This window comes from Scleropages formosus, chromosome 10 (assembly GCF_900964775.1).
Source record: "Scleropages formosus chromosome 10, fSclFor1.1, whole genome shotgun sequence".
Classification (NCBI taxonomy): domain Eukaryota; kingdom Metazoa; phylum Chordata; class Actinopteri; order Osteoglossiformes; family Osteoglossidae; genus Scleropages; species Scleropages formosus.
In genome coordinates, this window is record NC_041815.1 from 10,688,155 (window position 1) to 10,760,243 (window position 72,089).

General features: G+C 43.1%; 2 protein-coding genes across 9 annotated transcripts; both read right to left on the bottom strand.

Annotated features, from left to right (window-relative positions):
- Positions 1–8,149: 8,149 nt before the first annotated feature.
- Positions 8,150–34,994, bottom strand: LOC108938297 (NEDD4-like E3 ubiquitin-protein ligase WWP1). 8 transcript variants are annotated; one of them, XM_018758769.2, is made up of 26 exons: positions 34,847–34,994; positions 33,871–33,960; positions 26,808–26,865; positions 26,398–26,488; positions 25,992–26,130; positions 21,582–21,706; positions 20,963–21,115; positions 20,304–20,364; positions 19,269–19,474; positions 17,271–17,598; positions 17,070–17,165; positions 16,723–16,897; positions 16,065–16,119; positions 15,318–15,402; positions 15,071–15,199; positions 14,724–14,796; positions 14,568–14,639; positions 14,295–14,383; positions 14,011–14,170; positions 12,641–12,774; positions 12,328–12,468; positions 10,587–10,707; positions 10,345–10,449; positions 10,106–10,202; positions 9,886–9,958; positions 8,150–9,364 (listed from the first exon to the last, which is right to left on the bottom strand). In XM_018758769.2, the coding sequence occupies exons 4-26, from the start codon at positions 26,465–26,467 to the stop codon at positions 9,265–9,267; spliced, it is 2,787 nt and encodes a 928-aa protein (XP_018614285.1). In that variant the 5' UTR covers positions 26,468–26,488; positions 26,808–26,865; positions 33,871–33,960; positions 34,847–34,994; the 3' UTR covers positions 8,150–9,264. The 8 variants fall into 8 exon arrangements, with proteins under 8 accessions (XP_018614285.1, XP_018614282.1, XP_018614283.1 ...); XM_018758766.2 differs by having other exon boundaries at positions 33,871–34,044; XM_018758767.2 differs by having other exon boundaries at positions 34,678–34,994.
- Positions 34,995–35,738: 744 nt separating this feature from the next.
- On the bottom strand, positions 35,739–43,190 carry LOC108938299 (V-type proton ATPase subunit d 2-like). Its single transcript, XM_018758771.2, has 8 exons — positions 42,934–43,190; positions 41,110–41,281; positions 39,423–39,601; positions 38,656–38,735; positions 37,880–37,957; positions 36,941–37,117; positions 36,594–36,671; positions 35,739–36,196 (listed from the first exon to the last, which is right to left on the bottom strand). The coding sequence occupies exons 1-8, from the start codon at positions 43,061–43,063 to the stop codon at positions 36,035–36,037; spliced, it is 1,056 nt and encodes a 351-aa protein (XP_018614287.2). The 5' UTR covers positions 43,064–43,190; the 3' UTR covers positions 35,739–36,034.
- Positions 43,191–72,089: the final 28,899 nt, after the last annotated feature.

A 72,089-nucleotide genomic window follows, 5' to 3' on the forward strand; every position in this document is an offset into this window, starting at 1 on the left:
ATCATTTGCGCAGTGTCTGGCTGTTTTATGGGCTTTTATTCTGGCTGTTCGTAGAGCCTGTAGCCTGGCTTGGGTGGGACACTGTTTCTGATGGAGTAGTGCTGCGCGTTTCTCTTCCATAACATCAGTGAGTTTGCTTGAGTATGTTTCAAATCAATTTTGAGACTGACCCTGCTTTCTTCCAAACATCAGGAGTGCTGTGAAGAGTCTCCCTCAGATGATTCCACCTTTGCTGAGCATGTCTTTCTGCCTGCTTTGCAGTGAGAGCCTCGTCCAGAACTCCCCTGCTTTATCAGGGTGCTTTATTTTGTTGACATTGATGTGCACTTTCCTGGTGACCTGGTGTGGTGAATTTTCTTGGGCTGAAGCCGAATCCTACTGCACACCAAGGAGTGATCTATGTCACAATCAGTGCTCTGGAAAGAATGTGTCATAAGCATGTTTTTGAGGTAACAGCGCCTGGAGATTATGAAATGTAGTTGGTGCGTGGGTGTTTCCAAGAGACCTTGTGTTGAGGCTTCGTCTGGAAAAAAGTGTTGGTGATGCATATGTTGTTGAGAGTGCAGAGTTCAAGCAAGCATTGCCCATTTTCATTCATGCTTCCTACTCCAAACAGCCCAAGGCAAGTTGGCCACGATTAATAATCAGCACCCACTCTGGCGCTGAAATTGCCTAGAAGCAGCAACTGCTCCTGATGGGGGATGTTCTGAAAGACTCTCTGCAGCTGGCCATAGAACTCATCTTTGATTTCTTGAGGAGATTACAGGGTTGGAGTGTAAACACTGACAGTGAATTTGTACATGTTTTGAGTTCTGTTGTTTATTAAAAAAAAAAAAAAATCTTAACAACTGTACAGTGCTAGGTTTTTCACTTGTTGTGTTGACCTGGGTGACTCAGTACCCTCCATTGAACAGTAGCAGTTTTTCCATCGTGTTGGATCACAACATGGACTGGTGAGTGGAGTGGGACGGGTCAAAGGCAATAGTATTATACAGAGTAGAAGTCATAATATCCATATTTTAAATATCGCCAGAAATAATGTGTCATATAATCACTAATACCTGAAACCTGAAATACTGGAATTACGTATAATATATCCCATAAGAGATAGAACTGCATTTTGAACAGCACAAATGGGAACAAACGTAGCACTAATGAATAAACCCGAATTCGAGTGTCTCTGGCATTATAGGGGGGCTAAGTGTTGTCACCTCCTGGAAAAAATGAATGTTAATATGTCAAAAACAACAGCGGCACAAGTTCAGATTTTTACGGCACAAAAGGGCACGAATGTTGCACTAATAAATCACAAGTTTTTTTTCAATTGTGCTGTTTGTTGGGGGGCCAGCTTCACAGACCTTTCCCAGTGTACATCTGTTCTATTACAGGTTGATTTTAATCAGAGGTGTCCAAAGCGTGGTGCGCAAGAATGTGTTGAATAACATGATAGACATACACTACACCTAAACAAAATACAATAAAATAGCGATTTATCAATTCAAGATTGCCTATGTCAATATGATTTTTATACATGCAGTCCTCAAACCAGTTCAAAGTAATGATTGTAGTCCTTAGCCAAAAAAGGGTGAACGAACACGCACACACACACACACACACACACACTTTCTGAAGCGCTTGTCCCATACGGGGTCACAGGGAACCGGATCCTACCCGGCAACACAGGGCGTAAGGCCGGAGGGGGAGGGGACACACCCAGGACGGGACACCAGTCCGTCGCAAGGCACCCCAAGCGGGACTCAAACTGAAGACCCACTGGAGAGGAGGACCCGGTCCAACCCACTGCGCCACCGCACCCCCTAGGGTGAACACCACTGATTTAAATAATACTCTATGGACAAAAATACTCCTATTGCAATCAAGGGGAAATTAGTAAAAGATTAGTAAAAGGGAGGATTTACTCCACCAAAATCATTGTTACAAGTAAGTTATAATTGGTATAATCTTGGGGATTTAACTGGTCAGGATACAACAGTACTCAGAGGAGCCATAAAAGAATTTCTGACTTAAACGTGTGATGTGATCAACAATCATACTAAATAAAATTAATGTTCCTCATACAGTTAAAACACATTTCAGTTCTTTAGTAACGATAAATGAACAGTAGCTAAAGACATGAGTCCCATGAGTAAAAATAAGACTGTTCTGTACAGTGTTACGGTGCTGGAAGATGAGTAACACAATCATCCATGTGACGTGTACTGAAGGTCTGGAGGCTCACTAGGATCTAACTGCACACGGGTTTAACGTAGAGATAGGGGCCTTGGCTGCAATGTCCTCAGCCCAGTAGCTGTGTGCCGAGCACATGTAAGCAGAATGCCATATGAGCGGAGGTCTGGGCCCTGGGCCAGCATGCAGCACACACATTACCAGGGACACTGCAGATAGCGAGAGGACAGGACAGAATAGGACAGGACACAGCAAAGAAAAGGAACACAGCCTTCCTATAATTTCTGTGGAATGTTGTGTTGACTTCTATGAGGTTATTACAAGGAGAGTTTTGACACACACATATTGGCTGAAGCCGCTTGTCCCCAGCAGGGCTGCGGTGAGCCAGAGCATAATCCAGCAACAAAGGGCTTAAGGCTGGAGGGGAAGGGGACACATGTAGGACAGGACACCAGTCCATCACAAGGCACCCCAAGCAGGACTCAAACCCTAGATTCACCAAGCAGCAGGACCCAGCCAAGCCTGCTGTGCCACTGATGAAGAGTTTTCAAAAATGTGGAAATTGGAACTAAAAACAAAGGAACACAAACTGTTACTACTGACCAAAAAATAATTTCTTTCATAGGAGATATAAAACAGAATAGCAGGACGTGTGATTAGAGCTGCCACTAGGTTCATATCCTATCCCCTGCTTTTGTACCTTTCACCAAGGTACTTAGCTCAAATTAACACAAAAAAATTAAAGCTATATAAATGGGTAAATTAGTGTAAATGGACTAAAATAGTAAGTAATTTAGGAGAAAAATGTTAACTAAACAAATGTATGTAATGCACTGAGAACAAAAAAAGTAAAAAAAGTTAACGTATTGAGACTGGCTTGATCACAATTCTGATTTGTTATTGTACTCTTTGAACATTACAATTATGTTCCAATTTACTCCATCATTCAATTCTTTCCCGTGAAACATTTTCAGTGCTAACATTTGTGTGTTACAGCACACAGCAATGCAGTGGTGGTACAGATGAAAAGTACACTGAGCAGAACCACTCTACAGCTCTCTGAAGTCTGCAGGGTTGCACTGCTGGATCTTCTCCATAGATTGACAGCATCACATTTTATGTACCAAGCCATTTATTATGATTCATATTTACATTTATTTACATTTATTTACATTTATTCATTTAGCAGATGCTTTTCTCCAAAGGGACAATCATCTCAGAGAAATACATTCTGTGCATTACATTAGGAGAAAGATAGACATAGTTGCAGACATGTGACTCTTAAGTAGACTTAGTTTGATTCTTTCCACTTTATACACCGATGTTCATCGTGAAAGTAGTTGCATAAAACTCAGAATAGATGAATACTGATTCACCCATTTATACAGCCAGGTAATTTTACTACATCAACTCTGGGTAAATACCTTGCTCAAGGGTTCTACAGCAGGAGGTGGAATTTAAACATGTTTGGAAGAAAGGAAGAAAAGGTGAAGGCTTTACCCACTGCATCACCTGCTGCTCTTCAGTAAACATAGCCAGCTATAAAAATGTAATTATGTGGAAAATGCATGTGAGGTCATCTCATTCTGTACACCTGGTACACACACTGGTTCATCCTTGGCTGTAAAAACAATCATTTTGCTACTGTAGAATGGAGGACAGACAGCTCATGGGAAATGAAAACACATTCCTTACTTGGTCCAACAACAGTGACTGAACTTTGATTCAAGTCCACAGTTGTATACATGGTGATAACAGACATTCCATGGGATTTAACCTCCTCAAGGCCATGGAGCCACTAAGATCATCAGAGTTGCAGGTATGTCCAGAAAATTTCACATTCAGTATAAACTTATGAGGTGTTGCATGAATGTTTAGAATTTACTTTATTTCCATCATATATTGCAAATTAACTACATTTTTGTTTCAGTATATTCCATAATGTATAAACTGGTCCTTTAAAAGTAACAAATTACAAAATTTGGATGGCACAGTTGCACAACAGGTAGTATTGCTGTCTCTCAGCTCCTGGGCTATGGATATGGACATAAGTCTAGTGCTGAGTCAGTCTGTGGAATTTGCTAGTTCTCTGCATGTTCATGTGACTTAAATTCCATATGCTCTGGTTTTCAACCACAGTCCAAAGACGCATGATTCAGGTGAATTGCCCTCAGTGTGAGTGATTGCCATGTGATAGGTTGGCATCCCACTCGGGGTGTGCCCTGTCTGAAGCCCTATGACCACAGTCTCTGCATGACTGGTGTTGAACCCTGCAGCCCAACTAGCATTAGAGCTATTAACTGAGTTCCACAATTAAAAAAAAGACTTTGTTCAAGCAAATGTAAAAGGCTCTAGAATTTAGACTAGAACTGAGCCTCTGGTTTAATAAGCCTTTTCACTTTCTCAAAGAAAAGAATAATTCAGTATGTTACATAATATTACACCAACTTGGTCCTTAACACCTCTAAGACAAAGGAGATGGTTATTTACTTCAGGAGAACAAAGGAGATAGACCACCTCCCCCTTCACATACATGGAGAAGTAGTGTAAGGCATGGAAGGCCTAAAATTCCTTGGAGTCTGTGTGTCAAAACAACTGACATGGACCTACAACACCTCACAATTTGTTAAAAAGGCTCAACAAAGACTCTTATTCCTCAGAAAGCCGAAACAGGCCCAGCTTCCACAGAAACTGCTGCTAAATTTCTAGAGGAATACCATGAAGAGCATCCTGACTGACTTCACCACCGTGGGGTATGGCAGCTTTACAGCTGCCGAGCGAAAGGATCTGTATCGTGTGGTGAAGCCCAGGGTATTATCGGGATGGAGCTTCCCAATCTGGACACTATCTGTGCTAGTCAACTGAGGAAGGCGGCTACCAGCATCATCAAGGACACTTTACACCCTGGCCACTCCATTTGAACTGCTGCCGCCTGGTTCAGGACAATAAGATTCTGCACCAATAGACTGAGGAACAGCTTCTTTCCCATAGCTGTGGAATCTTTTACACCCCTCCCTGCTCACCCTCAGAACTGATTACAAAGGCCACCATTCCTCACATTTATTCCTCTAAGGCTGTTAAGGATTGAGGACTTTAAAGTGACTTTGCAGATTTTTTTTTCCCCCATCTCTAACTGATGTTAATGCACAAAGCACTTTGTCACAGTAGAGTGCCTCAGTGTAAAGAGGTGCAATACATATGTATGCATATTTTAATCAACCTTTATTCATTTTATTTTTTGTTCTTTCAGCTGATGGGTTCTGAAGGTTGCCACACAAAATTTCATTGAATTGTATGCAATGACAATAAAGTATCTTAATCTTAATAATTGGTTAAATAACTGTTTAACTGAAGACATCCCACAACCATTTAAGTAGTGTAAGTATAAATAGTAAAAGCCATTTAAGTACCATCTTTACCCATCTTTTTCACAATTACTGGTTTTCATCAACACCACACACTGTCTGGTTGAATAGTTTAAAGTGACACTGAGCAACAGCCAATCAAAATTTAACTTGACATCTTACAGAAGGACAGTTACTGACACCAGCAAGTGTGACAACACAAAAGTTGGTTTCATGCTGATTTTCAAACACCCTGATAGAAAGTGCTGAAGTTCCATCTGGGATGACCCATAACCACACTCCCAAAGATGCTTCCTCTGGTTCACTCCTACACAAGCAGCTCAGTCCTAGAGAGTGTGAGGTGTCTCTCACCTCAAGTACCTCCATTACAGCCATTCATCTTAATAATCTGCAAGAATTAAACCTTTTCAGGACTTTTAAATACAAGAGCAAGTAAAATAATCATTTTAATTTGCATCAGGTAGACCCTTGTGACAATCAGTAAAAAATCTTTTTCTCAATCCCATTGATGGGTGCAGATTAGTGGGGAAAAAAATGGTCGAAAAAACCCCATTCTCCTTGTAAACTTAAAGAAAGATTAGCAAAGAAAATATAAAAGCAAACTTTGAGACATAACTGATCAATGATGAGAAACTGAATCTGACCTTTCCAAAAAGAGCACTGTACCTTGACCAAGGCTTTCTGGAAACGGTCATGACAACCAAGATCCAAACTCACCTATTTTGTATGTTTCACTGTATAATAAATTCTAGATTCCCCACTCACTCACAACAACAATTTATTCCTCAAACAGTAGTCAAAGTATGCTACATGCTGACATGAAGCACACAACAGCAACCACTTGCAGAGCACTAGTGAAACATGGGAAGACGCACTGTACTTGTTTTCTCTCTCATGTTACTTCAAGCAGTAATAACGCACAGACACACGTACTAACCGTAAGTTGTGAGGGAGCGGATATAAATGTTCAAGCTATTTGTCTCCAGGCTAAAAACTTGCACAAGTACAGATGAGCAATTACTTAAGAGATCCTTTAATCCAACTGAACACAATGTCACACTGTACCACTGAACATTTGGAGTGCACAGCCTCCCATGGACTTAAACCTAAAACAAATAGGAAGATCCTCAAAAATGGTCTACAATAGGCAGAAGGCATGTCCTCCAGCTTGACGGAGAAGAATTTACAAAGCTTATCTATTTTACCAGCAGCTGGAAAACCTGGGGGAAATCTACAAGTAAAAGTCCTCCTCCATGTCACTGGTATTTTAAGTCTACCCAGTAAAACAAAGAGCAACACTGTAGCACAGAGAGAAAACATTCACTTTCAGCCACCTCAGCAGTACATTTTGTCTGTAGTAAAAGCTATATGACCGGAAGGGGTCACAGGGCCTGGAAAGAAACATGGCCATTATATTACTGGCTCTGTTCCAGAAACGCACAATTTTTACTCACCCCCTCACACATACTGACTTTTATAGACCTCTTTTGAAACACTCAAGTTGTCTCACTTCAAGGATAGCGAAAAAGCTAAAATCTGATAAAACCTGCTCAGAAAAACGTAAATGAACTAAAGAAATAAAGTCCTTATCAAAGGACCATTCCTTCCTAAACTCACCATTTAGTAACAAAGAGATCCAGGACACTATTCAATCAATGCCTTCTGGTAAAGCACCAGGCTCCAAGTTTTCGTGTTGAGTTCGTTAAACTAGGGACATCACAGTTGTATCTTAAATGCAAAGCCTCTCCAGGCACTTTTGATACATTTACCCTGGGAATGGAAGATAAGATACAAGCTTACTGGACCAGTACTCATGCAACCATCCAAAAAAACCTTTCACAAAAGAGGGGGGAGAGAAAAAAAAAAAATTTCTCACCTACTGTTCTTTTTTTTTTTTTTAATCACAACCTAAACTCCTTTGCTGATGTTACATATTTGGCAAAGAAAAGTATGTTAATGCTGTGCCTTACACCAGAAGTTCCCTCTAAATATGTGGATGACTGAAATGTTTAAATTTCTATTTTGATAGGAATGGCAACTGATTATATTGTAACCTTTTGACCTAAATAGCTTGTTCCATTTACATGGACATGGCTGCAATTTCTTGCTGTACTGTATCTATATGCCGTTATGATGCTGTACAGTTCATAAAACCATTTCTTTTTAAACTTAAATGACCATTTCATTTCTTAGAACCTGATGACCACCCACTTCATCATGGTGTAGTCCTGACAGGACACCTTGCTTCAGTGACCAGTATGCCAGAGCTCAGGGGGGTCTGAGGAAAGTATAGAACTGCACATGTTCAAGTTGTTTGGCTTTGTGTCAGGGACACTTTGAGAAACACCAGCAATATTTAGAGTGGCAGCCATCTAACACCAAACAACATGAAAATGAAGAATCAAGCAAATGTGAGGCTAAAAATAAGCTATTGCAAATGAGCTTTGCACTTCCCGTTTCTTGCATGCTCTGAGCCACATGCTTAAATGCAGCACCTGAAAACTGTGCAAAATGCCACAATTTCAGGAAATGAAAAAAAGCCCCAAATACAGCTTTACACATACACAAGCATGAAGAAAAGCACCGACACATGTGTCTTCCCAGTCATTTTAATTGCACTCTGATAAATTTCAACAAAAACCCACATCCATTCAATCTTGCCTATTAAGGTACACTTTAAGTCCAAAAATGTGCTATTGATTTTTTCCTTCATGTCACAGGACATGGCCTGTTGAGGATATACCACAATGCAAATAAGGGAACTCTATGAGCACAAGATATGGCTTTCACTTGGTTGTTTGAAAATTTGGATCCATGACTTAAAACCTCCTGAAATTCAAGGCACAGTCACATTTGCCGAGAGCAGAGATGTCCACCGCTCTTCATCTGTGCCTCCCACACACACAAAGCCCACTACATGAAGGATTACGTAGATCCCTTGAGCATCTTGCGTCACCAATGAGCACACCTGCAAATGCCTCTCCCCGCGTGCGCGATGCCCTGCTGACATCCCAGGAAGTAGTTTTGCCTAACGTGCAGTGGGAGAAAAGCCAAATCAACCATCTGCTCATCATACAGGGAGCGATTTTCATACAAAGCTGGTTGCAGGTTATGGATATTCTACAGGGTTACAAGGACATTTATATTTTGTCGGGGCTGACTACGGTCGATGCGGCAATAGAAGACTCATTACGTATTAGGGAGAGAGGGAAGAGAGTGCTGGGGCAGGAGGAGACTTGAGAGGCACGCCAGGGCCATTTCCATGTTGCCCCAGAACCCAGACACGTCGAATCTACAGGCAGCCATGCAGACGGAGAGAAGGCAGTGCTATGGAAAAGTGGCCTGGCCCAGAACGCAAGCCCCGCACCACAGCAAATGCTACAGTCATTCAATATACAGCTCTATAAAACTAGAGCTCTTGATATAGTTCATCTATAAAATCCTTTCTTCTTCATCTTCTTTTAAAAACCAGCCAAAATAAAAAATACATTTTTTCTGAGAAGAAAAAGCTGAAAGTTCTGTTGCATAATCATGAGGAAAAATGTCAGGGAAATTGCCTAAATGATGTTGTGAAATATTTTTTAATGACAAAATAGCTTATATACATTAGTAATTGTGTGCAATTTGTATTTTCCATTTTTCTTTTACTTGGCTGGGTATGACACGGAAGGGTGCTTGCTTCTGACATGAGAGGGGCGAAGCGGCGTAGATTCTATTCTTGGCCAAATCCTTCAGTCTCTTCAATGGCAAACAGCAGCTTCTCTTTCAGCTGCTCGTAGCTCTTATAGGGAGGCAAATCCAGTCTGTTGAAGCTGAAAGACAATGAGAAGCCAAGCTGTGTAACATCTCACCATAAGCTGCCTGTTACTCTATATATACTGCTTCAGTTTTGGTGAATGTAAAAGGAGGGTCCTGACTATGAAGTTTTGTTTCCTACCCTGCAAACACTCTTTAATATTAGACTAAGTAGTAGTAAGAGGATGCAAGCAACACTCAGCTCTTCATTTTATAAAATGCTGTTATAAATTTTCAAAGACAGGCATGAGACCTGTAGTTATGCTGCTAGCAGAACAACCATTAAAGAGATCAAATAGCATCTGTATTACTTTTACTGATTCAACTTATAAGTCAAAGTACCAGAGTTACAGACAGACTTCTTGTTCAAAAGCAGATGAGTCAGCAGAATCAGTGTCATTCTGTCTACAAGATGAATGAATGAAAGGTAGCTGTAGTTACATGGCAGGAATGGCTTGGAGGGAACTTTGCTGCTCTCCTATAGTGCAAAGTATGCAGGGACACAAACAGCTGCTGGATGGCGAGGTCACCAACTCACCAGGTGTGGCTACGGGGCAGCCAGGTCTCCTTGCCCACCTTCTCAATACAGAACTTCTGAGGGCCATTACTCCCTGCAAGAGGAGGGAATGAGGAGATGAAAAAGCCAACGTGCAAAGCAAATTCGGACTACGGGTCAACGTAAGCTAAGTTGGTATTCAGCTCCTGAAGACTGGTGATCAAAGCAGGGAGTGAAGCTTCCCTCAGCAGCAACAACTCACCCATGAGCTCAGCAAAACCCCCTAGGGGCAGTCGACAGGTCCCTGTGACGAACTGCATAAGCCGCAGCCGCACCTCGTTGTCCACCTCCTTCACAAACTGCAGGAAGAAGCAAAGAGCACAAGATCTCTGAAACACTGCTTACGTGCATACACATAACCACACATCGATGCAGTAAACTCAGTAAAGACATGGTTCAGCGCACAATGCAGATTAACATGAGAGTAGTCTGATGCCCTACCTGCCAGAACCAGATGATCTGCTTGCTGTTCCTAGTGTAGTGGCGGTACACTGTGTTCCTCTGCCAGTCCTGCAGGTCAACCTCCAGCATCCCACACAGCATCACCTGCACCACACACAGAGAGGTGAGAGCTGACCTCAAACTGTCTCCTCACTCTGCTTTACCGCAACAACCTGCATGAGAGAGCCACTTCTAAGTGAGGACACAGTAACAGTTCCGTTAGCTCGAAAACAGGCACTCGCCTCAAGCTCCTTCTCATCAAAATATTGCAGCCACTGTAGAGGCACAACCTCGTTGAAGCCATCGAGAAAAGCTTTGGTTTGTTCCTCCACTCCACGGGAGAATCGCCATTCCGCCATTAGCCTGCAGCACAAACAGTCCATTATTACACTACCATTGGTGGATATCACACTGAAATAATCGTGCTAAAGACACCAGGGCTCCCCCTTTCTCTCATTACTTTAGGCAAAGTCCTAACCCTAAGCATTGTACCACTTTATATTACTTCATATCTTTTTGGTTTTAATTTTCTCAGTCTGACTGGGACACAAACTGAATCAATACCAGTGTTACCAAATCATTATGCACTTGGTGAACAGGGTACACCTGAATTACATGGCAAGTTAGACCAAACTGGTTGAAATCCCATCTGATGCAAGTTCAGGCCTTCTTTATCCCATTAATTTTTGGCTATAGGAAAAATTATCCCATTAATTTTTGGCTACAGCAAAATATTCTGCAAATATCTGTCCAAAAAGACTTCCAACGTTAGATAATCAACTTTACAGTGATTTTAACAGCAGGATATTTCTACTACACTAAATCTAGGCAAGTACCTTTCTCAAGGGGATAGCAGCAATGTAAATTTAAACCAAGGACCCTTGGTCTGTAAGGCAGTAGCTCCATCCACTAAGCTACCTTCAGTCTACTTAAATGTTCAATATCCAAAATGACAGCAAATACTGAGCTTCACAACCACAGTATTGTAGCGCGCTGTTCTGGGTTTGGATGGGGCACCGTTTATTATGAATATTGAATGGAACACAAACACACAGCAAAAGGCATCAGGGAATACACAAAAAGATAATGCTCTCTGCCCAAGAAGTCCTTTTTCTTCAAGGACCTACATCTCAAGCCACCCTTACACAGTTCCAAACAGGCACACACACCTTTATGATCCTTGACAGACCTCACGGCAACCGAAACATTATTTTACATTTCTCAGAATTCCCGCCATTCATAACTATTTAAAATGAAAGTTTGCTCCCACACAAACAGGACGCTCTTCAGTAACGCGGGTCGTTACAGTATTTATTCCAGCAAAGGCCTTAATACACAGCCTTGATTATGTTTTTGATTGATACATCACTGTATGCACCAAACATACAGAGTTCAGAACTTCCTATCGTTTCACTTCTGTTAATGTATGCTAAGTTAAATGTGTTTAACTGAAGTTTTGGTATAATTATCTAAGGATCTGTATATGGGCATGTACAGAATACAACAGAAGTGAGTACACCCCTGTGCAATATCACTTAAATGTCAAATGATTCAAAATTATACCACCTCTCAGTAATTGCAATTATTTCTAAGTTGACAAGTAGGGTATTTGCACTTATGTTAAATTAAAAAATAACAGTTTATATTTACTATATTAAAAATACAGGAACCACAGTAGGAACTCAATGCAACAAAAGTCAGTATACCTTTCATTACTGAGATTCAAATCTTTTTTTTTTCCCCCTCTCTCAATAGTTTCTATGTCCACCCTTATTTTAGTGTTCAGCAGCTTTATCATTCTTCATATTTAAAATACTAAATTCAGTTCTCAGTTTTGGTTGTCTATAGTCTGTGGAGACGCACTCAAGCAAGAATTTCATAGTACTTTGTACACGGTACTTGTACTTATGACAATAAACCTTGAACTTGGTTACTTTTAAAGCTACAACAAGCAAGCAGCCACGAAGGTGATCCCAGTCTTACCCAATGTACTCCTCTTTGTTTTCCTCCGTTACCAACACATTGGTTCCATCAGGCTTCAGGTCATGTGAGGTAATTTTTCCCAGGATCTCCATGTCCACTGAGAAGTACATCTCTAGACCACACTCCTCAATGTTGTTGTCCCTTTGGTAGGAGAAAGGAAATATTGATTTTGGGGGGCATGCAGAAACAGTGCTAAGTACAGTCAATGATGAGCACATTTTACATTAATAAAAAAAAGTTAGACACTGCACTTCATTATTCCCTACTACAGTTAATTCAAACAGAATTAATTATTGACAACTGAGAAAAATACCTTATCCAAATGAGGGAGTTGTAGAACTCAGGGTCGATCGACTCCAAGTCTTTGATAGTGAGCTTCTTGTTCAGCATACGCTTGTAAAAGGGGAGGGAGAATCCAGTGTCGATAAACTTGCCGTGAAAAAGAGCCTGTCAGAGGAGGCAAAGGGAGCTCTGTGTAAATTGGTATTTGGATTTCAGCAGCTCAAAACAGCTCAACAAATACCTACACAAGATGTGGTCAAAATAAGATCTACAGTAACAGCTTTTACCCCACTGCTGTAAGACTACAACACTAACCAATGCACCACCTTTAGTAACTAGAGTTGGACTGCTCCACCCAAGCGCATTGGTAAATTACACTGTCACTTCAAGCATTCTTGTTCTCTCGTTCCGAGTTCTCTGACTGTTACCATTATTGTTACTACTGTTACAATTATTTGTTATTGCTGTCACTGCTGCTATTGTTATTTACTGTTATTGACACTTTTGTTTGTCATTGTTTTGTTTGTGCAGTATTCCTATTGTCCTTCCCATAGTCTGTGGAGAAGCATTCAGGAAGATTTTCATGATACATGTACATGGTACTTGTATCTATGACAACAAACTTGAAACTCAAACGCCAAGAAATAAGAAAAAATAAAACATTTAAAAAAAAAAAAAAATTATGCATAATGACCAAACATCTCCACTTTGGTTTCATCAATCCAAAGGACATTATTCCAGAATTTTTTTGATTTGTTTAGATGAAACCTTGCAAAGGTTTTTCCATGGCTACCCTTCTATGAATGCCACACTTTTCTGATTGTACTGTTATGAACTTTAACAGGTTAACAAAGGCCTATACATCCCTGAATGTAGATCTTGGGTTCTTTGAGCATTATACAGTCTGACATTGGTTTGAATTTCTGGGGCCATTCTCTTGAATGTCCTCTATTTGTAAATAATTCTTTCTGTCGAATGATGGATTTCAAATAGTTTACACCTATGCCAGATTGATGAGCAGCAACAACTCCTTCTTTCAGCTCCTTCCTGATGTCTTTTCATGGATGACCTGAATGCTCCAGACCAAACTATCAAAAGTTCTGCTTTTATAGGAGGTGTCACACTTCCCAACGATCAACTAATCAAGTGCATTACTTTCAAACATTATTTTAAAATAGCAAGGGTGTACTTAATTTTTCCCTAATAGTTTCTGTATTTCAGCTTACTTTTTGTTGAATATTGACACAGTGAATGTGAAATCTTATGTGTTGTCCTATCTGAGGCTAGATTTGTGTGATATGTAAAGCCACTGAACTGAAAGAGTTAACTTTCTTTTTGACATGAGTATGTGCACCAGCCATGTTGCCTAAATGTGTGTGCACCAGAACACAGCCAACTTGCCATGGCAATGAACCGTCCAATGAAGCAGAAGTAGGACAGGTGGTCAGGATTGATGGTGGAGGCCGGGTTGATTTGCAGACAGTAGTTGCTTTTCCCAGCATATTCAAAGAGACAGTACATGGGGTTCAGCACCTCGTGGGACAGGAGAAAGAACCATTCCCTGGTAGGGGGAAAAACATGAGGTCACAGAGAAAATATGTCTGATGACACGTCAAGTACAGTAGGCAACAGACCAGAACATCATAACAGCCATGAAGGGGTACAGATCCTCTGTGCTTACTTACCTTGCCAGGCCACCATAGTCAAGTCCCTCTTCCCCTCTAAAAATGACATACAATCTCCTTCTCAGGTCATATGGCTTGAGAGCCATGATCTGAATGAAAACATGGATAAAAGGGCAAAAATACGCAGAAGAACAGAAACACATGTTCAGTCAACTCACATATAGCGAAAAGGGTGAACAGTATGTATTTCACCCAAATAATACCAAGCGAACGATTACCATAAACAGAGTGCCAGAGAGGGCTGCATGTTGCATTGCACGAAAGCAAACCTACCTGTTGAAAAGAGTCTTCAAATAGTGTTTGTCGAGACACAGTGATCTTAACATGGCTGGGTAATGCGTTTGACTGAAAAACAGAAATATATTACTTACAGTGCAAGTAGAGAGAAAAAAAATTACCTGAATTAAACAAGAATAAATAAGAAATTACCTGGCACAAATAACGGAAATGGGCCAGCTTCCATCTAAAGCTTCGCTCGTATGCAATCTGTGGGCCTTTGGTCCTAAAAGGAACACAAAAGCAAAATGTAGCTGGTAAGTGATGGCAAACTGTGAAATACCAACAGGCCTGTCACATGCTCAAACACAAAAAACATAAGACAATAATGTGCCTTGCTTTGTCTGGAATGCCATGTGATGAAGACTCTATGACAGCCATTCAGACATGGCAGCACTGTACTAACAAATCTGTCACAACCAACTTTCTCCGGGCTGTAACCCAACTAAGAGCATCCCTCTGTCCTATCAACTCCACATCAACAATTCCTGTCTGCTCACACTGAAGATTTGCCAGTGCGCGGATCATTGAAGGTGGTCGTGCGGGTGTTGTGATCCACAAAGTAACGGACCCCCTCTCGTGTATACCGGATCTCCCACCCCTCAGGCAGTGGATCCTCATTTTGCAGCCTGGAAAGAGGAGGGGGAGGGAGAACATGGTCAGCCATGAAAAGGGCCTGTCAGAGGAGAAATTGAGACTGTGCTGACCCTGGTCCGAAAAGGAAAGCAAAGGTGGGGAGGTGCTCACCCTTGTGTTCGTGGGTCCTCCCACTGGGTAGTCTTGGTGTTGTGGTTGACAAAGTACACTCGGTCATTGGAGTCAACACGCCTCTCTAAGGGATGAAAACATACTCATTGAAATATGTGAAACAAAGAGCACACTGGCAGAAAAAAAAAAATCTGCCTTCTCTGGAGAGAGACAAGCCTTTGGGATGAAAAACATGGTCTCATAACTCAAGCATAACCGGAAATTTAGTAACCCACTAAGTATCAAGGGGTCTAGAGTGACCCCCATAGCAAAACTGTTTTACTGCAGCAACATTTACATTTATTCATTTAGCTGACACTTTTTTCCAAAGCGTCTTGCAATGTTAAGATACTTAATCTGCGGTAATTTTACTGGAGCAATTTATGGTAAGTACCTTGCTCAAGGGTGGTACAGATGGAGGTGGAATTCAAACCTACAGGTCGCAGGGTCCAAAGGCAGCAACTCTAACCACTACACTATAAACTGTCCCACAATTCTTCACATTTCTGCACATATTCATGTTCCTGACACCCAAGTGTAACCAGTCTCTCAGGCACCATCACTATCACTTGTTTTTGACAATATTTGTATATTTTGAGAACCCGGTGTAACAGGACCTGCCATAGGGTGATTTTTCACCCCATCCATACTTCATAGCTTACAAAATATCCAGCAAATAAAATGATCTTTAAAACAACAAAACAAAAAAAAAAAAAAAACCCAGTCAATCTCATCTACACAACGTACCCCACCCAGGAGGCAGAGGGCCAAGGGGGTCATTTTCTGCTGACATCATGGAGGCCTGTACGGAAAAAGAATCAAGATGATATTTTCCAATACCTTCAAAATCAGCTCAACTGACACACCCTAGAAATCAAGACTATTAAATATCTTTCACCTGCTTTTTGTTTCTACCTATAAAAAGGCAATGGTGAATTACTGAACCTGAGATTCTTAGAGAACATTTAAAAAGAAACTTTTAGAACACACTAATTTCTCAACCATGTTCTTCAACCAAAGGGTCCACGTTATCCTTCTCTATCATTTATATCGTGACTTGTGTTGCCATGTCAGCCACATTCAACAAAGGGAAAGAAAAAGTTCCTCAATCAGTAAATGAATATAAAATTGGTGTATATGCACACATGACAGCAGAATGAACAAACTTCTCTAAGATTTAAAAATAAAAAAAAAAAAAAAAAAAAAAAAAAAAGAATTTATGACCCAGAAGTCTTGTACACCAAACAACTATGACTAAATTGGAACAAAGACATCACTGGATGTTAAGACTTGCTGTGTGTTCAGCTGGTAGACAACAAAAAAAAAAAAAAAGTTTAATATGCTGAATAGCATATACCGATTGTCTAGGACAGTGTAGGATGATGGGTTGGAGGAACAAAGTTACCGAATAGAGGTATCTCTGGTTGAACTGGTGCATTGCCCCCTGCAACTGGCTGCGCTGCGACTGCCACTGCTCAAAATTGCGGACCGACTCCATAGTAGGCCGCTGCCAGGTGGTGGTCCTGGTATTGTGGTCCACATAGTAAATGCGGCCTCGGTCATCCACACGCCTTTCCCATCTGGTTGAGTGTGCAAAAAGATGGGTTGTCAAAAAATATTCAGCCGAGTTCACTGGGTACAGCAGTGAGCCACACAACACACAAAATGATGAAATGCCAATCAATCAACAGAACAATGCCCTGCAAAGAACATTGGGGATTTGAGTAACAGGACAAGATGGTCCTGACTCACCCTGCCGGCAGGGGTTGTGGTCTCTCCCATGTGGTGGTTCTTGTGTTATGATCAACATAGTAGGTTCTCCCATGCAGGTCTTTCCTCTGTTCCCAGCTACAACAATCAGTGAGGTCAAAATTATATGTATGTGCACACAAACTACAGTACTGCGTGGGACTTAGCTGAGCTATATGGATGGGGTGTTGAATAAGGACTCACCCAGGCGGAAGGGGGCCTGTTGTACCAGAGTTGCTCTGGTGTTGCCGGGGCTTCCCACTGTCACGCACACTACTGCCATTATCACGGGAGTCTGCCACCCCTATTGTGGTAGCAGCAGCCAGGCAAGAGGAAGATGATGGTGTGGAAAGAGTACTAACAGCAGAGGTTGCAGAGAATGTCTCAGCTGCAGGCTCAGGGACAGGGGTGGAGTTGGTTAGGGTATCTGAAGCTGGCCCTTCTCCTGTCTCCTCTGAAGTGCCAGCAGGGGGCAGCACCTCTCCGGTGTCAGAAGCAGTGGTAGGGGCTGGAGTGGGATTCTCTCCATTCACTGTGAAAACCACAAATTTACAGTTTAATGACAGGTTAAAATGTATGTAGCTTTCATGTCATCCTAAACACCAATCTGAACAAACACATCAATGCTCAAAATAATGACAAAGATTAAGAATGAAGAATTACAGACATGTATGTTAACTGTAGAGCATCATCAACAAATATAGGTTGCTAGATGTGTTTGTAAAGCATCGCTCAGGCAGAATACACTATCAAGTAATTCCAGCAGTTCATACAGGAGCCTGAAGTGGTCATGTGTGCACACACACAGAACTCCTGATGGATGCACACAGGCTCCAGAGCATGTTGCCATGTTTACAAAAGACCCTGTATATTCAGTTTCCGTACATACTAAAGACAAATGCTGGCCATAACACACACACACACACACACACACACACACACACACACACACACAGACCTTTGCTGCAGGGTAGAAACTGCAGTGCGATTTTTGAAAAAGCTTCAATCATTGGTCAAGATGATGTTTGCATTGACGTTTTGCACTCATCTAAACATGTTCACATTTACAAACACACCTCAAATGTTTTTGTATCCAAATACCAAAATACACCCATCTTGCTGTATTTTAGCCAATGACTAAATCACTTTGAGAAGGGGGGGGGGGGGGGGGGACTAGCATGGCTTTGGAAAGGACAGATGTCCTTTGCAAAGGAGGAGAAATATATTTGGCACAGCTGTACTCATTAAAATTAGTGAAAATTAATATATTACACTGCTTACTTTGCAGGTACATAAGACAAATAAGACATACAAGGCATCTTCAGGTGGCAAGATATTCCCCTACTTCCACTGATCCACAAATTCTCACTAAGGTGTCATTAATACTGTATCACAGACATAGCATACAAGTCCAGCATTATTTCACACAAAAAAGTAATACTTCATTGCAGACTACTCTGTTACACGACTAACACAATGTAGTAAATATACCATGGCACGGTGGCACAGCAGGTACTGCTGGTGTCTCACAGTTCCTGGGCTATGAGTTTGAATATTGTTTTGATTCCTGCTCAGTCTGTGTGGAGTTAGCATGTTCATCACGTGTTGTGTGGGTTTTCTCCCACAGTATAAGAAGTATTTTGGGAGAACTTTCCTAAGCTGCTGCTTCTCACTGCATCTCAGACCATCTGAAATGATTAAGCTCCATAAAGGTGTAGTCAGTCACAAAGAGGGGACACAGTCTGCTTCACTTGGCAGTCTAGAGGTGCTGACTGCTTTGGAGGCAGAGATTAATGGCCACCTCTTGGGGAGTGAGAGGGTTTGGGTGGGGTCAGTGATCAACAGCCTAAGCCCCCCCATTGAGCACTGCCCCTGCAGCAGTAATGCCTTGGCCACACCCACATCATATGAGTGTGCAAGTTAGCAGCTCAGCATCAGAACAGAACATGCTTTGAACAAGCATGTCCCTGCGTGTTACCGTGTGTGCTTACACTTGCCAAATACTTTTCTGTACTGGCTGGCAAAGACACAACCGGAAAAAATTAAAATGAGGGAATGCTGGTACACAGATGATAGGAAACAAGAACTGACACAGTACCCAGCACTTCCATCTTCCTGTATGCAAACAAATGTTGTTAAATTTTGATTTAACAACTATTAATTTAGCAAGGGTTCATACTGTTCGGAGTTCTGAAGCCTTACCAGTGCCATTAGCAATCAGGCTATCATCTAGCTGGGGCATTGGTGTGCTGTGAGGGCTAGGTGGCCGGTGGGCTGGAGATGGGGAGGCCGTCCTGCTTCCATTGACTGCAGTGGCACTGCAGGTGTCGCTGTGGCCTGATGAGGCCGAGGGTGCCTGGCTGTCCATCCCATCAGAGCCAGAGGCTGAAGTGGAGGCACTGGCAGAGCTGTGGGAGATGGGAGTCTTGTTATACATTTCAAAAAATGTTTTAAAACAGCATAATATGAAAACATTGGAATAATTTGTGTTACACTTACATGCTGACTATTTGTAATATTTCTGGAAAATGTATTTAGAAAACATCCCTTCCAATTTCGGGTCACACGCAGATGAACTGATAAACTCTGTTGCTTGCCAGTGAGGTCTTGCAGTGCTAGGGCTAACCGTACTCCTTGCATCATAACATGTCCTGATGTTTTCCAACTGCCCATAGTTGAGAAATTTGTCTCTCACACACACATACCCACACAACAGCACTGCCGATATAAGCCCAACAAGGCAAAACAGAAATATGGTAAGCTTTAATATTTTGCTGTGGAGTTAAAACAGTTTTATATCCAGCTATCATTTCTGATGGGGAAAAATGTGGACTTTAAAAAGACTGACAAAAGGTTGGCAAACAGTCATGCAGCACTTGTAGCACACAGCACGTGCTCCTAAGGTTCAGGTTGATATGAATAACTGCCCTTCCCTAACAGGCAATATTACACTGCAGCCTGGAAACTCATTTGACCATGTTTCTCAGTCGTGAATGATGGGTCCATGGGTTTGAATGAAAGGAGTGGAGATGCGCTGAGCTGCAGACAAAACAGTTTGGCAGCAAGAAGAGAAATGCAGCAACTGGAAAGTGATAGCCCAACATATGCATGTATCTCTGTTCCTGTCTCTAAGGGTGCAAAGAAAATGACATCACTGGTGATGACAGGCACTATTTACATTTAAGTATACAATTCCAGTGTTTGCTCCCCTGAGACCAATAAACACAGAACACTTACAGCATTCGGTCTGAGGATTCCCTGCCATTTCCATGAACTGCGTCACCATTCTGCTGCACTTCTGTGAGAATTGAGAAGCAGACAGACACAAAGTGCATTAACATTCAATCGCTTTTAACAAAGTGACTTATAATGAATATTCTGTAGTATTTAGCCTTTTCACCCAAGGTGACCTATAATGCTAAACATACTATAGTACACTACCAACAAGAATTCACTCATCAACACACCAGAGGAATGCACGCACGCGCATATGCACACACTATGGGCAATTTAGTGTCACCAATTCATGCGAAACATACATCTTTAGGTTGTGTGATGAAATCCACATGAACATGGGGGAAACACGCAAACTTCACACAGACTGAGTGGGAATGAAACCCACATCATCTCACACTGCCCAGGTGATCTAAGACCACAGCATTGTTAGCTGTGCCACCTATCACACATCCTTATCGTGCAAAGGATGACCACCAGTGGTTAAAACCCCACCTGTTTCCAAGTGTCTAAACAGCACAACAGCAGACATCAGCCTTACTTAAACCACAGCAGATTCAATGTTCCTCATGATTGAAAAAAGGGGAAAAGGATTAAAAGGAGATATGAGAAAATATACATCAGGGGACACAGAGAAGTGGTGGGGTATCCTCCAGACTCACTGGGTGCAGTGGAATTGGCTCGCACGCTCCCATCTGCAAGCGACTCCTCCTCCAGTGACAGGCCATCCAGGACAATAGTGAGCTCCCCTGTGGGGATCAGCACCCCGCTCTTACTCTCCAGGGCAAGTTTCAGCACCTCCTTCACATTCTCCACTACAGGAACACACCAGAAGCCACTGGGTGAGGGATACTGTGTGACCACAGCACCGCTACCCATTAAAAATTCACAGAAAAAATACAAACCATACAGCACAGCAGTCCAACAGTGACAACACCTCTATCTCTGGGCTGTACAAACTGCTTGTGCCTCTGAGGTACTCCTGTGCAAGACACTCAAAGGGATGTCCCCCACAAAGTGGAGTTCTTTTGCACTGGTCACACTCTTATTTACTAAGAAATCACCTCCAAAAAGTTGCTCAAGTAAATGGCCACTCTTCTCAGAGACACGGAAGCTAAAGAACATGTGTACAAATTACACCTGCTGGAAACACATCCACAGGTGAACCTAAATGTCACACACAATGCACACTTTCATACAGGCCATATCTGGATGGTGGAGGTTTCCTTGACATTTCCAACACTGCCACTTTCAGGAGCACCGTATAAGGGTTTCACATACGCTTTCTGTCATTTCTCTCCAGGAGTTGATGGACATCCAAGGTGGCCTTTCCCAGGAGAGCATCAGCTTTCAAAGTGTGGTGACTCCACACCTTGAAGTCTAACTTGGAGATAGGAGATACATTCCTGAAAACCAACCAAAAAAAAAAAAAAAAAGAAAAACAGTGGTACAGCTAAATAAACACTAGGAGACTGAAGGTTTTCTTTGCACCTGTCAGTAGTAGGCAGGCATTAAAGAGGCAATCAAAATGTCAGTGCAAGGAACGACTTAGTTTACTATATATAATTTACATAAATTCATACATAAATTTGATACATTTCCCTAAATATATACTTGAACCACAGCACATTCAGTCTTCCTCATGATTAAAAAAAGAGGAAAAGGAATAACGCAGATAAGACAGCAGATCCAGTGGGGGACACAGATAAAAACAGGCAAAAAGAAATGAATGAATGAATGAATGAACGAACAAACTAAAATCCATTTGGACAAAAGTCTACAAAACAACTGAGCATCAAAAGAACAGGAAAAAATGAATAGCTTAAACCAGTTGCAATAATCTAATTCACCCTCTTTGAGCAGCAGACAACTGTTACAGTGGGACTTTTCAAGTAGTCCTATACAGGCTTGCCCTGGTCCAGCTCTCCTAAAGACTCCTAAATGCTCAGAAAGGGACTCACAGAGTTCAGTCAAAAACAAAGTTGAATGAGGTGGATTGTTCAGCAACTAAAACAAAAGGCTCCTGGTTGTGACTACTGGGACTGTAGCCAGAAGGTGTGCTTCAGAGGATCCACTGTGGCTCAGTGTGCACAAGTAGTACAATCCTTCACAAGACCCTGAGTCCTGTTTCAGAACATGTTTGGTACGTTTCTGGTAGGCTAAGGCTTTGTCTTTATTCATTTTCTGCCACGAGCATTTCTCATATGCAACACACAGCTTCTGACACAAAATCATTCAAGTATCATCAAAACTAAAAGCTAATTAACTACTAAAATAAGATTAAAATTCAAAAATATGTTTTAAAACTAAATATGCTTGTAATTCAGGCTTAATTTAAGACAAAAATTCTAGTCCTCAGCCTCCCAAAAAAAGTCATCCATGTTTTTTGCAATTAAGTTCAATTATAAGCTATTTATAGAAACAAAGATAACAAAAATAACCTCACTAATTCTTAGAACTGATTATCACAAAGGCTTCTTGTAAGTTACTAATATTCAGACATTTCAGCTTAACTTTATTTTCTTCAATACTGTTTTCTTAATGTGTTTTTTGTAGAGTAACAAAAATGCAAAGATGAAAGTTCACCAAAAAGGAAATACAAATGTGAGACTGCCTTAACTGAACTCACTTCTACACTGTTTAGAGCTTGTGCCTGGTGTTCCTGAGTACTGGTGATCTAAAAGGTTAACCTTTCCCATTTATTGTATGAATAAGTCAACAATCTAAATTGCTTTGTAGAAATGATTTATTTTTCTCACAAATTACCACAATTAACAAAAAATAATAATAAAAAAAAAGGTCAGCACTATCTCAGCTGGGGACATTAAGCTTTTTTTTTTTTGGATTGTTTCTTTTGTAAAATATTGGAGTCTGAATGTAATTATAATTTCTTCATCATCTTTACTGGTCCCTCCAGTTCAACCCTAGCACCTCTCTGACACAAAGATGAAGAGCTAGGGGTGAAGCAAGATGAACCAAAGCCTGTTCCATTCCATAACATTCCTGAGGCCCTAACCAAGTGGACCCACCCTACAAGATACTCCATCACAACTTTCAGCATCAGTCTGACCAGTCAAAAATTACTCTGTAAATTCCAGGAGTATCGTACAGGAGAAGGAATGTACTGTGAGAACACCAGTCCCAGCAGCAGAGCCTGAAGAAGCAGATGAAGTTGATGTGATCAGGCCACACCCAGGGGAAGGTCATAAAACTAAAGGTACAAATAATCTTTTTTTTTTTTTTTTTTTTTTTTTTTTTAAATAATGGAATAAAAAAGACCAACTCAAAGTGACTGACACTGTTAGACATTTCTGTTTTTCACTGCTCTGCATTTCTTTAAACCAACACCCTGTATGAAGCCGATCATTCCATCAGGGGAATCCGGCTGAACCTCAGCACTCTCTCCTGTCCCTCCTTCTAAACACACACAGCCGTTGCATCTTTGCTCAAAGATCCTGAAGTCAATCTGCTAAAAATCAACTGATTTGTCAAACACAGCTTCAAAGCAATTTCACAAAGAGAGAACTAAATTACACACCTAAAAGAGAAAGATAAATTCAACTTGCAATATACACAACACTAATCTCTTATCCACGTCATTTTAGATTTCAGGAGAAAAACAGGCTGTCAAGCCATGTGGGCAACGCTGGGGCTGAGAAAGTGGCTTTTCCCCTGACAATGGAGACCTCCCTGTCTTCAGCTCACCTTCCCAGGCAGCCACTCATCTGCACCCTGCAGCACAGCCATGTTAATATTCTGAACACGGGACTCCCCAAGTGGTGCATGAAGAGCTTCTGCTTGAGGTACCGCAGAGCGGCCTACTGCACCACAAGGGCCCGCATCACCACAATATATCCTTGCACACACATGCATTTGTACATATCACTAGGCAACTCCAGTAATGAGATGTCGCCACCATTACCTTTAAGAACACCTACATTTATTTTATTTAGCGGAAACTTTAAGCTAAGACAATTTTTAAATTTAAATTTGTGCACTAGCAACCTGTCTGCCTCTGCGCACTGAGATTTTGGTGAAAAAATATGACTTTTACACATTTATACAGATGTGTAATTTTTACTGCTTCAGTTCAGAGTAAGTACCTAGATCAAGGGCACTACAGCAGGAGCAGAAATTCAAAACTGGTACCATCCAGTTGCAAGTTGATTGCTCTACAGCACGTGTTGTTCGATGTGGAACAGCAAAAAAGCACCTTAAACTTAAAGGTGCAAGGATCAAGTTCCCATGAGGCTCTGTAAATAAGTGAACTGTGGCATGTACTTTGAATAAGAGGCTGCCAAGTAAATCAAACATATTTTCTACTTTAACACTACAAAGTAATTACGCTATTTATTTCTCCCATAAATAACTGCAATGCAGAGTGCTTAAACCTTTGATCAAAGATCTGCAAGCGAGCGTGATAACTGCACTTTGTCACAGACTCAGGAAGACCGACTCCGGAAACACAGGTGGGAAAATGGCGCCTGCCTCCTTCCCCACTTTTGTTTCTATATGGAAGAAAGGGACAGCAAGGGACTTCTAAAATAATCATTTAAGTAGCAGGGTTACTGCTGCACTAAGGTCTCACTAACCAGCCCTTTAATTGGAGAGGATCTAGGATGGTATAATTCCAAAGGGCACCAATGACGGCCACCCAAAAAAAAATTTCAATTATTGATCAAACATTATTAGTTTGTCCCATTCCCTTAATCCATCATTTGATACGCCACATGAAGAAACATCAAAATTTCCGATTGTTTTTTCGTTCTACTATAGAACTTGCTTAGATTAATTTTCTCAGTAAGTACTGAGCATCAGAGCAAGGTTAATAATGAACATAAAATTTTTCAAAGTCCTTAGCTATGTTGATTAGTTAATGTTTACTAGTTTTTGTAGAGTGTCAGTTTTAATTTCGAACTTCATAGCCATTAGAAGAGGGGATGCGGTGGCGCAGCAGGTTTGGCCTGTGCCTGCTCTCTGGTGGGTCTGTGTTCGAGTCCCACTTGGGGTGCCTTGCGACAGACTGGCGTCCCATCCTGGTTGTGTCCCCTCCTCCTCCAGCTTTGCGCCGTGTTAGGCTCCAGTTCACCGTGACCCCGGTCGAGACAAGCGGCTTCAATCAATATATGTGTGTGTGTGTGTGTGTGTAGCCATTGGAAGATTCTAGAAGGTACCAGAACATTCTAAAATGCACCAAACATCCTACAAAGCATCAGATCCTAAAAGGTGCTGGAATATTTGGTGCTTGGAACCAAGGACCAAAATTTGCTAATTTCAAGAATGTGGAATACTTTTCCAAAAACTGACATATAGCACTAACTCCAAAATTGATTAACCTAATGAAAGTCAATAGAAAATGCAAAAAAAAAAAAAAAAAAAAGTGTTACATTGTGCAATTAAGCTGCATTAAAAACAGGATCACACCCAAAGAGGTCAGCGTTAATTAACTTTTTAAATTGTTTTGTGAGAAGGTACATTTTCTTCAAAACTAGATATATAGAGAAGTGGCCTCCACAGGGAAAAAAAATTCAGCTGAAAATCTGCCCAAGCAGATTCAATTAGTATACCGGTAACCATCTCACACTACCTGTGGAAGTGGTTAAAGTGTTGTCATGGTGAAATACCAAATATTTAATTCAACCTGAACAACATCTGACCAGCTGCTGAATCTAGAGTGGAAGAGATTCTTACAGCGTGAGCCGTTCCTCCCACTTGGGATTGGAGGAGCTGTGAGACTTGGTCGTTCTGCGCGCCTCCCCATCTGCAATCAGCTCCACATAGATGGCTGTGCCAAACCAGTTCTTCTTGCGCTTGAGCTTGGCACAGGAGACTAGAAAGGTCAACAATGTGTTGATGCAGACCTACAGCCCGAGAAGCCCCAGGTGACAATCTCAAAGAGTTCCAAAACTCAAAACATGCATATAGTCTGTCTACATAAAGCAGAGCTCCAACCTGTCATTATCTGCATACCATTTCACAGAAACACTCAAATGTCTTATTAGACCAGGTTTGGTCATTGCCTGAGACCCTGAAGAAGGGTTCAAGCTCAGCAAGTGACTTCAGAAGGTATGAAGGTCTGAAAGTTGTCTCTCCTCACCAACAGCCTGCAGCTGGCACCTCCCTCCGTGGTTGTTGCCGCTATCTGCATGCACTGAGGCTGTTGCCATGTCATAGGTTGCTGTTATGGCCTTAAAAACACACACACACACACACACACACACACACACACACACACACACACATCGGAAGGAAAAAAATTAATTTGGAAGTTCTTACAGAACCGCTCCAGTGACCTATGAGGACTTAACACTGGTCCTGTACTTGGACAGAAGCTGTCACAAACCACGCCATCTTAATCTATAAATCACTTCTGCAAATTATTTTATTGGTGGAGCTCTTGTGTAAGTCACTTTAGACAAATAATGTCAGGTGTTATTACACAATGGAGTCAGCATAGTAAAAGTGTGAAAGACAATATAGACATGCAAGTTTGAGGGTTATACTCACAACTGTGTGCTCACAAAGCCCTGGAGATTCTCAGCCCATACTGTGGCCCATGTCTCTCCTGAAACAGAAAAGGTGAAGCTGAGTCGCCAATATGGAGAGTACAGTATACAACCAGGACATATACACTGTACTTCAGGCAGAAATGTAGCCTGCAGGAGCTGTTTAGAAAACCTTTCTCGAAGTGGTCTCAAACAGACATTCCCGTATTTTTACAACACAAAGTACCAGAAAAAAAGTTTCAGTCCATGTACAGAAACTAGTTTTTGTTCACCAGGCATTCAGTTAATTTTTATAATGGAATGAGAAACCATGTTTTCCTAGGTCAGGGGGTTTCCAAAGATGTAGAACACATGTGGGTTGGGATGCTTTGATTTTCAGTCCACAAATCCACTCATACTCAAAGGAATAGGGGGAAAAAGACAAACAGCAGTTTCCCACAGTAGTCTCAAGCTGACTTTGGTTTTCTGAAGACTGGTGCAACCTGAAGTCAATGACATCAGCCTTGACAATTCTTTTCTACAATACTAAAATCAAGCTTGTGCTTTTTGCATTTCATTGCACCTGCAGAGGGTGACAGCCAGTGTTGAGATCCAACTGTCACATGCTATCAGAGATAATAATGACATTTTAAAGATACTGCTCATCAAATTACGAGCTATAATTCTGCAGAATATCCACACATAGAAAAGCAGAGACAGAGCCCTTCAACTTAATGAGATGTTAATGTTTCAAAGCATTTTTCCTCATGGTTCACTTGATTAAATGCCTTGTTCAAATCTATAAAAGCAGTTGAGTACAGGCTCTCTGAGGAAATTCAGATTACTGTGAGGACAATCCCCGAGGAAGTATTAGTACAGAACATACTGCTAGAACACATTCACGTAATGAACTGGAAGTTTCTCACGAGAAGTACACATATCAAAGCAGTTATAGGCAAATGTATCATACACATCAAGTTTCAAGAAAACCTCAGGAGACCATTAAAAGGGGGGCAGTACAAATGTGATGCAGTAAAATGTTCAATATGTATTTCGTCCCGTTTGGCCTTTCAAATGCTTGAAGGCACCGTGTACAAGCCTTACAGTCGATGTGAAACTTTGCTTAAACGGCCAAAGTGAACAGTGCTTACACAAGCAAGCTTCACAGCTCATTTCCTAATTTGTCCCAACTCAAGCACAAGGAAAGGGTTGGGTTTCGGGCAAACAATCCAGTGCCAGCTTCCAGAAAACATCACACTGCACCACACAGAATTGGACGTATATAGATGCTGCCAGTTTCTAATAGCGTCAACCAAATTCAATTAATATGAACAAAGTTAACAGAATAAACACCCCATTTCATTGTTGTTGTAGTGTGATATGATCCACTGTGCACGGCAATTCAGGTTCCCATTTCCCCCTGACTTAGACCACAAGTAGCACGTATTGTTTTGATTTTAATAATTAAAGCTCTGAAGGATACCTGACTGTTGGTGGGGTAACCAGAGCCATCATCTTCAATATAAACACCATAAAACCATGCAAATGCTGCAGAGGTCATCTCCTCTCAGAACCTATAGAGGTGATTTAAGAGCAGTCGGATGCAGGAGCCCATAGTTATGGCAGATGCACAGCAAAATTAAAAAACTGAGTGCTAAGTGGACCGAGCTGGTAGGTGATCTACTGTACTCTTCCAGAAGCAGGTAAACTGGAAAAATAAGCTACTATAAAAATGAACAAACACTTTGCAGAGGTTGTCCCCTTACTGTGATCTTTTTCAACATCAACAGTCTTGACCAGGCTGCAGTGGGACAAGATGGCACATTATCAGATTGCCATTTCTTATCATGTGGGTCGCATATGTGACATTTTAAGAACGAAAGAAAGAATGTGCTTACCACACACCAAGAGACAGCATCCAAGTGTCAGTCACCATGAACAGCATGCCAAGCGTGTGACCCAAGTTAAGCTGAGCCCCTCCCTTGGGCACTACACAAATGGTGTCTGAGGCAATGCCACCCATGAATAAAGACTGACAGCAGCTGTGGAGCAACTCTGCATAGCATGGTAAAAACAAGCTTGATATAACCTACAGATTTACTAACTTGACTCAAAGTATAACCTACCTGGTGCTGTTGAACTATATCTCAACAGAAATAAAATACTGTCGAACAGTTCCAGAAATGCAAAACAAAAAAAGTTTTTTTAAAAAGAAGTTATTTTCCTTCAGTTTGTTAAAATGGTCACACTTTGTCAACAAAACCAACCATACAAACCCATTCCTCATAAATAAGATTTGCTTTGTTTAATGAAATCACCATTATGCAATTTCCCATTGTGCGAGGGGTGGAATAATAATGAGGAAGAAAAATATTTCAACTTCAATTAATTATAATATCAAAATAAAATACAAATTACAGCAGTCCATTGATTACAGTAAGATATTTGCAGTTTGCAAGAAGAATTTTTTTTGCTTGTTTTTATTTTCATTCATTTTCAATAACCACTTATCCATTGCAGGGTTTCAGAGGTGTACAGTCTACCCAGGAAGCAAAAGTGGATATACTCTAGATTAAGAGATGTAGAGAATTTTGCTCACAAATGTTTATGATCTAAGGAGATAAAATTTCACAAGATTACTGCCAATGTCTTTCACTCTGTAAACATGTAGACAATATGCTGTTACAATCACCATGTAGCATTATTAAAAAATGCTTGATCCCTATTCCTGATGCAACGCCCTCAAACAAGACGCTTCCATGGACGAATTACCCATTATAGGAGTAACAGATATACTTCCAATTAATTTAACTGATGTTTATTCTCCAAAGTACCTTACAGTATTATGCCACTGAGTTATTTTCCTATTTATATAGCAGGGCAAATTTTACTTTAGCTATTCAGGGAAAGTACTATGATCAAGTGGACTACAGCAGCACCAAGAATTTGAACCCAGATTGTTTCATTAAAAAACAGCAGCACTAGCTATGTAACCTGCTACACATAACCATGTCATATGTTCTAATAAATCTTTATATAATGAGACAAGTGCTCTTTTCACCCTTATGGTTAGGATTTAACATGCCACTATTCACCCTACAAAAATGTAGAACACTCAGTCACATGCACCTTGCAGGGTTGTAAAACCTTTAAGACAACTACTACAACTTTCACTAGCTCCAGCAGATACATTTTTCTATGTAAACAAAATCTTACCAGCAAAATCTAGCAAAATTCGATTGTACAGCCAAGTAAAAAGCATCAAAACAGCTTTATTTCTTCCACCACCATAAATGTTATTGTAATGACATTGTTACTACTAACAAATGTCATTTCTATAAATACCATAAATTTCCAATGTTGATATAAAGCATATCTTACAGCAACAGCACAGTGTAAAAGCATGTAGTAAGCACACAAAACAGCAAGTCTTGGGTACTTTGAGTTTTATAGTTGACACACAAAAAAAACTGCTAGGTGAACTTAGTACTGTCTAAAACAACTGAGACTCTAAGAAGAGTCTTTCCGCAATGCCAACAATCTGATTCACTGCCCCCCCATCACACAAATGACATTTCACGTATAGTGTAGCTTGAAAAATGTTCCCTTAGTACATCCACAATAATGCATGGCCTTGGTTTTGAAATGCAAGATTACTATGGTACAGTACAGAAAAAAATACAGTAGATCAAAAATCAGTACTATGGCCAGTTTTGGCTGGGATTTTGAGATGCACATGGATTATCTCTTCTCCCACGACAACACCCTGTGCTAGCTGTTTACTGTCATTCAATGACACAATGTGCAAGGGGTTACTGCACAAATTCCTCAGTAGCACACCATGAAAGACTAAACATCACCTCCATCCCTCCAACAACACAGCACTGAGGTATGCTATCAGAGGGCAACCCCGATGGTAAATCACACACTCTTCTACACTCATCGAACTCATCTGGCAAATTTCAAGTCTTTGACAGACCTGTAGTGCAACTACAACAGATTACACTTTGCAAAACTGCCCAGCTAATAGGGACTTCAGAGCAGGAGGAAAAATATAAAGAATCCCTATTCTGCATTGATAGATTTGAGGAAAGGAAATCAAATGGTGTAATGGAACTGATTTACTTGATTTTCAATCATCCTTTTATTAAGCATCCCACTATTCAGATACTTTTACGTGCATCAAGATCATTTTACTTGTTAAAGTATTTCACCTGTAAATCAAAACATCCTAATTAAGATTTTCTCCAACCATAAGGTCCAAAAGCACACCTTCACAATTAGAGGGGAGCATTACTGCCCACATCTGGTGATACGTTCTTGAGGTTCACAATAACCTTGAACTAGATTCATTTCAAACTCCTACTGGGCTGCCAGCAGACTCCACGTAACCCACCCCAAGGAGGGACAATTCCAACACCTCATCCACTTCATCACAACACTAGAGTCACAATTCACATTTCCTTTCATGCTTTCCCCCTTGGTAGCCAAGAGCCTTGTCATGTCATCAATTGTGGCCAGTAAGAATCCATCATTGGGAAGCCAAGACAACATTATTAAACAATCAATGACTAAACCATCTCTTATTCAGTTTGGAAAAACAAACTTATTTGTTGTGTAAAAAACATCTTTCAGGCTGATGCGGTGCTGTGTAAAAGAGCCTCAGCACTAATGGAAAACAGCCATTGTTCCTTTCTGTGTGGTCAGAAGCAGAAAAACCCACCAAACAGCCATCTGGACTGCAGCACTGCTGGAAGCATACAGCTGGCACAGAGAGCCACAAGGTACTGTATTCCTTTCACCCCATCTGGGCTTTAGCCTTGGTTCCGAACGTGACACCAACCATCACACTGCAGTAACCACCTCCATATGCTTAATCGCCAAATCATGCTCAACTGAGATCTGAGCTAATACAGTGAAATCAAACACCCATTTATTTGGAGCAGTGAAGCCCCATGGAGGCAGTTCCTATATCCTACAGCTCTGATGCTTTAACTGTTTATTGTATGTGGAAAGGCAGATTTCTGAGTAATCTGACATTCATCTCTAAGTCATGTTGAGGCAAAATTCCGGCATCACTGTAATGGATCAAGATGACTGTGGTTTTTGTTTTGCTTGTTCTTTTTCTACAGTTTTTCAGAACTTGAATATATCAGTCCCAATTCCATACCAGTCACACTGTTCTAATCTGGTTCAGGAGCAATCCGAATAAGATTTCACCTAATGAGAACAATAAAAAAAACTAAAACATTTGTAGGTGTGATAAAGACTATACATCGTTGTGTTTACAAACACATACTGAGAGTGGCCTATTCATTCCTTGGAGGGGGTAGGGGTACTGCGACAAACACCTGACCAAAAACCCTTTTTACCTGATTGCATAAAAACACCACAAGCTCAGAGAATTCACCAATGCAGAAGAACACAATAAGGCTGAAGAAACAGCACATACACTAACCTCAGTGCATGGAAAATCTGTGTGTATGTGTGCCATTGCCCTGGGATTGACCGGCATCCCATCCATGGTGTGCCTTGCCTCACACCCTGTGCTTCCAGGTTAGGCACACAACCACTAAAACCTTTTTTTTATAATGGAGGGATGAATGGGTAAAAACACACAGTGTATGCTGCCAATCATCTGCACACTGCACCATAATATTTTCATCCAATGTGAGGAGATTATCTGCAGACTTAACATAGACCTGCTCATCTACCACTCAGATGACTTCTTCAAGCTGTTTCAATAGGGTCTCTAAGTATCCCCGCTGCTACTGGTTTGAAGAACCCAACACAGCTGGTTCCTGGCAGGATTCACTGAGGAGGGGAGAAAGAAGAAAAAAACAGCTGTGGGGGGGGGGCATATGTGATACCTTGAAACAAGTTTCTTCACAGTGTGCTGGTCAAACTGAGAGCTCCCCACTGTATCAACAGTACATGCAACTGGTCCCAAATGAAAGAAAGACTGACAAAGACTGAGGGGGCCAATATAGGAAAATGGTCTTTCATTTACAAAACTACAGGCAAAAAAAAAAAAAAAAAAAAAGCACACTGTTTGATACAATCAAACTGCTCATAGAGCAAATGGTTGAGGAACTCCTCCCTGTGCCAGTCATGTACATCTAGTTCTGTATATAGTACCGGATTGCAAAGCTGCTAGTTACATAAAACCATTCTACTGTACAATTCTACTCGCTTTAAACTAACATTAGCTTAGCTACGTTCATGAGTGGGAAAATATGTACCACACTGGTTGTCCATCACCTTACAATGATTACAGGCAACTCCTGCTGTAGTTCCCTTAAGTACCTACCCTGAACTGATACCCATTTATAGGTGTTTTTGCTGTAAGCAAGTAAAGAACTTGGTTCTAAAATTGAACATTTTAAGCTGCCTTGGGTAAAGATAGCAGCTAAGTAAAAGTTAGTTGCACACTATTGTGAAAAATGCTGTGAATGACAAGTGTCATGTTACTAAAAAGTTAAACTGAATTTGACCTCTCCATGTTATTTCACAAGTCCTGAAGGATCTGAAGATCAACGCAAACAGAGGTACAGTGGCGCAGCAGGTTTGACCAGGGTCCTGCTCTCCGGTGGGTCTGGGGTTCGAGTCCCACTTGGGGTGCCTTGCGACGGACTGGCGTCCCATCCTGGGTGTGTTCCCTCCCCCTCCAGCCTTTGTGTGTGTGTGGATCATTTGCATCAGCAGTGCTCAAACATTTATTCAAGTATCACATAAAACAAAGTACAAAATCCTGAGTATAACCAGCAATAAATAGTATTACAATTAGTATTTAGTATGTTTCATACTGAATTGATTTCACAAAGTAATATGATAAACAAACATAATAAATGCAAAGTACAATTAAAACCAATGGGTTACCTAAACAGGAGAGATCCTAAACCTTTGCCTTTCTGATACTCCAATGGTGGATCTCTTAAAAGTAGTTTAAAAAAAATCTTGCTTTTAATCTCCCATCAACCTAAAAGTAATTAATTAAGATGCATGCTTTTCCATGCAGGCAACTGAAAAAAATGCAGGCCATATAATATATATATGATATTCCTATAATAATAATGAAGACTCACACTGTAGTGTTCTTTATCCTCAGCTGTGTGGGAGCGAAGACACACTCTGTGGCGGCGACAGTCAAACTGTAGTGTCCTTTTACTCTCAGTCTGTGGCAGTAAGACATCGTGCAATCTTCTTCACCTCACCTGCTGGTTAACTAAAACCAGACTTAGCAGTGTCCAAACCATGATCTGCGGTCCACACACAGTAACAGCAGCACAGATAAGTAACCCAGAATCCACAGCCAGAGCAGCGAGCAATCACAAGCACTCGGACCCCGGATATGACATGTGTTGTCATGTATGAAGAGCGACGACGAGGCACTGAGCTAGCTGCCGTCAGCCGGCCTGTCGACAGCACACTCGACACTCACACACAGCACAGCTGTCTCTCTCTGGCGGCCTTCGCCTCGCTGCCGAGGGTCCGCGGATTTGCTGCGGTGCGCCAGGGCTAGGGTTTCTCCTGCTAACGTAACGCGACTGGCCCACAGCTCTGCCGCCATCTTTGCACGCAGCCCAGAGCCCGGTCGCGGTCGTGCGGCTCCTCTGCACGCGCGTACGTAACACACTTACACAGTACACATATTATTAACACACACATCCCCCAGACACAGAAAGCGGTCTGCAGAGACGACGTGGTGTGAAACCCACCGCTGATACGGCGACAACACACAATCAATCAATCAGGAAGAGAGAAAGGACGCACAGCACCCCCTGCGCGGCGCCGCGTCCCCCGTCCCGTCCCGCAGCTCTGTTCACTTCTCCTCTGCGGTTATCGCTGCTCTTTGCTCGCCCGCACCCTTGAGCTTCTCACGCCAAACTCACTGTCCGCACAGTTAGGCCCTGCCTCGGGTCACCGTCTGACGCGCTTCTTCTGCTGCTGCAGTTCAGTTGGAGCTCAGTCAGTGTCACCGCCGCGCCCTGTTCAGCCCGACATTCCGAACTGTGACCTCCCTTCTCCTGCACGCCCTTGCCTCGCGCCGCATTTCCTCACCTCTCCTTGCCCGTAGTTCCGCGCAAGGATCCACTGCAGCAACAGCTCCTTGCGCCTACTTCGCCCGCCACGAGCCCAATCACCGTGCACGTCGCGCAGGCGGGCTCTCTGCGCAGTGAGGACAGGCGCACCGCCGTCTCGCGCCACTTGCAACACGTCACTGGGCGGCCAGGATCATGTTGCTGCGCAACTAAAAATACTATGAGTGGCAACAGTGCTCGTTACATGTTCACGTCGGAATGTTGTTTATACAGAAAACCGAATCACAAGCGAGTTCAGTCAAACTGTCCAGAAGTATTTCATATCGAGCTTAACCAAGTTACTGCAATAAATCTGAGTGTGTATTTCCAGGACATGAACAAAAGTTAAAGTTTTCGATTAATTTTTGTACGCAAAACAATATTATTGCTGTTACTTCTAAAATAGTATATAAAAAGTACTGATCTCTAACTATCTAACTCATTTACCATACTGCTGCTTCATTTTATAAGAAAAACCCTAAACTAAATAATTTGCTCGACGTTTATTGGTCACAAAACAAGTACCAGCAATGTTCAGGACCACAAATGAAGTAAAATTATTATGGACAGCTTTTAAAGAGGTGTCATAAATTTCATGGTTATTACGTTTAATAAATAACTAGTTCACATCTGTCACTTTAACTTAATGCATGTTTATTTTTATGTGCAAGATGCAAAAATGCTATTTGTGAAACATAGCAATTTGAATATATATGTATATAATCTATATACATATATATACATTATATATATATTATATATATAGATACAGCATATTATATATAACATATTCAGTTTATATAATCAGTTCTCAAAAAATTATGTAAATGTATATTTTTTCAACTATTTATGATAATGGGACATGTGGCTTTTGTAAGAAATGGAAAGAGAAATGAGCTGTGTCTTTATATTATTACAAAAAAAAATCCTTGTATGAGTAGGACTCATCTTTTCATCATACACACACTGGAGTAAGTCACCATCAACATTCTGAATGATTTTCATTAAGATAAGGCGAGTGGGATCAGCTTGTCCAGGGGGTTCAAAGGAACAAAAATGCCCTTGGCAGCAGAGCCTCATGAAGGGCCACCATTGTTCATGTGGGGATAAAGCAAAGAGTTGTGTTATGGCGTTATTTTGAATATTTTTTATATGTATTTTTTCTAGTCTAAAAAATGGGGATGTAGTTGTCAATCTTAGACCTCTGTCTCTGTGCAATGCACTCTGCAATCCACACAATGTTCCTGATCTCTTGCTCTTTCAGCTTGATGTAGGCATAAAACAACCCAAAATGAAACTGGTTCAGGAATGCCAGAGTGTTCAGTTTCACCTGAAAGGGCAATAAAAATTATTATATCACATATTGATTAGTAAGAGAAAACACATAGGAAATTATATCCTTCCATAGATTCATATCCTCCATCAACCAAATGTCTTTATTGTGCATAATCTCAACAATGAGTGACATTTGTTAGTAATTGATCCATATTATGGATCAGTTTAAAATAAAGTGAGAATACATTGCTTTTCTATCAACTTAAGAACATAACATAAGAACATAACATTTAATATAAGAAAGTATTAGAGTTTTTTCAGACTTCCATATACAGAGGCATTTAATGGCCATTTAATGTCACAGCAAAAAAATTAAATCATTAAATATTGCTTTGGCAAAACTTGTAGCTCATAACATGAGAAATTTAGCTGTCTAAGGATAATAAACTGACCTCATATTCAAAGAATCTGCCTTCCAGTGTCCTGTCACTGGAACTGTCCCCTGATCCTTCAAAGATGAGCTTGTAATCCTGGTATAAGACAGACACCTGGCATGTTTCAAAATTTTATCCCATTAGCAAAAAAGCATATCTTTTGTATAGGCAAAAAAACACAAACAGATCTACTTTTGAGTACTTTGTTTTTGCCAGTCACACACAGGAAGAGAGAAGAAGCTGTTGCAACAGTCAGCTAATATTCCACTCCTCAGAAACAGGATATGTTGAAAAAGTGCCCCTCCCAGACAATCAGTGAAAGTGTGGTGGTGTGCCAGTCACACATCTGCACAAAAAAAACTCACAGAGTGATGGTCGGCCACAGCTTTGACATGCTCATGGTCTTCGGCACTAGCCAGCATGCGCAGCTCCTCTGGGTTTAGCTTGCCACACGTGGGGTACAGCTGGCTCCTCTCGTCCTGACTAAGGTCCGTTTCAAATGAGTTCACTGTGATGATGAAGGCTCGGCGGTCTGCCTCAAACTGCCCGAAAACAAGCACAAATACGTACTTTTTTGACAATTACCAACATCTATTCAAGATTAGCAAAACAGTGCACACACAAACACACTCAAAGCACATGAGTATAATTTTTATTTATATTTTTTTATTATTACAACAGCAAAAAACGGGTCACAGTGACATACAGAGACAATGGTAACAACAAAGAGTAATTTTGGAACTGCAACTGAAAGTATAAATCAACAATAGCAACTTACTACAATGTTTCTCAGATGTGATAAACTGCCATTGTCAAAGTTCATTGACCAAAAGAATATGTACTTATGAGTTCTCTCTGTTTTTTCCTCTTTTATACATGAACTTAAATTAAAATGTTCTACTAAATGGAAAATCAGTCTGTTTCTAATTCCACTGACAAGTTTTGAAGTCTTGTGTCAGTTATTTAGTTTGTTATCTTTAATAGCAGTAGCATTTTGCAGGTGTGGTCTATGTTTATATTTATCTTCATATATAGATAAGCTTAGTGATGAATTTTCCTCTAGCAGATAAATACATGAACATGAAAGGAAAAGACAGACTTTCAGATGTCAGTGAGGCCTGTAGACATATCACAAGGCTGCAGATCGCACACAGGGTGAAGAGTTACATACACAGAGCCATGGGCGTATTATATGGCAATCTCACTGCTTTCCTCAAGTACTCTAGCAGAAACAAGTTGTCAACAACGGCAGAAACATGGAAACTCATGAAGTAATAAGACACTGAGGTGCACGGCGGGCTCACCTCTAGGATTGGACACACTATTTCCTTGGTTGTTCCTCCATTCTCTTTGCAGAACTTGTGGAATGACTCTAAATAGGACTAACATAACATCATTATCCAGTGTTTATTGAAAAAACATTGTAACATCCTCTGATCATTAATCTCCTTTCATGGAGTTACACTGATGGAGATGGGTCTAAGCCTATGCTGAGGTGAGCAGCTCTGTGTTGTGAGCAAACGTCTGTGTTTTGAAGTCAGCATGCAAGTGTCTCTTTGACTTTGTTTTGCAAACAGACAAGTGTGCAAGTCAATCACAAGTTGTGAATTGAAGAAAATGTAGCAGGAGTGAAAGGTGCAAGTTCCGGAAGTGTTACCAGCTCCAGATATCGCAGACTCATCATATAGACATTAAAATACACATGAAGGTAATTTTTTTAAAGTCCAACTGTCTTATTGTTACGGTATAGCATTTCCATGCTATTCAAATGCATAGAACTCTTTTCTCCTTGCCTTTGTACTATTGTTGTTTGGAGAGTCAGCTAAGAATGAGTGAATTGGAAGTTTTTAAATATCATGTGGTAGCAGATATATAAAGCAATCTTGTTAATATTTCTTGGGGCAGCAGGTAACATAGTGGTTAAGGACACAGACTTGTGACATAGAGACTGTCCACCCCAGGCAAGGCCCTGCTGTGGTATTTTTAGTAAATATGAACTTTTGTTCTCCACAAATGTGATAAAATGCTATTAATGTGTGTATCCCAGTGTTTACGTTTTGTAATACTGAAAATGTAATACCTTATATAGTTTGTTCCTCAAGATCTCAGCATTCATCTCATCCAGGTTCATTTCAGACAGTGAATCCTGAAAAAACTGAGCTGAAATCGAAAAAAAACAACAAAAACAATGTAATTTATTTTAATATGCTTTTTAATGTATCCTGCCTTAATGAAATATTTGTACAATGGCTTGCGGCTGCTTCAGAGTAATCTGGTATGTGCATATCTCATAGGTCATTAATAACCAGTACTGCTTTTATTTATTGCACGTTGTGATGAAAATAGTTTTATTACTTTTATTCTCAGGCCACAAAGCAACAAAGAGACATGTGAAAAGCTAATAAAAAGATTCTACAATATCTTACATTTTTAGTTTCTTATCTAGAACACCAGGTATTAAACTCTTTCTTGTACAAGATGGGACTTTGATATGAAATTGCCCCGCTAATGTGAAGTATCTTTAATAGTATGGTAATCTTTCTTAAAGGTCCACATCAGCCCAACATGGGTTACAAAAAGATACCCCAGTGGAGGTTTTTAAATGACCAATGTGAATGTGAAGTCCACACAGGCTTTATGTAACACATCTAGCCCATGTAGTACCTGGTGCTTACTTACAATGGCCTTGTCTAAATCCAATCTTGGCCCCATTATCAGTACAATTGCACTTTTACTTTGTAGCCCACTTTAAGTCTACATTAATATGTAGGCTCTGTAGGGATGAGAAGACAGATGGGTCTAGATATGTTGTTGAAAGTGTCCAATAGGGCTCCTACTAAGCCTTACCGAGTGGTGTGTCAACCATGATTGCGTTATACAGCTCTGTGGAGTTCTGAGCAATGCTAACGGCTCCCATCTGCTCAAAGTTGCCCAGGGGGTGGCACCGAGGCAGCAGCTCCGACACGGGCTGTTGGTGAACTGCCCCCGTGATGAGAAGTATCACATTGTCTATCATGTAGCTGTAGCTGAAAAGCAACATCAAGATAAACATATTAACCTGTGGTAGATCTATTATTCTCATTCTTAAGAGTCATTCTTAACATACATCAGAACTGATGTATTTAATAAATGATTTTTGAAATGTGAAGCTCTAACTTTTCTATGTATAATGATTTTAAACAGCCGGTAATTATCTGAGAAATTATGTGCTTGTTATTAACCTGAAAAGAAAGGGCCCAAATATGGCCCCAGGTTAAATGTCCTGTCTGACACTGCTTTGAATGTACAGTACTGTACAGGCATCCCTGAATTGATAAACTCACTCTATCCGAATTTTCAACATACTAACTTTTGGCTTTTGATACCCAGTTTTCAATTTCTGGAACAAATAATCAATATAGCAAAGTTTATCCAAAGCATGTCCCAAAAATATAAAAGTCATGTGTCACCCTAGTGAAGCGGAAGTGTAGTAATCTGCTATAGTAAGCACTAGTGTACCATCGGCTGTTTCCTGTTGGTTTCCTGTCTCATGTTCACTTTGTTCAAATATTTTTGTGAAGCGGCAGTGCTAGAATGACTGCTAAGCCTCCTCACTCCTCAACCCACCACAACTCTTCTCTTCACTCGGTAAGTACAGTAACAGTTAATTACAGTAATTTGCCACTTTCATTTTAAATTGTTGCCTGCATTTATTTTTTTAACACACATTGAATTTTTGAATGTTTGCTGCTTTCTACTTGATACAACAAAACAATAAATGTCTAAAACATACTAACAAGAAACATACACATTAATGGCCTCATTAAGTGTTTCATAATCACAGAGTAATTCACATGTCTAGATCTCTCCTTCTGATGATGTTATGCACTTTTGCATTGTTTTCTGAGACACTTAATTGCTTTTGAAGAAAAGCATACCGTATGCTAAATGAATAAATGTAAAGGTAAATGTGTTTAATATCGTGTTGAAATCTTGGGTTGATAGTTATATAGATATTTTACAGGGTTACAGTGATTTTTGGAAGAAATGATTTTGGGGTTTGGGGTAGGAATACATTATTATTTTTCCCATTTGAAATAATGAAAATAAAATTTTGGAATCCAAAATTCTGGTATCTGCATTGTTTTCAGTAATGGATTAATTTAGTAAATTGAGAGATTGCCATACTTATATTCAGGATTCTCAATACTGTTTTTGCTTCTAATCTGTACCAGTTATGCAGTGGGAGGGCAGTAGGGTCTATGGGTTTCCACAGGGTTCTGTCACTGGGCTTAATACATGATTTGGTTTGAAAACAATACTGCTTGGCTTTCCCAGGAAAAAAAAAATTGCCTGTGGGCAATCAGTAAATGTTCATACTGGCAACAGCCAGAAATTGCTCTGTATAAAGGGATTCTGACTGCACAGAAACAAAAACAACCTACAGACCTTAATGCCCTCATTAAGGATATCCATATCCATGTCAGGATATCCCATCTACATGCTTAGAAAATTAAAGGGCGAGAGAGATTGAGGCTCTGGGGGCAATATTCACGTGATGTAATCCAGGAAGGTGGACAGCGGCTGCACAGAATGGGAGCGGAGGCAGCGGAACTCTGTGAACAGCTTCTCTTTCATTTTATCATCAATCCTGGACACGGTCAGATCCTCATTCTCATTGGCAAGGAAGTTCCCATAGTCTGTGCTTTGGAGATGTAGCTTGAGGTCTGTATAAATATAAATACAGTATTTGCATATAGTAGGTTATAATATACACACACACACCATCTGAAACCGCTTGTCCCGTACAGGGAGCCAGAGCCTAACCTGGCAACACAGGGCAAAAGGCTGGAGGGGGAGAGGACATACCCAGGACGGGACGCCAGTCCGTCACAAGGCACCCCAAGTGGGACTCAAACCCCAGACCCACCGGAAAACAGGACACGCTCCAACCCACTGCACCACCATACCACCGCACCCCCATAGGTTATAATATCCTCTGAAAATTAAGAAATGATACCCCTAGGATTTTTTTTCCACTAAATTACAGGTTTGAGTTAAGATGCATAAATGTCACTGTAATAACATCATGTCTCCAGATAATCAAATTTAAAAAAAAAATAATTTAATTTTCCCCTCTTTAGTATAATATACTTAATTATCCCAATAAGTAAATATATTACACTTTAATTAAACCAGGAAACTATATTTCACAGAAACTGAGTGAAAATCAGATTTGTCAGATTAATCTAATTTCCACTGTTTATTCCAAGTAAAGATTATTCATTTCTGGCAGAATTCCCACAGTTCGCTGCACTGTGATCTGTGAATAAATGTATTAGTCTTTAATAGAAGAACTCTGTCGTAAAAGTAAATTCAATCAAAACAAGACAAATATATTTGGGGGTCTTTCTCAGGCAAAGGTGGTTTATTTCTATCCAGTGCCCTCAATTCACAGTCTCCCTTTCTACTGCTTTGTGGTGCTGAATGGTGAATCCACAGGGCCTGACTCATCTGTCACAAGGTTCCCGTCCTTCTGTTTCCCCTCGAAATACGTCTCTTTCAGAAGAAATGGCCCATGACACTGGGGTTTGATATATCTATTTAATCCATGTGTCCCTCCTCTGTTGGGGATGTTTTGCTCGGCAAACTGGGAGACTGAAAGCTGGATACCCTCCTGATCAATTCTGACTACAAATCATGTGCAGATTCACCAGCAGGCAGTAGAACATGAGAGCTTCAACATAGTTATTAGGTTCTTATCTGAAGGAAATCAGTAATTGTTCTCTTGGCACTACATATTGTAGTGTTCTGTTTATCCTAAAACCTTCCACAATAGTTTTAGTTAGCACAGTATATCTTTTTCTCATTGTTTGCTTAATTCATACTTTTATTATTATTGTCCTTTATTTAGCCTTATTTATTCTCTGTACCTTGTCCAACATTTTTTCCTGAACAAGGACATCTGTTCCGCGTAAGATTCCTCTCTCAGAGACATTTCTCAGTCACTGAAGACCACGTCAGTTATTTTAAATATGCTAATGTTATATAATGTTCCATAACATGAGTAAATATTCTAATGTTAAATAAGCAGGTTTATATTTACCCAATTATGAAGTAGGGTATTCTTTCTGGAGCAAGTACCTTGACTAAGATTACTACAGCAAGAGTGAGTTTTTAACCACAGACATTCAGACTGCATGCAACAGTCATAACCACCTGCTACCTCACAAGTGACTTACATTTTTTTCTGTTTATGTTGCTGGATATCTAATGTGACCACTTTAGGTCAAGTATTACAGATGAGACCCTTCCTGGGACTGTAACTAGCAACCCTTACCCTTTACCACTAGACCTTCTCCTGCTTGATTCCTCTTACCCTCCAGCGTTTCACACTGTGCCAGGTTGATGTAGTCCACCCGTTTCAGGATTACAGCTTTGAACCCACGGACAAGCCCCTCCAGGTATCCGTTGTCCACGTTGAAGCTGAGCTCTGCACATCCAGACATGCTGAAGTATGTGTGTCTGACTGTCCCTCAGTACACTGGTGTGTTCTCCTCTCCTACTCTGTGCCTTGACCAACTTTTGTCTTTTCCTCACCATGTGCTACAGGGTCATCTGCTATATTTGAGCTTCCCCTCTGATTTTCGGAGGAATTTCCAGAGTCACTCCAGACCACTTCAGTGTGACACAGTTATTTTCAGCCACACTGACGCACTAGAACCAAAAAAATGTAAATGACAGCTTAGGATGTCTAGATGTCTGCTTTTTTCTTGAAGCTATATTTCATTCAAAATGGTATTAATTTTAACTTTTACATTCAAAACTGTTTACCAGCAGATTTTATTTTTCATTATTTACAAGATTATTTATTTTTCAGTATTTACTTTAATTTTGATGTGCACTGTAATTGAGGACCAGCAGAGGGAGGCTTGAGATCTACAACTGCAATACAGTTTACTTAATTTCTTGTGCAGGTTTGTGCAGAATTAAAGTGCTCCTTACCAACAACTTCAAGACTGAAAAATTTAAAATATGAAGAATTTTACAAATATTCTATTCACAGGAATGTTTATGGATATATTTCAGCTAAGTAAACATGTGGACTAAAGTCTACCAGTCACTCTTAGCTGCTTTTCACTCTGCTGTCTCTTCAGCTAAAACCTCCTTGTACCACAACACAATAGTCTGCATCTAAAAAAAAACCACACAGACTCTTTGCCACCTTCTCATCCCTTCTGTGTCTTCCGCCAGCTCCTTCTTCCTCTTCTCTCATTGCTGATGACTTTGTTTTTCAGAGACAAAGTCAAAGCAATCACTGACAAGTTCTCAGGATCACCCAGCTCGGTTCATGCTGAATCTCCCTGCGAAGCCCTTCTCTCCAAATTTAAGCCACTCTCTGAATCTGAAATCTCTGACCTCCCGATATCGCGCAGAGCCACCACCTGCTCGCTTGATCCGATCCCATTGTTACTCCTACAGAATATTTTCCCGCAACTCTCCACCTTCATCTTTAAGATCATCAACTCCCCGCTCTCCTCTGACTGTTTCCAGCACGGTTCTCGGTTCTGGCTCTGTTGTGGTGGAATGACCTTCCCCTTTCACTCAGAACTGCAGAAACTCTGTCTACCTTCAAGAACGGTCTAAAAACTCACCTTCTCTGGACCCATTTTGCCCAAGATCTCTCCAGCTCATGTATGGTGTAAATGTTCATACACTGTAACTTCATGAGCATCCCCAGATAAGCCTTTATACAGCCGCTACTCTGGCATTGTATGTGATTGTTTGTGTATCTTATTATTAAAAAAAATAATAATTAAAAAAATTGGAAGGAGGTTATCAGGATTTAGGGGTGCAGTGGCGCAGTGGGTTGGACCGCAGTCCTGCTCTCCGGTGGGTCTGGGGTTCGAGTCCCGCTTGGGGTGCCTTGCGGCGGACTGGCGTCCCGTCCTGGGTGTGTCCCCTTCCCCCTCTGGCCTTACGCCCTGTGTTGCCGGGTCAGGCTCCGGTTCCCCGTGACCCCGTGAGGGACAAGCGGTTCTGAAAATGTGTGTGTGTGTGTTATCAGGATTTACCTCTCCTGCGTTTTATGCACCTACTCGAGTGATGAACATCGGTTTATCAAGTGGAAAGTAACAAACTAGGTTTACTTAAGAGTCACATGTCTGCAGCCATGTCTCTTTCTCTTAATGTAATGCACAAATTGTATTTTTGTGTTGAGATGTACGTTGCTTTAGAGAAAAGCATCTGCTAAATGAATAAATCTATATGTAAATGTACTATGGGATAACAACCTGCCAAGAGAATGCCCTGTCTCAAACAGTGTTTTTCCAGAATAGGCTCTGGACAGTCAGTTACTGAGGAAAGCTGGATATGGTTTTAGTTTTACAGACAGGTTTGAGAACTTGAAAAATCTATTTAAAGCACAAGTACAGCACATGGAATCAGAAGATCTAACAAATGTAAACCATATGTTGTGTATGCATGTGCTTAGAGGAGCTCTGCGTATATGTTTCTTGCTGGTTTAGGACCTCTTTGCAGTACTTTCCGTATTTGTTTCCATTATTTTTACATTATCTTCATTGTCATGTCCAATGCAGGGTCATAGTGATCCAGAGTTTATCCTGAAAGCATAGTGCACAAGGGAATGGGAAGTCAGTCCATTGCAAGTCAAACACACTTAGTCAGGCACTCGCATATACACAGAATGTGGGCAATTTAGGGTCAAAATTTATCAAAACTACTTGTATAATATCCAGCCTCATGTATAGATATGATGTGCATTCTTTTTTTGGGAAAATGACCACTGCAGTATTTAGGGCTGTCAGTTTTCAGTGTGAATGTTCTCGGTTCAAATGTCAAGTCTTGATGTAACCTAATGAAGTGAGAGATGATGAGCAGTGCAACTTTATAGTCCTTCCTTTAGCTTGTTCAATCTAAAATTTATCTGTGCCATATTGAAGGTTGACTGCATTGTACAACCATAATTCCGAAACAGTTGAGACAGTACGGAAAATGCTAGTAAAAACAAAAAGGACAGATTTGTAAATTTACTTGGACTTGCTTGTCCTGGGTGTGTCCCCTCCCCCTCCAGCCTTACGCCCTGAGTTGCCGGGTTAGGCTCCGGTTCCCCGTGACCCCGTATGGGACAAGCGGTTCAGAAAGTGTGTGTGTGTGTGTGTGTGTGTGTGTGTGTGTGTGTGTGTGTGTGTGTGTGTGTGTGTGTGTGTGTGTACTTGGACTTGTATTCAAACAAGTTTACCTAATCAGCTGTGCTGTTTTTGAAGATATATGCTTATTCTGAAATTCATGCCTGCAACACAACCCTTCCATTGTTTTTGTTGGAATACAAGTCAAAGTAGATTTATTTTTTACTTTAATACATTAATGCCCAGAACAAGAATACACTCAGTGGATGAACATTTTCTTTGAAATTAGGCCTCTTTCCAGCTCAGACATCCATGGTCTTTAACATGCTTCTCTGAGACAGTATGAGAGAAATTATCTTTCAGATCTGGAGTCCATGGCATCTGACTCCTAAATTCACCTAAACACATCCCAGACTACTTGAACAGAATGTCTGGAACACTCACAGCACAATGCTTGCCATGATTCTCCAAGAACCTTTTGTAAATACCATATTAATGAGTAATAAAGTGACCCGTTACATCTTTCAGCCAAGTCACAAATCATCAGCTGATTAAAACCAGTCATGTATAGGATGGCAAGCAACTGTAAATAATTAACCAGATGTAAATCATATAGTTACCATTATATTTGTTTACAATAATCAATAATCTTAAATCAGTATTAAAGGAAGTACAACTATTGGCAAAAACTGTTACATCTCTGCTGCAGTAGTTAATGCTTGTCTGGGCAGTATGGTGGCACAGCAAGTATCACTGTTGTGTCACAGTAACTGGATGGTGCGAAAGGATGCAAGTTTGACCTTTGTTTGTTTTATGTAGAGTTTGCATATACTTTGTCCCTGTGTTTGTCTGGATTTCTTCCCAAAGTCCAAATAGATGGGTTTCAGTTGAACGGGTGATTCCAAATAGTATGTTACATTATTCTGGTGTACAGATGAATTATTGACCATGGGTAGTGTACTGTAGTATTCTGTAAGTCACAAAGGAAAGGTGTCAGCAAAATACTACAAAGTATTAATTTTAAGTCACTTTAGAGAGAATGTGAATTAAATTTTAAAAAAATATATAAGACACTCAGGCTAAGGCAAAATTAATGAAAATCTTGTGACACCCCTCGAAACTTTCAGGGGTCTGGTTAAAAAACACTTTATAAAGTGTGAAGTACTGCAGTTGCCTGCGCACCCTTCCTGGTCACATGATGTAGAGTCACACCCGGTTCCTGTTGGCTCCTCTGCACACTGTGTGACTGGCGTGTGAACAGCAAAGAGTGCCTTATGATTAAACATTTTGTGTGTGTGAGACTTTCTTTTTCCTGCACATGACTGGTGAATCAGCCTCTATATTAGAATTTGGACTGTGAGGAAAGGTGTGGTTTTATCCATCCATTCCATCCATTTTCTCAACCACTTAGTTATTCTAGGATCGTGGTGGCAATAGAAAGAGCAGAGAAGCCTGTCCCTGTCCCTTGCAACTTCCTCCAGGTCAACTCGGGGGATCTCCAGCCACTCCCAGGCCAACTGGGAGATATAATCTCTCCAGCCGGTCCTGGGCTGATATCGGGGTCTCGTCCCAGTTGGCCATGCCCGGTATACCTCCAAAGGGAGGCACCCAGGGTGCATTCTTACCAGATGCCCGAACCACCTCAACTGGCTCCTCTCAATGGCCAAACTGCTCATCCTGTCATGGAGAGTGAGCCCCAACATCCTGTGGAGAAAACTCCTTTTAGCCGCTTGTATCCGCGATCGTATTCTTTCAGTCATTACCCAGAGTTCATGACTACAAATGAGGGTAGGGACGTAGACCGAATGGTAAATACAAAGCTTTGCGTTATGGCTCAGCTCCCCCCTCACCACTACAATCCGGTACAGTAAACGCATTACTGCTGCCGCTGCTCCCAGTCTACAGCCGATTTCACGCACCCTACTCCCCTCACTCATGAATTAGACCCCAAGATACTTAAACTTCTCCACCTGGGGCAAATTCTCTCCCCTTACCTAAAAGGGGCATGCCATCCTTTTCCGTGAGGGAACCATGGACTCAGACTTGGACGTGCTGATCCTTATACCAACCGCCTCACTCTCAGCTGCAAACTGTTCTAGTGCGTGCTGGAGTCATCCATGTGATGGTGCCAAACCAACATCATCTGGAAAAAGCAGAGACATCACCTTCCGGCCCCCACACAGAATGACCTCCTGACCTCGGCTGCGCCTTCATATCCTGTCCATGACAACCACAAACAGGAGTGGGGACAAGGCACCACCTTGGCGAAGTCCAACACCCACACTGAACGGGCTTGACTTAATGCCAAGTATGCGGACACAGCTCTCACTCCGTGTGTACAGAAACCAAATGGCCTGCAGTAGTGACCCCAGCACCCCATACTCCTGAAGCACCTCCCGCAGAGTTTCTCTGGGAACACGTTCGTAGGCCTTCTCCAAGTCCACAAAACACATGTAGACTGGATTAGCAAACTCCCATTCCCCCTCAATTATCTGTGAAAGGGTAAAAAGCTGGTCTACTGTTCTGCAGCCAGGATGGAAACTGCATTGCTCCTCTTCAGTCCAAGGTTCAACTATAGGCCGGAGTTTCCTCTCCAGCACCCTGGCATAGACTTTCCCAGGGAGGCTGATAAGTGTGATACCCCGATAGTTAGCACACACTATCCGGTCCCCTTTCTTAAAGAAAGGAACCACCACCCCAGTTTAGTTTGCCGATTCAAAGGCGCTGTCCCCGAGGTCCATGCAACACTGCAGAGGTGTATCAGCCATGACAGCCCCAGAACATCCAGTGCCTTAAGTAGTTTCAGGTGAATCTCATCTACCCCTGATGCTTTGCCATTGTGGAGCTCTCTAACTACCTCAGTGAATTCCACTGGAGAAATGGACTCTGATACCCCAGGAGCCTCTGGCCTTGACTCCTGTAAGGGAGGCATATCTCTCATTTTTAGGGGTTTCTCAAAGTGCACCTTCCACCTCCCAACAATGTTCTCATTTGAGGTCAGAGTTCCTCCACCTTTGCTGACCACAGCTTGAGCGAAGCTCCTCCAACCCCTTTTCAGCTGCCGGATCATTCTCTATAACCTCTTTGAGGCCGACCGAAATTTCCATAGCCTCTCCAAACTCCTCCCATGCTCTGGATTTTGCTTCTGCAACTGCAGCCACTGCCACCTTTTTCCTGCCGGTGTCTATCTGCTGAGTCAGGAGTCCCTAGAACCAATCAAGTCCTAAAGGTCTCCTTCTTCAGCTTGATGGCTTCCCTCACTACCGATGTCCACTAGTGGTTTCTTGGGTTGTTGCCCTGACTTGTATCAACAAGCTTTTGGCCACAGTTGCGCCTGGCTGCTTCCACAATGGAGGTTTTGAACAGGGTCCATTCAGACTTCATGCCTCCTACCTCCTCCTGGACATGGGAGAAGTTCTCACGGAGGTGGGAGTTAAAATCATTCCGGACAGGGTCCTCTGACAGTCATTGCAGGCATGCCCTCATTATATGCTTGGATCTACTGAGTCTGTCAGTCAGTATTCCCCACAATCTGATCCAGCTCACCACCAGATGGTGATCAGTTGACTGCTCAGCACCTCTCTTCACCTGAATGTCCAGAACATGCAGCCTCAAGTCAGATGAACTGACTAAAAAGTCAATCATTGACATTTGGCCCAAGGAGATCTGGTACCAAGTACGCTGATGAGCATCCTTGCTTTCAAACATGGTGTTTGTTGTGAACAAACCATGGCTAGCATAGAAGTCCAATAACATTTCACCATTCGGGTTTAGATAGGGCAAGCCATTCTTCCCAATCACCCCACTCCAGATTTCCCAGTCATTGCCAACGTGAGTGTTGAAGTCCCCCAGCAGGAATATGGAGTCTGGAGGTGGAGGCCTGTCCAGAACCCCACCCACTCTCTCCAAGAAGGTTGAATTCTCTGAACTGCTGTTTGGTGCATAAGCACATACAACAGTCAGAGTTTTCCTCTGTGCAATCTTAAGTCACATTGATGCAACCATTTCATCCACCGGAACAAACTCAAACCGTATGGCAGCCAGCTGGGGGCTTGTGAGTATTCCCACACCTGCCCAGTACCTCTCATCCTGTGAGTTTGGTTCCAGAGTCAACACAGTGAGTGGAGGTGAGCCCAGCTATATCTAGTTGGTTTCTCTCAACCTCCTGCACCAGCTCTGGCTTCATTCCCCCCAGTGAGGTTACATTCCATGTGCCAAGAGGCTATGTGCCACCCTGCCCCCTCCTGCTGCCTAAAAGGCATTGCACCCGATCCCCATGCTGGACCTTGCTGGTGGTGGCCCACATGGCCTCTAAATGTTGCCTTTTCGGACAGTGCCCGGCCGAGTTACATGGACTGCCCGGCCACCAGGTGCTCACCCAGGAACTATACCCCCTGGCTTGCCTCCAGGGGTAGGTCCCAGTGACCGTATTCCGGGCAGGGTCAACATTGACTTGTTTACGTTCGCCATAGGGGTTTTTCAGATCGTGTTAGTTTGGATCTTCACTTTAGACCTGGTTGCCATGGGTGATCCTAGCAGGAGCATACTGCTCCTGATAATATAGCTCTGGAGATCCCTAGATCACGCAAGCCCTTCCACCACAAGGTCCCAGTCCAGGAAAGGGTTGTGGTTTTAAGCAATAGCAATCCTTGGGAAGAAGGTAACTTGATCAGAAATCTTAGCATATATGCAGCATGTATTTCTTTTTAAAGTGCTTAATTACCACATTCTGCCATTTTAAGAAATGCAGAGTCAACTCGGGTTTTTTTAACTTTCATAGTTGTTTCTTTCGCTAGATCAGAGTAACCAAAAAATAGCAAATCTGTATTAATGCATTCCATACAGCACTAAATGTTTCAGTTCAGGAAAAAAGTCCATCTCTGCAAGTTTGATTCCCTGACTGCTGTTGTTGTCATGAACCACGTTGCAGCCTTTCAAGTTCGCAAATGACGAGACCGACTCCTGGATTTCTAATAAAACGTTACATTTAATTAAAATACCAACAAATATCCGTCTCTCCACTTGTACACTCTGAGGCAGTACACTCCTTCTCTACTTCTTTTTTTCATTTACGCAAAAAGACCAAGGAACGTAATTAACGTATGGACATCTAGTGGCAGTTCTATAAATCGCATTTCAAATTATACAATTAAACTCAATGCCAATCATTCATCAGCAATTACAAGTTGACAACCAAATACAAACAACACCTTTCCACACAACACCAACTCAAACAATAAAAATACAACAACTACATTGTTTTAGTGTTCTATACTATCCTTAAGCACAGCTCATTACTTATTGTGTACTGTGTGTGGGTTATTGCATGATCACTCTCTGTGGAGTGATGGAGCACAGCCTCTTACTTGTGATTTAGAAACTGTAAACACTCAGGAAAAAAAAAAAAAAAAAAACATTTTACATCCTTTTTTGCATTATTTTTTCTACTGCTGCAAAATGGTCAAAAAGTAATTGCAGCTGTGATATATTTAAACAGATTATTATTTCTGTAGATATCTATCTGTGCAATTATGTATTACATATTATCTATTATGTTTTATGTAACAAAAATAAATTTGTCATAATAAAAAATATATATTGGAAGAATGTGTAATAAAAAGAATATACTCTTGGCCCAAAAATGTACTAAATCTACAAGCAGTCTTTTCTAAAAGTATTAGTTATCACTTTGTATAGTCAGAAATAACTACAAAACAAATAATATATATACCTAGAACACTGAAAACTGAACAATATAAGCCTTCCATTGACTTCAGAATTTGAGTATTGTCAAGGAACTATTGAAAAACCATCCAAAGAGCTTTCAGCTTAAGGGAAGTAGACATTCCCCACCTGGAAACCAAAGACAAAGACAGGACAGGACTGGTCATGCGCTGGTCGCTACATGCACAAGTTTATTATGTGTGGTGAGATGCTGAAAGACAAGGCTGCTCAGAATAAACTGGGCCTTTATCAAGGTGAATCCAGCAGTGTCAGGCACTGGTCCCACAGCAGCATGTAGGTGAAGGGCTCTTGTGGTGTGGCCAGCAGGGTCTGAGATGTAAGCTTGAAGTTGTACCCGGGGATGAGGCCCTCTAGATCATTCTGTGGCAACGGCGGTCCAGCCTCCTGCAGTAACAGATGGTGTTAAAGAAGTGGCAGTGGCAGATGGCACATGGGCTGCAGCAGACTGTATGTGGCGTGCAGCTCTGGGGACAGTGGCGAGAAAGCTGTTGCTGCCCATTACTGGAGATCTGTTGGCAATAGACACATGATGCATTCATTCTATAACAGGGGTGTCAAAGAGTTCTTGCTAAGCCACTGCACTAAGATCACTTCAATTTCCCCATTTATTAATCTATAAATTCAATTTTTAACAATCCTGACATAAAAATAGCTGCTTATCATACCTGAAAACATTATCTGGACTAAATAAAATGAAATAAAATAAAATTAAAGAAAATAAAATGAAGCCAATGTTCAGCTAATCACTGAACCAAATATGCCAGACAAATTCACTAGAAAATTACCATATTTCTAAATACCATAAATCTAAAAAATGCTACCAGTTTTGTGTAGCAGTAATTAATGTCAAAAGAACTTTAAATAATACAGCCATTCTTCTTCTTCTTCTTATTATTATTATTATTATTATTATTAATAATAATAATTTAAATTAATAATTTAATTATTAATAATAATAATAAAAAATCTGCTGTTTTAGTTGTGATATTAATCAATAGCTGAGATTAGCTGAGAGTACCAGTACATAATTCTCATTTTACAATTTTAATGTTATGTTAGAAGTATATTTTCCGTGACAAAGAATAGAAAATCTGAAAGATTTTACACAGTTACTATGTGTTAGTGGTTTTTATGTCCACTGATCTACAGAAATATTAGAATACCACCTAACCAGCCGTAACTAACCGAATGAGGAGCTGATTGTTGCTGAAGTCCTTGTCTGGCAAATAAGATCTTTGAATTAAAATGTTTAAAACCACCTGTAGAAGAAACACTCAGTTATAATCCCTCAAAGGGAATATATTAAATGTATAGGAAAACAGAATAGAACTTAAGACACATACATTCTGACTCTCAGGGGCAAAATATTCAGATGTCTGTGCCCCAAAACCAGCTTGCTTTTTTTAGATGAGTTCTAAAAAGCATAAATCAGAAAAATGCTAACCGGAAGTGAAACCTGGAAAGAAGACACAATATTATGAACTTTTTTCTTCAGAATAAAATGCACTGGATAAAATGACATTGAATGGAATCCTTCCTTAGTTAAATAAGCTGAAGGACTTGGTGTTCACTCTGGTTTTACATCATTTCTGCAGATTCTTTCCTGAAGCAATCCATTTCCTTAATAAAGTCAACTAGCTCCCAACCACTTCTGTTCATGTGATAAATCTTTTCTATATGTGCACTATATCCCTTAACTGTACTCCTCTTTGCATACTGCCTTCATCTCCCCACTGCTGTCAATTCCAGTACTGTGTATTATTTACTTCACTTCTTGTGTCTGCAATCCAGTTGTTTATTACTTGCACACAGTGACTGCATTGTACATTGTCCTTGTCTTGCCCTTCACTGTCTTGTGAAGTGCTGCTTGAAAGTATGTGAACCCTATAGGGATGGTAGTTATTCTTTTATAAAGTAAACTTATAAACTCAAAATCTTAAATGTTAAAATAAAATAAAGAAATGATTATGATTTACACATGTGATTCTACTTACCTACTTGGTTTAATCAATGCAACTGGGGTTCACTTATTTTTGTATCAGCGTTAATTTAATTTTTGTACCACATGCATGAGTTTCTCTAAAGCAACATATACATACATACATACATACACACACACTTTCAGAACCGCTTGTCCCATACAGGGTTGCGGGGAACCGGAGCCTACCCGGTAACACAGGGTGTAAGGCCAGAGGGGGAGGGGACACACCCAGGACGGGACGCCAGTCCGTCGCAAGGCACCCCAAGCTGGACTCGAACCCCAGACCCACCAGAGAGCAGGACTGTGGTCCAACCCACTGCGCCACCGCACCCCCGTTAAAGCAACATACACACACACTTTCAGAACCGCTTGTCCCTTACGGGGTCACGGGGAACCGGAGCCTACCCGGCAACACAGGGCGTAAGGCCGGAGGGGGAAGGGGACACACCCAGGACGGGACGCCAGTCCGTCGCAAGGCACCCCAAGCGGGACTCGAACCCCAGACCCACCGGAGAGCAGGACTGCGGTCCAACCCACTGCGCCACCGCACCCCCTAAAGCAACATATACAATTGGAAATTATACACACACACACACACACACACACACACACACACACACACACACACACACACACACACACACACACACACACACACACACACACACTTTCAGAACCGCTTGTCCCTTACGGGGTCACGGGGAACCAGAGCCTACCCGGCAACACAGGGCGTAAGGCCAGAGGGGGAAGGGGACACACCCAGGACGGGACGCCAGTCCGCCGCAAGGCACCCCAAGCGGGACTTGAACCCCAGACCCACCGGAGAGCAGGACTGCGGTCCAACCCACTGCGCCACTGCACCCCCCGAAATTATACACCTATTGTGTAAAATGAAAAAGACGGCTTATTATTAAATAATAATTTTGTGGTAAAACTAAGGGACACAAGGGCTTCACATACTTTCAAGCGGCATTGAAGTTTGTTATATTGCGTTTCGTGTTTAGTGTCAAACCACAGCCAATTCCAGTATGCAATGAATTGCCAATAAACGAAGTTCTGGGTTCTGAGATAACTGACTTCAGAAAAAACCTGATAAAAGGAAGTCACTACAAATAAAGTGTTGCATTATATGGTGAGTACTGACATCACAGTTATGATCATTATGTTGTTTAGTCAATTATTTCATGTCAAGTGGCTTTGCATATACAGCTGATAGAGGGCAGTTTTGGTTAATGAAGGTAGCAGGAGCATTTCAGAGAACCCAAAGCCTCATACCAAATGATTCTGTGGTGATGAAGTTAATTTCATACATATGGCAAAAATGCAAACTAGAAAATAAATAAAGAAGGCAGAATCATGCAGTTTGTGTCACGCGGAGCAGAGGACGTGGGGAAGGCTGGACCGAAGTGTAGGATTGTTCGTCAGGAACCGAGGGGTCAGGGGAGTTCTCGATGTCAGTGACAGATGAAGAGTCGGTCGAGTGACGGTCAGAGTGGGAATCCATGGACGTAGTCAGGAGACGGGGCGAACAGTCAGAAGCCGGGGAACAAAGAACTGGGACTTGGAATAAAGGAGATCTGGCTATGAGTGCAAAGGAGGACAGTTGTCTCATTGAGATTCCGCAAGTGCGAAGGAGCTGAGGAGGTTCTTCCTCAAGGGTTCCTCAAGGGTTCTACAACGAGAGGAGGGAATCAAATCTGCAACCTTTGGGTCCAAAGGGAGTTGTTCTAACCACTACACTACCAACTGTCATTGTGCACATTTCTGAGAATATTTTCAGAAAAGCAACAAAAAAGAATTACACATTAAGAAAGCTGAAAATCAGCTAAAATACTGCCTTGTTTTGGAAGTGCATATTTTTTCTCTGTACATATATATGACAATTTATGCTATGACAGGGCTGTTTTTTTGTTTAATATTTCACATAATTTGGATACTGGACAACCACTATATTTTGTTATAAACAATTTTATGCATTTCCAAGAACAACCACTTGTCACACATGACTCGTCTCCACACCTGCAAGACCATCAGAACACACAAGTATAAAGGGGCGTGACCAGACCGAAGCATATCGCAGAACCTCCACTGAGCGACTGCAACCAGTGCCTCGCACCCCGTGCTATTCTTGTCTTTGTTTCCCTTATCTCCTCCTCCTGTTCCCCCCTGACAACTCCTTTAACTCCCTGACTTGTGATACTGTTCTTGACTCTGACTCTAGTCTGCCCCTTTTCAGAAGGCGTTTGCAAATCACTCGAACCCGGAGCGGCCCCGACCACACTTTTGGATTTCCCCTGTCATAAAGCACCTGCATCTGAATCCGCTGCATCTGTCTCCTGATTTTGGAATGACAGAGAGTTCCACCTCATCTCGGGACTCAGCGGTGCTCGACTGCTTGCACCACACTGTCGCGCCCAAGGCACCATGCTGGGCTCACACGAGCAATCCCTGCGCCTGATTGAAGAGCTGCTCCGTGGTATAATCACAGTCCTGGAAGAGGGTGGCATCGTCAACCCCCGCCTCAGGCTCCCCGGAGCCTCCTTGCGCCATGGCTATGGTCCCTCCAGAGCTGTCCCCCATTCGTGCAGTCCCTCACGACGGCCTCCATCTGGCCACACCAGAGAGGTACAATGACACAAAAATGGGCAACAGCAGGCTGCAAAAGCAACTCTCCGACCACTTACGAGGAATTTAAAGAAAAGGCAGACCATCCCTTGTCCTCTCCCCCTGCCAGCGATCACCTCAGGACAATCAAGCAAGGAAACCGATCAGTTGTAGAATACTCCCTCGAGCTCCGGACCCTCACAGAGCAAAGCGGCTGGAATTCCACCTCCCTTCCGGCTAGCTTCCGGGCCCATCTCCACCCCTGGATCCAAGCCGAGCTGGCATACCATGGGGAGGACTGGACCCTTGACGGCTTCACAGAGAACGCGGTTTTGGTCAACAACTTGGGCTAGCCACTCCACCTGAAGCCATGGCTAATCCCGGAGCCGACCACCGACAGCCCGGAAGCGATGCAGATCAGCCAGGGCCTGCTCACAGCAGAAGAAAGAAGGCGCAGAGAGCGGGAGAACCTGTACCTGTACTACGGAGCATGAGGACATTACCAGCAGGACTGCCCACGACGACCAGCCCCCTGAATCACACCCGACTTCTCAAGTGAAGGATACTCATCGGCCTCGGTTGCAGTTAAGCCTGCTGGTGGTACTCAACAAGGAAGTCCGGGGGCTGCAGGTTGCTTTATGGATGAAGGGTCTGCGTGCCAAGTGGGGATCCCAGAAATGGCTTGTGATGTAACGTTACGGGTCAGTGTGCTAGACGGCCAACCCTTAAGGTTTGGCGTGGTGGACGTCATCACCAGGGTTCTACAGCTGACGGTCGGCGTATGCCATCGGGAGGAACTGACCTTTTACTTAATCCAGTCTCCTGACACGCTGGTGATTTTGGCCTTTCCGTGGCTTGTACAACACAACCCCGTTTTTTGTTGGAGTTCCAGGGAATTGGTGACTTGTGGGCCCCAGTGTGTCTGGACCCGTCTGATGCTCTCCTATCGCGCTACCTCCATCGATAGCTCTGAGGAGGCATCCCCAGTGGTCATCCCTTCCAAATACCTTGACCTCAGCCCAGGCAACGAAGCTTCCCCCACACTGTAGCTGGGATTGTGTGATAGACCTCCTTCCAGGCACGATACCTCCACATGGTTGTATATACCCCTTGTCCTTACCAGAACAGAAGGCCATGGAGGCGTACATCACTGAAGCCCTCAGTGCAGGACTCAGCCGGCCCTCCATGTTACCTGACTTTGCAAGCTTTTTCTTTGTGGCAAAGAAAGGAAGAAAGATGGGGGGGCCGTGGCCTTGTATTGACTACAGGGGTCTGAACGCAATCACGGTGCATTACCCACATCCGCTGCCCCTGATTTCAGCTGTGCTTGAGCGGGTCAGTGGCTTCTCCTGGTTCACCAAGCTGGACCTGCGAAGCGCATACAAACCTCATCAGGGTACGGGAAGGGGACGAGTGGAAGACCGTGTTCAGCACCACCCTGGAGCACTACGAATACCTCGTCATGCCGTACAGTTTGTCAAACGCGCCTTCTGTATTCCAAGCTTTCATGAACCACGTACTGAGGACTTTAGAAAAAACACCCCAGCATTATCCCCACTCACCATCATGAACAGCACTGTGGCAACAGTGGAGTCATTCAGGTTCCTGGGCACCACCATCTCACAGGACCTGAAGTGGGAGCTCCACATAGACTCCATTGTGAAGAAGGCCCAGCAGAGGTTGTACTTCCTTCGCCAGCTGAGGAAGTTCAACCCACCACAGGAGCTACTGATGCAATTCTACTCTGCCGTAATCAAGTCTGTCCTCTGCACCTCTATAACTGTCTGGTTTGGCTCAGCTACAAAATCAGACATCAGAAGACTACAGCAGATAGTTTGGACTGCTGGAAGAATCATCTGCACACCCCCCACCCAGCTCTCCAAGAATTGTACTCGTCCAGAGTCAGTAAAAGGGATAGCAAAATCATTCTAGACCCCCTCACATCCAGGCCACTTCCTCTTTGAACCTTTGCCATCTGGCCGGTGCTACAGAGCACTGAACACCAGGATAGCCAGGCACAAGAAAAGTTTCTTTCCTCAGGCCATCTACCTCATGAACAGCTAAATCCCCCTAGAGAGTAAACTAGTGCAATACACAACGCTATTTATATTTATAATTGTATCTATTTATCACATCATATCTCTTACTCACATTCTCCTGCATTTGTATAGAACATACCTGTACATACATATGTCTAGTGACTATTTTTGTATGTTGTGTACTTTATATTTTTTCTATATTTTTTATCCTTTATTCACATATTCAATCTTCTCATCTGCGTCCTGTCACTGCCATTCTGTCTGTGCTATGGAAGTTTCTGTCAACAAGACAAATTGCTTGTGTGTGTGAACATACTTGACAATAAAGCTTGTTCTGATTCTGATTCTGATTAACAAGTGGGTTCTAGTGTATTTGGATGACATCCTGGTGTTTTCCCAGACCTGGAGCCACCATGTGCAAGAAGTGAGGACAGTGCTGCAGCAACTCCTGCGAAATGGTCTGTACATTAAAGATGAGAAATGCTTATTCCATCAAACCCAAGTGTCCTTCTTAGGGTACATCTTGAGCAGACAAGGTATGGCCATGGACCCACAAAAGGTCCTGGCTGATAGTGAAGACATCAAAAGGAGCTGCAACGATTCCTGGGCTTTACGAACTTCTACAGGCGCTTCATCAGGGGATACAACTCGGTCGCCACCCCCTTGACAGTGCTCACATCGGACAAGGAGCTTCGCCTGAGATGGATGGAGGAGGCCCAATGTGCCTTTGAAGACCTCAAGGCGCGGTTCACCTCAGCCCCTGTCTTCCGAAGCCCTGATCCCTCAATTCCTTTTTTAGTAGAGGTTAATGCCTCATTTGTGGGAGTAGGAGTAGTCCTGTCAAAGCATCAAGGGGACCTGGCCAAACTACACCCCTGTGCCTTCTTCTCGTGCAAATGCAGCCCGGCCAAGAGGAACTATGACATCAGGAACCAGGAGTTGCTGGCCATAAAACTGGCACTCGAAGAGTGGCGTCACTGGCTGGACAGAGCTACGCACCCCTTCCTGGTCCTCACTGATCATCAAAACTTGCAATACCTCCAGATGGCACGACAGCTGAATCCTCACCAGGCAAGGTGGGCCTTATTTTTCACCCGGTTTAACATCACCGTTGCTTACATACAAGGCTCCAAGAACAGCAAGGTAGATGCCCTGTCTCATATACAGGGGGCATCCTCCCTTCTGCCACAGAATGATCGGGGCCACCTGTAGAGAGGGGGGTTCTGTCACACCTGCAACCGCACAACTTGCCTCCACGCCTGCAGACCATCAGGACATGCGAGTAAAAAGGGGTGCGACCAGACCAGAGCAGATCGTGAAACCTCCATTGAGCGACCGCAACCAGTGCCTCATGCCCTATGCTATTCTTATCTGCGTTTCCCTTACTCCTCTTCCTGTTCCCCCCTACAACTCCTTTGTCTGCTTGACTTGTGCTCCTGTTCTTGACTCAGCTCTAGCCTGCCCCTTTTCGGAAGACGTTTGCGAATTGCTCGAACCCAGACCATCACCGACCACGCTTTTTGATTTCCCCTGTCATAAAGCACCTGCATCTGAGTCCGCCGCGTCTGTCTCTTGATTTCATAATGACACCATAAAGTTGCTAGTGGGACTGTTTCAAAACACTTTCCTTTAACCCATTTGCACCCTATCTGTGAATATAGACCTGACACAACATGTCAAGTCAAATATCTTTATTCTCAAACTCTTCATCCTCCTGCCATCTAGCAAAAGGTACCAAAGCATTCAGGCCCTCACGGCTAGACTATGTAACAGTTTCTTTCCTCAAGACATCAGACTCCTCAATACCCCGGGACTGGACTGACTCCAACCCGCGCACACACACACACACACACACACACACACACACACACACACACACCCATACTCAACTGAACGCATTCCACATACTGTAGTGACAAACTGTATTTTTTGCTGCTAATTGGTATATTTATAGCTATAGTATTAATTTTTATATTCTAATATCTTCTGTTTTTACTGTGTTTACAGTTTTGTGCTGTTTGCGCACGTCTTGCACATGTGTGCTTTATGTAGTCCTATGTTGGTAACTTCGTGTTGTTTCTATGTAGCACCATGGTCCTGGAGGAAAGTTGTTTCGTTTCACTGTATACTCACTGTACTGTTGAAACGACAATAAAACCACATGATGTACTGAGTCCACTCTGTCAGGTGTTAATTTGATAAGTCGCTTTACTCTCTCAGAAGAAAGTGGCATTTTAGTGGTAAATAAAACTTGGAAACACCAGATCTTTAAATTAATGAATACACACACACACATTTTCAGAACCGCTCGTCCCATACGTGTCATGTTCGCGTCAGAGGGAGGCGGCGGACCCAAGTGCAGAGCGATGATCGTGGTGTCTTCGGGGAAATCCAAGAGAGGAGGTCAGAGGACGGGCAAAGGGTCTTCGAGGTGCGAACGTCGTAACAGGGAGGATCCAAAAGGCGAGGTCAGTGTTCAGGCAAGAGGTCGATAATCCAAAGGAGGCAGTAGATCGGGGGAACGAGGTACGGGTTCGGGGAAGGCGTTCAGGAACAGGTAAATGGCTGGAGAAGGTCGCTAACTAGGAGGCAGATCAAGGTTCCGCATCAGCTGGCTGTCCGACGCAGCCTTTTATGCTGCGGTCTGCGTTGAGTCACAGGTGTTCCGTGTTGGTCCGAAGGTGTGGGCGTGGCAGTACCCCCCCCCCCCGAGGATCGGTCCCGAACACTCGAGGGCGACCAGGGGGACGGCCTCGAGGCCGAGGTGCGGGCCGATCCGGATGACTGCTGTGGAAGTCGGAAATGAGGCTTGGATCAAGGATGTCTCGTGCCGCTACCCAGGACCGTTCCTCAGGTCCGTATCCTTCCCAACCCACCAGATACTGGAGTACCCCTCCACGACGGCGGGAATCCAGGAGCGCCCGTACCGCATACGCTGGTGCACCACCGTCCGGCAGGAGAATTGGGTCTGGAGGCGTGCTTGCGGGCTGGTGTAGGGAGGTGGCCAAGGGTTTGAGGAAGGATACGTGGAACGTCGGGTGTGCGCGAAGGTGTTGGGGCAGTTGCAGGCGATAAGAGACCGGGGTAACTCTGCGGATAATCTTAAAGGGTCCTAAGTACCTTGGGCTGAGTTTCTTAGACATATACGGTCCTTGGAGACCCCGGGTTGACAGCCACACCCTTTGTCCGGGTGCAAGGGAGAGGTGTCGCCGATGCCGATCGGCTTGATGTTTGATACGGGTTTGTGATTCTTGGAGATGTCGTCTGACAGCTGCCCATACCTCGCCGCTGGTTCGGTACCAAGAGTCCACAGCTGGCACATCGCTGGATCCCGGTTGCCATGGGAACAACGGTGGCTGGTACCCCAAGATGCACTGAAAAGGAGAGACACCTGTAGAGGTATGGGTGAGCGTATTGTGGGCGTACTCTGCCCACGGAAGGTATCGAACCCAGTGAGTTGGGTGTTCAAGGCAATAGCTTCTGAGGTACCGACCGATGTCTTGCTGTAGCCGTTCAACCTGCCCATTGGCTTGCGGGTGGTACCCCGATGTCGTACTCACTGTGACCCCAAGTTTCTTCCAAAAGGCCCTCCACACACGCGATGTGAACTGAGGACCCCTATCGGACACTATGTCTTCCGGTATACCGTAGAGCCGGAATACCTGTTGAAACAGCAACTCTGCTGTCTCCAAGGCAGAGGGGAGTTTGGGCAAAGGAATCAAGCGACAGCCCTTGGAAAAACGATCGATCACGGTCAAGATGGTGGTCTTACCATCTGACAGTGGGAGGTCCACTAAGAAATCTAACGCTAGGTGCATCCAGGGACGGTTGGGTACCGGCAGGGGTTCCAGGAGCCCGGCTGGACTCTGATTTGAAGCCTTGGACTGTGCACAGACTGGACACGCCCAGATGTAGTCCTGTACATCCTCCCGGAGGGACGGCCACCAGTAGAGCTGCTGGATCCTAGCCTGAGTCTTCCCAAACCCTGGGTGCCCTGCCGCTGGATGGTCATGGGCCCATTGTAGGAGCGTCGTCCTCAAACCTGGTGGAACATATTGTTTTCCAGAAGGTTTACCTGGTGGTTCGGGGTCCCCTTGTTGGGCTTGGGCCAGATCCTGGGTGAAGTCCCACTGAACGGGTGCTACAAAGCAGGACCTGGGCAGGACGTAGTCCGCTTCCATTACCTCCTGCATTTCGTCATGCAGCCGGGAAAGGGCGTCCGCTTTGATGTTCTTGGGACCCGGTCTGTAAGTGACAGTAAACTGGAACCGAGAAAAGAACAGTGCCCACCTGGCCTGACGCGCGTTGAGGCGCCGGGCTGTTTGCAGATATTGTAAATTCTTATGATCTGTGAATACCAAAAAAGGGTGTTGTGCCCCTTCTAGCCAATGCCTCCACTCTTCTAGGGCTAACTTAATTGCTAGGAGCTCTCTATTTCCTATGTCGTAGTTTCGTTCCGCCTCCGACAGTTTCCTGGAAAAGAATGCGCAAGGGTATAATTTCATGGGCTTACCTTGCCTCTGAGAAAGGACAGCGCCTACCCCTGACTCAGAGGCGTCAACCTCCACCACGAATGGCAACTCAGGGTCGGGTTGATGCAGAATGGGGGCTGTAGAGAACTTGGATTTGAGGTTCTCGAAGGCTCGTTGGGCTTCTGGGTTCCACGGGAGACGAGGGGTTTTACTCACTGTAAGTGTTGTCAAGGGTGCGACGATCGTGCTGAAGTTCCTGATGAACCGGCGGTAAAAATTGGAGAACCCCAAAAATCGCTGGAGGGCCTTAGTGGTGGTTGGCCGAGGCCATTGCTGGATGGTCTGGACCTTACCCGGATCCATAGCAAGGCCGTCTCGGGTAAGTATGAACCCCAAGAAGGAGACCTTCTGCTTGTGGAACTCACATTTCTCCAACTTCACATATAACCTGTTCTGCAACAGTCTCTGGAGCACCTGTCGGACAGTCAACACATGCTTGGACAACGTATCAGAATAAATCAGGATATCGTCAAGATAGACCAGGACGCCCTTGTGGACCAGGTCCCCGAGCACATGATTCACAAACGCCTGGAATACACTGGGTGCGTTCGCAAGACCAAAAGGCATAACCAGGTATTCGTAATGACCCAGGGTGGTATTGAAAGCAGTCTTCCATTCATCCCCTTGCTGGATACGGACTAGGTTGTACGCACTTCTCAGGTCTAGCTTTGTGAACCATCGCGCCTGCTGAATGTTCTCAAGCGCAGCTGAGATCAAGGGCAGAGGATGTGGATATTTCACACAAATATTATTCAACCCCCGATAGTCGATACAGGGGCGTAACCCCCCATCCTTCTTCTCGATGAAAAAAAACCCAGCAGACGCGGGGGACGTGGATGGTCGAATAATTCCTGTCTTTAAGGCTTCGGTGATATAAGTCTGGAGGGCGGATTGTTCGGGTCTGGACAACGGGTAAATGCGACTACGCAGAGGCGTGGTACCCGGCAAGAGATCAATAGCACAGTCCCATGGGCGATGCGGTGGGAGCTCGGATGCGCGTTTCTTGCTAAAAACCTCCGCAAGATCCTGATACTCGGGAGGAACTGGCACCTGCCGTGCCGATTCTGAGCCTTCTATAGACGTAGCTCGACAGGGTAGCTGTAAGCAGGTTCTCTCACATTGGGGTCCCCAAGCCACTAATTCCCCAGTACTCCACTGGAACACTGGGTCATGCTTGGAGAGCCAAGGGAACCCGAGAATCAGGGGCAACTCCGGAGACGAAATTAAATAAAAACTCAACATTTCCTGGTGACATACACCTAGTCTCACAGTTACAGGGGCTGTCTGGTGGTCCACAAAACCCTTCCCGAGGGGCTGGCCATCTAGGGCGGTCACTCGAAGACGCCCCCCAATGGGTTTGGAGGGTATGATATGAGACCGAGCAAACCCAATGTCCATGAAGCACCCTGCTGCTCCCGAATCCACCAGTGCTTGCGTCTGTACCTGTCCATCTCCCCAGGATAACATTACAGGTACCGCGAGGCGGTTACAACAGAGGGTGCCACTCACCTTGATCTCGGGGCGGACAGGGCACTGGAGACGGAAGTGACTAGGGTCACCACAGTAAAGACAGAGGCGATTTTGTAGTCTTCGCTGTCGTTCGGGAAGGGGCAGGCGCCCCAGCTGCATCGGCTTTGCTTCCTCCTGTTTGGGACCGCATCTTTCTGGAGCCGGTTCTGAGGCTGGTCCCTGGGTTCTGATCTGATTATCTAATGTTACCGCAGTTTCTATGTACCGATCAAGGGTCCCTCTTTCTCCTCGGAACACCATTTCACTCCGGATGCGTGGGTTTAGACCACGGCGAAAACTAGCCCACAAAGCTTTCTCTCCCCACTCGCTGCGTGCTGCGAGAACACGAAATTCTAGGGCGTAATCTGCCATGGGTCGGTTACCTTGCTGAAGATTCAGGAGTCTTTCACTTAGCTGTTCCTCCGGTTGAGCCAGTCCGAACACGGCGAGGAACCGGCTCTTGAGCTGTGCATAAGTGCTGGGGAGGCCATTTGTCCAGACTGCTGTCGCCCATTCAAGTGCTCTGCCCGTGAGCAGAGAGAGGACGTAGGTGATCCGGCTCTGTTCTGTGCTGAAAACTAGGGGCATACTGGAAAAAACAAGCTCACATTGAAGCAAGAAGCCGTCACATTGTGCTGGGGTCCCATCAAAGCGGGTCGGGGGAGACAAGTGGAAACTGCGTGAAGGAGAAGGAGTGGCGTTCGACGAGTCAGGCGCTGCAGGACCGGCTGCGCGTTTCTCAATGGGTTGTGTGGGCGCACGCGACGTCTTCAGCACGCTTACCACCTGTTTGTAAGAGGTGATGAGGTTGTGCAGCGTCTGTTCCATACCTGCCAAGCGCGCTTCACGCGAGTCCAACTCCGCTTGGAGATGGTTCAGCTCCGCTGGATCCGTATAACTGGCGGAACCTTCTGTCATGTTCGCGTCAGAGGGAGGCGGCGGACCCAAGTGCAGAGCGATGATCGTGGTGTCTTCGGGGAAATCCAAGAGAGGAGGTCAGAGGACAGGCAAAGGGTCTTCGAAGTGCGAACGTCGTAACAGGGAGGATCCAAAAGGCGAGGTCAGTGTTCAGGCAAGAGGTCGATAATCCGAAGGAGGCAGTAGATCGGGGGAACGAGGTACGGGTTCGGGGAAGGCGTTCAGGAACAGGTAAATGGCTGGAGAAGGTCGCTAACTAGGAGGCAGATCAAGGTTCCGCATCAGCTGGCTGTCCGACGCAGCCTTTTATGCTGCGGTCTGCGTTGAGTCACAGGTGTTCCGTGTTGGTCCGAAGGTGTGGGCGTGGCAATACGGGGTCACGGGGAACCGGAGCCTACTCGGCAACACAGGGCGTAAGGCCGGAGGAGGGGGACACACCCAGGACGGGACGCCAGTCCGTCACAAGGTACCCCAAGCGGGACTCGAACCCCAGACCCACCGGACAGCATGACTGTGGCCCAACCCACTGCGCCACCGCACCCCCCTTAAATTAATGAATAATGAAAAAAAATTGACGATCTACAACCTACTGAGATTCTTTGCCTTCGAAAGTTATAATAAATAATAATTGATAACGTGCACTGCATTTAAGTAAAAGACATTCCCCGTTTACCATTTAAACTGGGATAAGAAAAACCGTTTAACTGGGAAATAATAAGACGGTTTCATCAGATCAAATTCATCTGGAGAGATCTAGACACACATGACATTCATTTCGTCATCATTAACGCGCACAAAACTTAAAGCTGTAAAATTCGTAAGTACTAATTAACACAACTGTCATGATAATGAGTACAACCAATAATATCCCTCTTTAAGTCAATAGTTTAGTAGGCAAAACCAACAAACGCACCTCCTTCCTGGAGATGTCTCTCTTGTTTGTCGTGTCCGTGGTGTCCAGCTGCGGTGTGGGGGGACCGAGCGACAGACAGAAGCAGAGCGATACAGAGCGCAACTCGAGCCCGTATCTTTACCTTCAACATTATGCTACGCTAAAATATAGTAATAATAAATGAATAAAGTAATAAAATTTTTAAAAAATTAAATAAAAATGAGATAAAACACATACTTTGAAAAAAACGGCGAACGGAAGAAGCCGAAAACAAGTCACGTTTTAATTTCTAAGTTGAGTCATGGACTCACACCCGCTCTGTTCGTGTGATGTTCTAGTAGATGTCAGTCCGCGGTGTCAACAGTAATACCCGGGAGACGTCCCTGCCCCGCCTCAAGCGCTCATCATCTGACATACCTTCACCACTGGAACACATTGATTGATTTACCACCCTAGATTTCCTAACCACCCCAAATCCTTTAACCACTGAGGACCATTTACTACCCCCTAGCCACTGAGAATTCGTTACCAGTGAGATCCCATAACCACCAGAGATTCCTTAACCACCCGTAATCCATTAACCACTGCACCACTATATTCACTGGAATTGGTCACCAAACAAATTGCTTTATTGCTGTTTCTGCTCCTTTGGACTTTTCGCAATTGTCTTCTGCTACTTCCACTTACATTTACTTTGCATTTAAATACATATGTAAAATGTACTCAGACCTTTTTGAATTTTTAACCCAATTTTAAGTCCAGTATGGACACACAACTGCTTATCCCGAGCGGGGTTGCGGAGAACCGGAGCCTAACCCGGCAACACAAGCCGCAAGGCTGGAGGGGGAGGGGATATACTCCACTGCCAGTACGCTGCAAAGCACCCCAAGCAGGACTTGAACCCCAGACCCACCCCAGTATGGATATTTCTACTTAATACATTCATCCATCCTTCCATCACAGGTGATAATAATAAAGATGATTATTATAATTATTGTTGTTGTTAGGGGTGGTGTTTGTGATGATAATGCTGATGGTGATTATTAGTGTTGCATTTGATGATAATGATGCTGATGATTATCACCAATAGCTGCATACTATTCAGACATGGAGCTGCTGGCTGGGCGGCATGGTGGCACAGCACGTAGTGTTGCTGTCTTGCAGCACCTGGGTGGTGTGAGAGGACATGGGTTTGATCCCTGCTCAGTCTGTGTGGAGTTTGCATGTTTTCCCCATATCTGTGTGGGTTTGATGCAGGTGCTCTGGTTTCCTCCCACACTCCAAAGACATGCTGTTCATCTTCACCCCTAGTGTGTGAGTGACAGAGAGAGTGTTTTCCACTGATATATGGATGAGTGATCATTGTAGTGTATCTAGCTGTGTAAGTCACCTTGGTGAATAAGGTATGTGGGCTGATAACACTACATAAAGTTCAATGGAAGTTGCTTTGGAGAAAAGCATCTGCTAAATAAATAAATGTAATTGCATTAACAAAGAAAAGCCAGAATGGAGGCCTTTCAACTAGGTGTGATGTCTGCTGTCAGACATTTATATAGTGCAGAAGCGCTGGGTTTTTGGCAGATCTCAGGAGCCTGCTGTCTCACAGAAGTCTTCAAAGAAGTGCCATCTTCTGTGGCCAGCAGAGCATCATGTTGTCAAATTGTCTGTAACAATCAGGCATCCATGGAATTCTTCGACACTAAACCATCTGCTTTGTGAGTGCCACCCAAATAACTGTTTAAATCTGCATTTCTTTAGATGCTGATGCTTTCCTGCTGGAACATACCTTCAAGTCCAGTGTGTGTATTTATACCCTGTTACATTGTGGGCTGCAAGTGGAATTGTGGTTAGGGCTGCTGTCTTACAAAACAAAGGCCCCCAATGTGAACTTTCACTCCTGTTGTTTCACCCATGAGAAATGTCTTTAGACTGAATTGTTCCAGTTGGAATTATATTCTGTTTTATAAAGGGATAAATCACTGTGAATTCAGGCTGGATAAGGATGGAAGTTGGAAGTTGGAAGTTCAGTGGAAATTAATTACAATACTGTGCTCTTTGCATCATTTTCACACATTAGCCTAGCTTTGTGCAGACTTTGCATAATGCCAGGCAATGACGAACGGCATTACAATGTTATTCCATTTAATAGACAGCACATTGCATTTGATATTTCAATTTAATTTAACAAATCTCTAATGTCTGAAGGTTACGGCATAGAGCAGTGGGCTGAAATACAGAATTTGTCATCTTGTCTTCCAGTCACGACTCATCCAGACAGACAGAGCCAGAACTCCTCTTTCCATCCGCTGCATCCCGGGAGATGGACATAACCATTTGCAGAAGCTTTTGGATCAGGGAATGGAACACCCCATTGAGAGCATGGAATGTGCATGGGACACAATGGGAGAAATTAATATGAAATCTCACATCACTGCTCTGTGTGTGGATTGAGGTCAAAGGCTCTGCCGTTGTCTTGACAGGGCAAAATACATATTGGAATTCAATAATTTCTGCTAACCTTCCCTGACATTACAGTGCCTGCAGAAGTTTCCCAACATATGGTCAAGCTTTTTTTCTTTGCCAGTCAGAAAAAAAACGTACATATACTGTCTGAAACCGCTTGACTCAAGCAGGGTTGCGGCGAGCCAGAGCCTGACCCGGCAACATGGGGCGCAAGGCTGGAGGGAGAGGGGACACACCTAGGACAGGACAAAAAAAAAAAAAAAAAATCCAAAAACAGCCAAATATGCAGAATTAAAATTTTGTGTGCAGCAGAACATGTTGAAATGGACGAAGATTCAAATAATGTGTATGAAATTAGTTTGACTCAAGAAACGTTATGTGGCCCATGAGCACAGTGGCCAGTGCTGGTACTCCACAGCTCCTAGGATGCAGTTTCGAATGTGTGTTTGACCCTTGCTTAGTCTGCGCAGAGTTTGCATGTTCTCCCCATGTTGGGTTTCCTCTCACAGTGCAAAGGCAAGTGTTTCCTGTTGATTGGTGATCCTAAAGTTCCTGTAGTGTGAGTGCCCCAGCGTACCCTGCCTCTCACCCTATACTTCCTCAATACGTAGCTATTAATAATGGATGAAAAGATCAAAGGAGGGTGTAGGGGTGCAGCGGGTTTGGCCGGGTCCTGCTTGCTGGTGGGTCTGGGATGTGAGTCCCGCTTGAGGTGCCTTGTGACAGACTGGCATCCCGTTGTGAGTGTGTCCCCTCCCCCTCCAGCCTTAAGCCCTGTGTTGCTGGGTTAGGCTCTGACTCACCACGACCCCGCTTGGGACAAGCGGTTTCAGACTCTGTGTGCGTGTGTGTGTGAGAAGATCAATAAAATCACAAAAGAAAAAACTGATTTTTCTTATTCATCCTCTGGTAGTCACATACATGAATGAACAATTCTCATTTCTCAGCTGACTAAAAAATTCTAAATATTTTGTATTACCTTCAAGAACAGTGTGTGTTCATACATAGCTTAGGATGAAATGGTTAACCTACACACACACAGCGGCTTGAAACTGCTTGTCCCAAGTAAGGTCACAGCAAACCGGAGCCTAACCCGGCAACACAGGGTGCAAAGCTGGAAGGGGAGGGGATACACCCAGCATGGGACACCAGTCCGTTATAATGTACCCCAGGCAGGACTCAAACCCCAAACTCACCAGAGAACGGGACCGGGCCAAACCCGTCGCACCACTGCACCCCCCTATGGTTAACCTAAAAATAATAAAAATAAAACAAGTAAAACAAAAACCTCTTGTCCTAATCAGGTTTGCAGTAATCCAGAGACAGCCTCAGAATTCCTGGGCACAGGGCTGGGGGGTACACCCTGGACAGGATGTCAGTCCATCGCAGGGCAGTCATACACATGCAGTCATTTGCTCATTCACACACTAAGGGCAATTTAGAGACATCAGTTCACCTGAGCTCCATGTCTTTGGACAGAAACCGGAGAAGAACATACAAACCCCACACAAACCTAGCAGGGAACTCAGAGTAGAGCTGCTACTGGAGCCAGTTGAGGTGGTTTGTGCATCTGGTAAAGTTGCCCTCTGGGCGCCTCCCTTTGGGGATATACTAGGCACGGCCAACTGGGACGAGACCCCAAGGTCGGCCCAGGACCCAATGGAAATATTATATCTCCCAGTTGGCCTGGGAGCAGCTGGGGATCCCGGCCGGGGCCTGCTCTGTACTGGGTCTGGGGTTTAAGTCCTGCTTGGTGTGGTGGACTGGTGTCCCATCCAGGTTGTGTTCCCTTGTGCCCTGTGTTGCCAGGTTAGCCTTCGGTTTGCCACAACCCTGCTTGGGACATGCGGTTGTAGACATTGTGCTTGTATTATAAAATTGTTTTGTTAAATCATAATTATAACCTCTACACTTTCATTGTATTTCATTTAATACTAGGTTGTAAGATTACAATGATTGGACAAAACAAAGTAAAATATCACACACTGAAACAATATGAAAATTGATCACACTTTTCTGTGCTGCCCTTTGTCACTCTGAAGCCCTCTGCAGCAAATGCTTTTTGAGATGTGATTTATTAAGGCACACTTGTTCACTGATTTATTTACTCAAGGAGGTGTTCCACACTATAGGCTAGCAGTATTTTTCTTTAAAGTTGTTTTCAAGAAAAACATGTGAACCAAGCTCAAGAAAGCAAACGTTTCATTCATAAAACCGCAGTTTGCATCAGCTGTATCGTTCAGTGAAGATTGTGTCATTGCCCACTGCAGATGAGTTGACAGTATTATATTTACTGTCTGTTTGAAATTCAGTACCATTCATTGCTGCAGGCTAAAGAAAATTATAAAATAATAAAAACTGCAGCCATATGTAATGAAGTGTAAAAATGTAAAAACAGACAATGCCCATATCGTGGTTATACTGATTTCTAAAAAAAAAAAAAACCTTGTTTTCCTTTCTTCTCTGGCTTCTTTTTCTTCTTTGTATTCATTCCACTGGCTAAGACCTTGCTGTAAATCTTAGGAGCTCTTCATCCTGACTATTTCTGAGTGCCAGCTTTTCGATACACAGCAGATCAACCTGCAGATTTTTCTACCTGTTACCCACAGACTGTGACTTCATTAAGTTATAGTCTCTCTTTCAGGGTCAACACCTTTCCTAAATTCTGTGCCATCAGGTGCTTGGTTTTTGAGATACTACAGCTGCTGCCTTTGGACCCAAAAGTTGCAGGTTTGAATCTCACCTCCAGCTGCAGTACACTTGAGCAAGGTACTTACCCTAAATTGCTCCAGTAAAATTACCTAGCTGTATAAATGGGTAAATAATTGTAACCTTAACATTGTAAGTTGCTTTGGAGAAAAGTGTCAGCTAAATGAATAAATGTAAATGAGATCCTGTGGTTTTGAAGTTAAGCTAAGAACAGCAGGACATACAGTGGTGAAGGACAGATTTCTTGCTGAAGGAGAACTCGCAGGACCCTTAAATACATCAGTGTACATAATGTGCTCCACCTCTACGCATACAAGATTAAAAACAATGCCTGCAGTACTGTGTTGAGAGAAAACAATGATTGCAGTTATAACATTTTAACAAAGTCTACTCTACCAGTCTGGGGGTGTGGTGGCGCAGTGGGTTGGACTGCAGTCCTGCTCTCCGGTGGGTCTGGGGTTCAAGTCCTACTTGGGGTGCCTTGCGACGGACTGGCGTCCCATCCTGGGTGTGTTCCCTCCCCCTCTGGCCTTACGCCCCTGTGTTCCCGGGTAGGCTCCCATGACCCCGTATGGGACAAGCGGTTCTGAAAATGTGTGTGTGTGTGTGTATGTGTGTGTGTACTCTACCAGTAATCATCACTGTTACAGAAATAAATTTAGTATTTCTATAGTTCCTTTGGAGCACTCTTCAGGTCTTACATTAGATATGTTATGTAAGAGGCAGACCCTGGGCTGAATTCCAAGAAATAATCCAACTTTATTAGAAACATGGAAAAATAAAATATGCCTTACTATGCAAGCGTCATCCTTCAGCCATAGTGGAAATACGCAACTTGAGTTCACTTTGTAGGAATAAAACAGGTGCTCTCTCTATCGGGCCACAGGAAAACTATTAGCACCAGGAACATTTACATTTATTTATTTAGCAGAGGCTTTTCTCCAAAGTGACGTACGTACATGTCAGAGAAAAATACAATGAATGCATTACATCA

What these genes read in the sequence shown, in the direction of transcription:
- LOC108938299 (XM_018758771.2), bottom strand. Translation starts at nt 43,063, where the DNA reads ATGTCTGGATGTGCAGAGCTCAGCTTCAACGTGGACAACGGATACCTG. An exon ending in TGAGGAACAAACTATATAAG is followed by an intron (nt 37,958 to 38,655) that starts GTATTACATTTT and finishes ATGTTATGTTAG; the next exon opens with TCCTATTTAGAGTCATTCCA. An exon ending in GCAGATTCTTTGAATATGAG is followed by an intron (nt 36,197 to 36,593) that starts GTCAGTTTATTA and finishes TTGCCCTTTCAG; the next exon opens with GTGAAACTGAACACTCTGGC.
- LOC108938297 (XM_018758768.1), bottom strand. Translation starts at nt 26,467, where the DNA reads ATGGCAACAGCCTCAGTGCATGCAGATAGCGGCAACAACCACGGAGGG. An exon ending in TTGATGAGAAGGAGCTTGAG is followed by an intron (nt 10,450 to 10,586) that starts GCGAGTGCCTGT and finishes TGTGTGGTGCAG; the next exon opens with GTGATGCTGTGTGGGATGCT. An exon ending in GGGTTTTGCTGAGCTCATGG is followed by an intron (nt 9,959 to 10,105) that starts GTGAGTTGTTGC and finishes CTCCTCTTGCAG; the next exon opens with GGAGTAATGGCCCTCAGAAG.